This window comes from Perca flavescens, chromosome 17 (assembly GCF_004354835.1).
Source record: "Perca flavescens isolate YP-PL-M2 chromosome 17, PFLA_1.0, whole genome shotgun sequence".
Lineage (NCBI taxonomy): Eukaryota > Metazoa > Chordata > Actinopteri > Perciformes > Percidae > Perca > Perca flavescens.
Window position 1 is genome coordinate 8,929,344 of NC_041347.1, and position 60,948 is coordinate 8,990,291.

The window sequence follows — 60,948 nt, forward strand, 5'->3', positions numbered from 1 at the left end:
ATGCATACACACACGTGGAATAGTTTTTTCTTCATATTTTTGCATTAATGTCACTAGGAAGCATACGAGTAGAAATATATATTCATATTTGTAAGTGGGATATATATAAGTAAGTGGGATTGTCTGGAATCTGGCAATATAATAACCATTATGGTGGGACACACTGGCTAAGCAATTTACAAAAATGTCTGTGCTGACATAAATAGTTTACATGAGAATACATTATAATTTTGGCCCAAAGTTGGAGACCATGTAGAAATTTTGTTGCAATTTCAAAACCGGATTACCCGGGAACCGCTTGTTGTATGCATGTGTTGAGTGAAGAGTTTCAGAGATATTTCACAGAGAGTCATGGGTGTGCAGAGATTTATGCAGAATGCATATATGATAACAATTCATGTAAGTTGAATGTTAATTTTCTCGCAAACCATTTGTCACAGCAACTGCCGCTAATATCACTGGAAAGCTTAGATTCTGGTTGAGGAGGTTGTGCCAGACTCATGCATTTGGCTGAGTCTCTATCTGTCAGAGGGAGAGCAGGAGACGGTTATGAAGAAGTTGGTAATTTCATGGCGCAGATTAACACTTTTGCATGCACTATATCCATGTCACATTCTCATTAGGGGCTGAGCTCCCCTAAAGGTCTGATCCTAGAATTGCCCCTGCTGCTACTTCATACTTGTACTCCACTACACCTCAGAGGGAAATGTTGTCATGTTTACTGTGCTACATTTATCTGACAGCTTTTGCTTTATTGCTTCACGCTGGGCTTGTTTCTGCAACAGCTTAATGAGTATCGGATACAATTAAAACTATTGAAGAAATATTTTCCTTTGACATATTGGTCCAGTATTAAACGAGATCGCTGCAGTCGGCAACGGAGAAACAAGCTACAATGTAAGTTAATAGGACAATTGTCCAGCTTGTATTTACCTTCAGAAAAATGCTTGTTTTGCCACTTACAGGCTCAAATTAATATTTTAAGTGTGACAACATTATTGAAAGGATTTCTAAGGAGGTCGACCTTTCTGTAAAAGAGTAAGATCCTTTTTTTAAACATTAAAAGTCCGCGAAATTGCGTTCGCTAAACCCACCAGACTCCATGTAAATAAACATTTTAGCATTGTAAAAAAATGGACATTCTAGAACATCTCTGAGCTCTGAGCAGCGCTCTGGCTGTCTTGAGCATGCGCGTGTAGGGTGTGCGTTTGGTCAATGTTTTCTCTCTTACATTCCAATTTCACAGTCACAGTCAGTCACAGTGAAAACCGGGGACATTTCCGGGGACATCTCCAGCTGGGGACAGTTAGATCACCGAAACCGGGGACTGTCCCCGGAAACCAGGGATGTCTGGTCACTCTATCCTGGAGACATAAATCCTTAAAAACGGCTTACAAATATTTAGTAAATGGACTCTAATATATTTTCTAGTCTTAACGACTACTCAAAGCGCTTTAACATACTGGGGCCGAGGCTGCCGTACAAGGAGCCACCTGTTCCTCAGATATACACTCACACATTCAGGGTTTGTCTTGCCAAAAGACTCTTCGACATAGGACTACAGGGTCAGGGATCAGGGATCAAACCACTGACCTTCCGATTGGTAGGCGACTGCTCTACCACCTGAACCACAGCTGCCCCTGGTTTACAGTTCATTTTTAAAATAAAGCCTGGTAATATCCTAAAACTGCCAGTCACTGTAGTTTTAGCAAGCATCACTCAAACAGGAGGAAATAATAGGCTTGTTCGAGATAAACTGCACCTCGCCTGTAAAGTGAACGAGAGCAGGCGGCAGCCACGATAAAGTCAGACAGTTTCCAGAGGCCTTCAGGCTGAACAGGAAGTCACAGAAACGCACACATCCTGTTATGTCCCATTCAGATTTAGTAAAATGTTAGGCTCGTTCGAGATGAGCCAGATCTGCGCAGAATCGATCACCGGCGATCGCCGCCCAATGCATGCCGGTTAGATTTGTGTCCGACTTGATCCCGACTTGCTCTGACGTCATGCACACGTGGGCAACGATGATCTCACGAGACCAAGGCGGCCGCAGTTCTGAGACGCAGGTAGCGCAGTTGCTTTTCACCAACTGCAAGAGCCAGGCGGACGCAGGTGGACCCACTGCATGCTGGGAAACGTCGGCCTCTCATCTGATCGAACAGCTGATTGGTTCAGAATCGACTTAACATGACGACGTTTTATGTAAACTTTATTGATTTTGAATCGGAGGGATTTTAACTGCGATTTGTCTGATTTAAAAGCTTATTCTGTACAGAACACATGTAGTGAGGCTTATAGTTATGTTAAGAAATCAGAGAGACTAAATCTGTTCAGATTATAGATCATCTCCAGTCTGTTGTTAATTAAAAACAGCAACAGATCCCATGTAGAGAATTTTGACAGCTACTCTGTCATAATAAAATCAACTGGAGACTGTGTAGGAGCTGATATATGGGTCTGATAACATTTTATTAAATCGGAATCGAACCACAGTGTTTGTGTCACTTCCTGTTCATCCTGAATGCTGCTGGAATCAGCTGGAAAACTGTCCGACTCGAGAGCGGACTTTTGTCACCGCCCCCGGCTGCTGCCGCCTGCTCTTGTCTACTTTACAGGCGAGGCGCAGTTCATCTCCAACGAGCCTACTATCAGACCCAAATATCAGCTTGTACACGGTCTCCAGTTGTTTTTATGAAGACAGTAGCTGTTAAATGCTCTACATGCAATCTGTTGCGGATTTTAATTACCAACAGACTGTAGATGATCTGTAATCTAGATCTGTAGAACTAGATCTTAGTGCTGCATTTGACACTACTGACCATACAATCCTGTTACAGAGATTGGAATACTTAGTTGGCATTAAAGGAATCGCACTAAGCTGGTTTAAGTCCTATTTCTATTTCTCTGATCGATCTCAATTTGTTAATGTTAATGATAAATCTTCCAAGTACGCTAAAGTTAGCCATGGCGTTCCTCAAGGCTCAGTGCTTGAACCAATTCTATTCTCCTTATATATGCTTCCTCTTGGTAATATTATTAGGAAACGCTCAATTAACTTTCACTGTTATGCGAATGACACCCAATTATACTTGTCAATCAAACCAGACGAAACCAGTCAGCTAGTTAAACTTCAAGCATGTATTAAAGATATAAAATCCTGGATGACCTACAATTTTCTGATGTTAAACTCAGACAAAACTGAAGTTATTGTGCTGGGCCCTAAACACCTCCGAACCTCATTATCTAAAGACAGCTACTCTGGATGGTATTGCCCTGGCCTCCAGCACTACTGTCAGAAATCTAGGAGTTATTTTTGATCAGGATCAGGATACATTTTGATTCTGTTCCATATTCACCAATATGTACACATCAAAGAAGTTTGGCTTTCCAACACCTGCTGTCTCACCATCTAAAACAAACCTCAAGAACAGCCTTTTTTCATCTTCGTAACATTGTCAAAATTAGGAATATCCTGTCTCAAAACGATGCTGAAAAACTAGTCCATGCATTTGTTACTTCCAGGCTGGACTATTGTAATTCCCTACTGTCAGATTGCTCAAATAAGTCCCTTAAGACTCTCCAGCTGATCCAGAATGCTGCAGCGCGTGTTCTCACAAGAACTAAGAGAAGAGATCATATTTCTCCTGTATTAGCTTCTCTGCATTGGCTTCCTGTAAAATACAGGATTGAATTTAAAATCCTTCTCCTGACCTACAAAGCTCTAAATGGTCAAGCACCATCATATCTAGAAGAGCTCCTAGTACCTTATTGTCCCACTAGAGCACTGCGCTCCCAGAATGCAGAGTTACTGGTGGTACCTAGTGTCTCTAAAAGTAGAATGGGAGCCAGAGCCTTCAGTTATCAGGCTCCTCTCCTATGGAACCAGCTCCCAATCTGGGTTCGGGGGGCAGAAACTGTAATCGCTTTCAAGAATGAACTTAAAACTCTTCTATTTGATAAAGCTTATAGTTAGGGAGTGAGGAGTTGCAGTGTCTGCCTAGCCCGGCCACCTGCTTCTCTACATAGTCGTTAGATTAATAATATAACAAAAGTAGAGGGAGGCAGGCCAGCCAAGCCCGATCCGGCAGGGGGAGAGTTCTAAGCCCGACCAGACTCCTCTCCTTATGACCTGTCTCTCTTAGTTACGCTGTTATAGTTACGCTGTTATAGTTCTAGACTGCTGGGGGACTTCCTTCCTCTGACACACTGAGCTGCTCTCTCCTCTCCCTTTCTATTACTATTACTATTTGTGTGTATCCCGTCCCAGAAATGCTTGTTACTAATCCTAGCTTCTGGGGAGTTTACTCCCGAAGTCCTTATGTTTTTTCCCCCAGCGTATTTCCTTGGAGAACGTTGGCACCAAGATCCTGGTTCCAGCTGTCGCCGTGGTCCTGCTGCACTCCCTGCTGAGCTCAGCGGTGCCCTGCTATGTCATGCAGCTTCCTGCTGAACCCTGCTGCTTCCTGCTGAACCCTGAAGCTTCCCGCTACATCCATCCATGCTCTGCTGGGCCACGCTACATTCTGTAACGCCCTGCAGAGCACTGATATGACATGAACTACTACGACTACCATTTGAAGTCACTGTTCCATTATCTTTAATGTGACTATTATTGCCACTGTTCATCACATCCCCAACCAGCACCGCCTACCAAGAGCCTGGGTTTGTCCGAGGTTTCTTCCTAATGGGGAGTTTTTCCTCGCCACTGTTGCACTGCTTGCTCTTGGGGGAATTATTAGAATTGTTGGGGCTTTGTAAATTATAGAGTGTGGTCTAGACCTACTCTATCTGTAAAGTGTCTCGAGATAACTCTTGTTATGATTTGATACTATCAATAAAATTGAATTGAATTGTTACTTGATATTGCCATATCATTAGTGCTGACAAAAAGCATAAAATCCACCAATGATTGAGTGATTTAGGGAGACAGAGTCAGTTAGATTTGATGAAAGGGGGATCAGATTGTTTAAAAGTCTACAGTTTTTATTTACAGGTACTGGTACAACATTGGTGACTACGAAAGAGTATTAAGACCACATGTGAGAAATGTATCTTAATTCTGAGAATAAAGTCAGAATCCTAACTTTAAACTAAAGATAGTTTAGAAAGACAGTAGCTCCCAAGACGGCAGCTGCCTGTATATGAAAACGCGATTGTCTTTCTAAACTATCTTTTTAATAAATTGTCTGACATTTAGCTAGTTGTGAATGGGGCATCCCACACTGCTTGATCCCTACTCGGCATTTCTCCCCTTGGGTGTTAGGTTTCGCGAAGAGAAAAAATTCCACCACCCCATCCAAACTTTTAGGATACCGGGTATCGGATTTGTACAATCCATACGCACAACGCTTCGGTGTGTTTCCCTCGCTTGAAAGCTTGACAGACCTCCCAGGCCTAGTTACCGTTGCTAAGCCAGGAATGGCCTGTGGCAGTTTTTGGGCGTGGCTTAGCGAAGGATCAATTGGGGGTGATGTCACGGGGTGGAGGTGGATGTTTTTATTGTGAGCATGCTTTTATTGGATTTGCTGTGTTTTATCGTTTGCTGTGGTTTTATCTTCTTTTTATTGCATGCTTTTATTTTGAAATGTGTGTTTTTTAATGTTTACTTCCGCCACCGGACATGCAGTAATTAGGGTAAGGATTTACACCTGGGAGCCAGAGAATCGACTGTTGGATATAAAAAAAGGACAGAATAGCAGCAAAAGGGGATCCAGGAAGACGTGGAGATACGACAGAACACTCGGAACGAGCGGCGAAGCAGACGGGAGATCAGACAAAGACACAAAGGGAAACAACCTTAGAGGCCTGAAGCTACAGTGAAGCAACCCAAACACCGACCGCTAGCGGAGAAAGTGGGAGAGTGTGGAACTCTCCCTTCCGCGTAAGTCCAGTTTTGAGACCGGTGTTAGGTGGGGATGAACGTGAAGAAGTGATAACAGTTGCTGAGGACGTGTTACTGGCCGGAGTGTTTTCTGTTGCAGGTTATACCCGAGGAGGGCCGCGTAAGGAGAGGAAACTGGTTGTCAGCAGAACCCTGTGGACTTTGTGAAGTCAAGACTCCCATTCTGTTTGGACTGTTTTAGTTTATTTTTAAGTAGTTGGTTTTAGTGTTTTTTTTTTTTTTTTTTTTTTTTTAGTACATTTTATTGTTTTATCCTTGTTAAAATAAATGTGGTTTCTTAACTTGTTTTATTCATTGTTTTAAAATACAGTTTTTACTGCTTCACCCCCCACCCCAGAACAAATAACCTGTTTTTTAACCTTTTATCTGTTGTAGTTTTAAAGAGGTCCTAGGCCTCAACAAAACCTAGGTGGAGTTGTCGGCCCTTTTTACACCTATATATATATATATATATATATATATATATTTTATCATTTCTTATATATTTGATATTTTACTTAAAGTTTGCCCAAAAATCCCCCCCTTTATTACATTAACATTTGTTGTTTTGCATTTATTTAAATAAAATGTGTCAGATAAAACCAGTAAGTTGACAATGAATTCAGTGTTCAAATTGTCATCGAAATAAAAAAAAAAAATTACATTCAATATTGATAGTATGATGATTTTACACAATATACAATGCATAGGTCTACAGCGCCTTTATTAAAGACTTCTTAAATGGAGAGGTTGAAATTCCGAGGGGACCGTGAAGGCAGCACGGCTCCTAGTACCTTTTCATCAGCAAGGTGTTGCATTAGAGCGAGCTGAGCTGCCGCCGCCGGGCCGCTGTCGGCGCTTCCTCTTCCCTCCCACTGAAGGATTATTACGGTCTGTTTCTAATCTCCTAACGTTATATCGACACTTTACATCCCACCCTGATACGATTCCCTGCATGGCAGACGTCACCGATTCAAAAATGAGCAGTTTAAGGGCGTATAAGGAACCATTCGGTAAGTAAAATATTCCTGTGTCTAAAACTCTGCGTCCATAACAGCTAGTGTACCCATACAGATGTTCCAGTGGTAAAGGTCGGATTTAAAGCCGCGTTTCAATGGTATTACATGATCTTAGTCGATCTTACTCTAACTTTCAGACCTCTTAAATGGATCTTGCCATGCCTTATATTTATTTTTATTGTAACACCAATAATTATATTTAAAATATTTGATTTGATTACCTTAATAGATACATTTAGAACATTTGTGTGCACCGTTAGTTTGGGGAAAACAGCAAGTGTTTCCTGGTTAGCCATCCGCATCCTCAACTAAGAAAGTTTCCACGATATGAAAAAAGAAGCCTTCCTCTAGTCTAGTAATGGAAAGCCTACAGATTTATAGTAGCCCACTGTCTGTTCAGTTGTCTATACCAGAGCTCTTCAGCGGGTTTTCCGCCCCAATATTTAGAAGAGGAAGATTTATCCCGGCTACAGATCCTCGCAAATATCACACTATAATCATTTTTATTTTATTTTAATATGTTTCAATGAAAATGAGAACAAAAATGATAATTCCCTCCAATATCGTGATTCATATGGCAATCGCAATATCAGTCAAAATAATCACAATTAGATATTTTCCTCATATCGTGCAGCCCTATCTAAAATACACAGTTTTATTTGTGATCATAGAATGTAAAATCCTCCTTGGGTCAAGAAACCCCCAAATTATTACAGTCTGGTCACTGGTAGCTACAGCCCTGGCAGCCAAACCCAAAGTTGTTCTTATTAATGTCTTTATAAAACATTAATAAAGACCTTAGTTGCAACCCTTAGCTTCACCCTGCTAAAATGCTAAAAGGTGAGGGAAGGCATTGTCTACATATGATTCAGTGATTTATATGAGATAACACAACTATAAATATGATTGTACAATTTTGTTCTGGTTTTCAGTGACAGTGTCCCTCTCCAATGTTGTCCTGTTGTTTTGGATGATGCATTCAATTCAATTAAATTTTATTGATAGTATCAAATCATAACAAGAGTTATCTCGAGACACTTTACAGATAGAGTAGGTCTAGACCACACTCTATAATTTACAAAGCCCCAACAATTACAGTGATTCCCCCAAGAGCAAGCAGTGCGACAGTGGTGAGGAAAAACTCCCTCTTGGGAAGAAACCTGGGACAGACCCAGGCTCTTGGTAGGCGGTGTCTCACGGTGCCGGTTGGGGGTGTGATGAACAGTGGCAATAATAGTCATAACAAAAGCATTAGCTTCTGTAGTGAACTGTAGGCCTTGTACAGCTGAAGAACTTCTCTCATACATTTTGATTCTGTTCCAAATTCACCAATATGTACACATCAAAGAAATTTGGCTTTCCAACACCTGCTGTCTCACCTCAGAAGACAAAGAAACATGATCTCACGGCATAGTATTTACACCTGACTGGATCATTTCCTTTAAGTGTAACAAACTTTCACACACCATGTTTGGATAATGAACATGTGTTTAGTCACCCTGCGGGTTAATGGCTGTTTTTCTGCAATCCTATATGATCCAAGTAAACACTGTAGTTCCCTTCACCATTACTAAACTGCCATTTATTGCAGATGTGTAGTTTTAGTTCAGTGAAAAGTGGCTGCTGCAAAGTTTAAAATGGAAATTCAAGGTAGTCTGGTTGTAACTTTATTGAATTTATTTTCTTAATATGGACAGCGTATGAAAAGGTTAATGCCTCAGCAAACATATTCTCAAGTAACAAAGACTGGGAACAGCATAGTTATTGGAATAGTAAGCCAAGTTACGCCCACTATCTGATTACATCATCAACTTGTCATAGGTTTTTAGTAATTTATAGCTAAAAACCTATGACGCCCCTTCACATCCCAGCTGAGCAATGTGAGAACCATTAACGCATTTACACGGATGGCTTTGTGGGTTTGCAGCTATGACAGTAGAACTAGTTAACCAATCAGATGTCACTTTTGTGACATCTTCTTACTTCATCTATACTCCACTGTGGCTGGAAACAGTTGAATTTGACTTAAATAGCTCAATGCCTGCACGTCTCGGGGTTGACTCATACAGTTTGGTTATCGGCTCGCACTGATTTAGATATGTTTTGATCTATTCACTGAAACTTGACTTCTTTGACTGCAGCATGGGTTGCCAGATTTGATTGGGAACACAGATTTGTGTTTTAGTCACTATACAGGCATTAGCTAGCTGTTTCCTCCTGCTTCCAGTCTGTATGCTAAGCTAAGCTAAGCTAACCACATTCTGACTCCAGCTCTGTACTTAACACAAAGACATAAGGTTGGTATCAAACTTTATCCAACTCGCAGTATAAAAGTGAATAGGGGTGTTTCCCAAAATGTTAAAGTATTTGCTTCAAGTTACCCACTGCACAGATACAACAGAGTACATTAAGCTATTTAAAAAGTACAGTAAGTTTTTGCAGAATGTTTTCTTGTGACTCCGATCAGGGAGAAACATCCCGTTTAGATTGGGTGATATGTCATTAAAGAGGTAATATAAGCATTAATATACTGTACCAATCTCATCATGTTCAGATACACACATAGTACAAGAGACCCACAATCAGCTATGTACCTTATATACACATGTAGCAGAGAGTTTGTACAAGGTGTGTGTGTATAGCTGCTTTCAGTCTAGACTTGAGTGTGGCCTTGGTCAGGTGTTGGCATGCCATTCACCTCCATTCATGTGTGGAAACAAAGTCAGGATAAAGCAAAGCACCCACTCCACAGGCTGCTTACAAACTGTTCTTTGCCATACAGAAGACATGGGTGGTCAGAACGGAGGAAAGCTGGGTTCACCTGTGTGGAATTATGGCCCTTAGCAATGTATTCTGATGTGGTTTATATTTCATCTCTTGAACTTTATCCAGAGCATGCAGTCACATGCCCCTGCATTCCCAGAGAGGGAGAAACAATGCTCAACTGATCTGGGGTTCGACTTACACTTGATAATTGGGTAACTGGCTGTAAGTCCTAATACTGTATGCACTATAATTAAAGGGGATTGCCACCCAGGGCTGCAATGTTAAGTTATATACTGGTAGTTTTGCACTTTTGAGCATATTACCTAGAAATCACCTATTATTTATATTACTGCATAATGTTTCTTAGAATATGATAACTCTGGTGGATCTTCCTTCCAGGCAACTATTACTTCACTGCTTGAGGAGGTAACCCATCGCAGAGAGCAATTTATTGTTTTTACATTACAATCATTATGTGGTAACCCTATTGCAAGCTTGGACAGTTTGTGAAAAAAAAAAAATGTTATGCTTTTTATTACTTTTGACATAAGTCTGCTGCATTTCTCCTGCAAGTAATTAACACAGCCACAGTTCATGCCTGAGATGTAATGTGCTGAGATATTAGTGTGAACTGTAGGGGCAGTTTTTAGAGCTCAAACGATTAAGTCGATTGATCCTATGTTGATAATTGATTTATTCATGAAGTCATTTTTCAAGCTGAACTGCCAAAAAGTCCTTGGTTTCAGCTTCTCAGATGTGAGGATTTGCTGGTATTCTTTGACTTATGTTATATTAAGCTGAATATATTTGGGTTTTGGACTGTTGTTAAAACAAAAAAAGACATTTAAAGAGATCACAATATATATATTAGGGCTGTCAAAATTGACATGATAACGAATTAACGCAAATTTCTTTTAATGCTACTAATGTTTTTGACACATGATAAATAGGGGTGGGAGTACAGCATAGTATCGTGATATTTTCCGTGACCATACTGTATTGATATAGCCTAGAAATCTAGACGCACCCTAGCGGCAGCAAATAATGTAAATAATTATAATAATTAATTTGCAGCACTGAAATCATTTTTAAAAAAGGAAGATGTGTTCAGAGTTTTGCCAACCGGATACGGCCAAAGTTTAATCTATCAACTCTGCTACCTTTTTCATTGCTCTGGTTGGTTGTAGCGCTATCCTATTGCGTGCAGAGGAAATTTGAAAGACAACCGTTTATCCCGCCCCTCGGATTGAGCTCCCTAAATGGTGAGTTCCCAGACCCTACATCTTGATGTGGGTCTGGCTTGTCAGGCTAGTATTGCTGCACATTATATCGATATTTTATTATTCATGTGTTGGTCAGTTTGTCTGCTTGAAAATCCCATTTTTCAGCAATAAAATTGAAGTGAGATAAACAAACAGAGAAATGTTTCTTTATAAATAAAACAGATGTTGACAAAGTTTCCTTTTGGGGACGTCATTTGAAATTGGGAAAAATTTGAAGTTGGAAAAAAGGTAATACATTTCAATATATCACAGTTTAAAATTGCAATAATATGTTATTGTGACATATGTATCATGATGATATGGTATCGGGAGGCCTCTGGTGATTCCCACCCCTAATGATTAACGCACGCACGTTCTGTGATTTGGGCCTTGGGCCCAGTGCTGGAAACATTGGCCTGATATATAGAAGAGGGAGATTGTGGGGTGTGTGGGGGGGATGTAAACAGTCAGTCACATGGAGAGGACTGTAGAGTGTGCTGCAAGTTGGCCGCTAGCATTGAGCTACCCAGCATGTCGGGGGGGACTCTGTCAGTTCTGAAGAGGGAGAAGTAAAATTGTCAATTAAACCTATATTGTGAGGTCTGCAGGCGGATTGAGTGGATGCTGGGATTTTGCTTAAAAGCCCCGCTCCATGGGCCAGTGTAGGAATAGGATAGGAAATAAAAACTTTCCACAACTACTTAAAAAGTTGAAAAGTCTTTTGGTCAGCTCAAACTGCTGACCAGCTGCGTTGTTTGTCCCCACATGGACTATATCTGATGGGAGTGAACGCCGCAGCCCCAGGAGCTTGTCTCCAGGGAAGCAGTATGTGGCTGTGTTGAAGAAATGGATGTTCCTGTAACAGTGGTGGCAGGCTTTAACGTTTAAGGGGTGATAGAATGCAAAATCGATTTTACCTTGTCATAGTTGAAAAACGACAGTTTGGAGGGTAAACAGGACATAAATAGAACCTCAAAATCCCATTGACATCTCTTTCCTCTACAAATCTCACAATTTGAAATTGCTGCTGAAAACGGGCAAATCTCAACAACGCTCAGAGTTGACACAACTCAGTTGAGGTCAGCTTAGTCTTCTGAATCTAGGCACGCAGATGCTGTCTCGCCGCCCGGCGTGTCCTCCGTCATAGACCCCGGTTCGCTGTGAGCTAGATGGATCTCCGTCACAGCCGGCAAAAGCGTTGTAAGACCTTAGGGTAGCTGTTATATAAGTGGTGTGACGAAATTCAGTGTAAATACAGTATATTATAGTTATCCCAAAAGAGTAGCTAGCTAGCTATCCGCGATCTTTACCCATAGGATTGAAGGGACACTAGCAGCTAACGAAACCCCTCACATTTACAAAAATGCATTAAATTGAAATCGGACACAAGTGTTAGCTTTGTAAGACCTCAGGGTAGCCGTTATATAAGTGGCGTGACGAAATTCAAACTGTAAATATACTCTAGTTATGCCAGCAGCTGGCCAGCTCCGTGGAGCCCCGAGCCCCGGTAGTCCAGTAACCCAGAAACGGAGACTTTCTCCTGGGTATGGAGCGGAGCGGGGGCTGCCGCGTTCTCATCAGACTGTGTGGAGCTCCTAAAGTCCGACACGTCTTAACCAAATTTGCAATTAGCCGTACATTTTCGTAAAACGGCCCATATTTGAGCTTTATATAGTTGATTTCTCACATAAAAAAGTGAATTTAGTAACGAAACATTGCAGTGTCTGAAATATGAGACCTCCTGTCTCGTCTCCAGTGTGTGTGTGTATGTGGTTAGCTCAACCAATTAGCGCGCAGCTCATTCTAAATATTCATGAGCATACCATATTTGGAAGAAAAGCTCTCATTCCAAATAGGGCCAAAACACAGGGATGGATAAGGGCCCATAAAATACCGGGCCATTTTCAGCCCAACCAATGTTACATACCCTATTAGGAGACCATAAGGAACAGTGTGAAATACCCTATATAATCATTCTATCACCCCTTTAATGTTTTTTTTTTTCATTTGCCCAGTCGTGCGAAAATAGATACAATTCTACTCTACAATTTTTACTGGCACCTACTGTATACAAATTGTTTTTTATTAGTGGTTATCAAATAACAACAAAGACTCATGTATGTTTTTATATTCAGTCTTCATAAACACACCATGGACAGTGTCATAGCTGAGTTAAGAGACTACATTTTAAGATACCATCATTTCTACTGTCATAGAGTTTGATGTTGGAACGTTTGTATTTTTTTGTTTCTTAACCTACAATAACTGCATATGAGACATGTTTTATGCCTTGAACTCTTGAACTTGCGGTCAACTTGACAAAACATAGTAGTAGTAGTAGTAGTTGTACTTGCTGTAGTTGTGTCATCAACATCCTCTGTTGCCACCCAAAAAAACCTCCGTCTTCCAGGACACTTGAAACACACTCTGGCTTCAGCTCGTACGCAGCCATTATCTTCTATTTCTAACAAGACAGAGACAACTCAATTATTAATTGGCCAACAGCACATTCAAATCAAATCATTCAATAAGTATTCTCCGACATGGGCCACGGGAGGGGGCAAGAGAAAGATTACATAATTTATAAAATGGAACAAGTGTTTTGTTATATTTACTAGGCAGAATTTTTTAATTGCCCCGGGCCATCAGGCAACCCTTATTGTTGAATCCTGGTTGTTTTCACATGGCAGGGGGGTGCATGATCTGTTTCCATACTGTGAGATGAAGTCCCTGACTGAGGATAGGGTGTCCAAGCAGGTGAGTGCCACAACAGATTTGCGATGGGATTTTCCTGCTGGCTCAGGACAAGGAAGACTTCCAGAGTGTCTGATCACGGTGTCTTTCAGGGTCTTTAGACGGGAAAAGGAGGTCTTTACTCGAGATGAGGAGCAGCAGCATCAGCTGGGTGGAATGGAGTGTGGTCAGACACGATCATGTGTCATGAGCGGTGGCACAGGCAGGCTGGTCCGAGTATCCCTTACGTTGTGACCGATCATTGTGGGGTCAGCTCTAGCCAGGTTAGCTATTGTTAGAAAAAACAGTTGATAACAAATTATTATACTGTTTTTTTTTTGCAAACAAACAGCATAGTAACAAGTCCACAGATATAAGTTGAACAGGACTGTATGTACAACTGATTTAGTGAGACACAAATGACACAGAAGTGCTAATAAACTGTAAGTTACTACAGCTTTCACTGCTGTTGATGCACGGAGCAGCCATGTTGGATTTTGAGCTTGGGGTACTCTGAGGTTGTCTGAGTTCTGAGCTCGGAAATCCGACATCAGGGGGGCATGTTTCCAACTTTGACCTTGGAAAATCAGACCTCCGAGTACAAATAGAACGCACTATTTGCCCAGGGGAGCCAGCTTGACTCACAGGAGGGCTCGTCACAGACTGAAAACAGCTACCTTTACATGTTTTTCCAATCAGTGTGAATGTGGTGATAAACAGTATGGAAGACTGTGCTGAGCTCCAACGGTACAAGAATAGAACATTTCTGACTGTTACCAGTTTCAGGACCATGCCTGCTTCTGAAACTAGACTGAACTGCTTTGGGAAGTGGTTGGCATTAATGTCAATTTGTTGTTCATTGGCTGATATAGAAAACTAATTATATGGTGAGTCCTTTAAAGTTCTCTGACACGCTATTGCAGCGTGAAATTTCTATACATCTACGTGCAAAGGTTTTATTGTGCATGAAAAAAATAATAGAGTGTAGTTTGAATGAATGCAATAGCAGGATGAAACAAAAATGGAAAAGAAAAACGAGTGTGTTCAGCACGTTAGTCAGCCTTGAATTGTTAAATCCACACTTATATACCCAGTAACTAATTCATTTCTAGAAATAGAGACTGAAAACAATATTGGAGCAAAGTGCAACATGTCAACATTTCCTAGTGTGGGTTGGTCTACAGAGCTGTCATGGTGGGGATTTACCTTTCATTTTCCTTTGAAGGGGTGTGTGTGTGTGTGTGTGTAAAATAATGTAATGATGCACATGTGCCTCCATAGAATGACGAGTGCTCATAAATGTGGGAGGCTTTTTGGAGTTACTGATGACTGAAGATTATAAAAAATAACGACAATCTTCACCTTTGTCATTTTAACCTTTAAACAGTCCGCTCGCAGCCAACCACAGTCACAGAAAGTAAATATAGTTTATAAAACAGATTGCCATCCCCTGTGCAAAATACAACTTTACTGTCAGTTTATACTGAAATTAATTTTGCGTTCCCGAGCAGCCCTGCTCAAAAGAAGAAATAAAAAGAAAAATACACACAGAGCTAGACAACAATTACACATGTAGTACAAAGATGAAGACATCAACAGCCATGAAGAAGAAGAACCATGTTACGTGATATCTTCTGATCCAGATCTGAATTGGCAGCAAACTGGATATGGTTTAGCAACAGGATACACGGATGTCTAAAAGAGTTCTTTAGCCTGTTGTATCTAAACGAAGGGGCTCTATATCGCCTGTTAGAAGGCAGAAGTTGGTATAACTGAAAACATGCATGGAGTCAGAAGAGATGCTGTTAGCGAGCCTAAGCGCGCTGTTCTTGTGGATTGTTTGAAAGGAGTTTGCAACAGGTTGAACAATGATCTTAGCACATACTTTCAGTTAATGATATCATTTAGTTTAAAGCAGATATAGACTGCTGAGGCAGGCTGTGCTGCATTACAGCATGACACTCTGAATCATCGAGTTACAAAACAGAGAAATAATCTGGCAGCTGTAATCTAAGCCTACGGAGAAAATAAAGCCGCTGCTGTATCTTTTTTTTTTTTTTTACAAATGTTAGATGAACATCTCGGTTGTGCACATTTCTCCGGCCGCTGTGTGTGCTGTAGCGGCTTCCCCAGCAGGCTCGGCCGGGCTCCCTGCAATCTATCTATCTATCTCTGACTTAGTCAACACTCCAGTCTGATTTTAAACAATATTGTTTAAAATCAGACTGGAGTGTTGACTTAGTCAGAGATAGATAGATCGTCCATCCATACTCACTCATATCACACATACGCCAGCAAATTTACCATACACTCGTTGTCAACGTATGCAATTAAAAACGGTATTAAAATTTCATTCATAAAAGTCCATTTCTGACAGTAAAGTGCTTTGAGTATGATACACTGTAGAAATAATTGGATTATTGCACATTAATGCTGGCATGTATTTGGGGGGGGGGGTGCTTTCAGTTGGGAGTTCAGTATGGTGACGGCTTTGGGATAGAAACTGTTCAAAGATCTCGTGATGTGCTGGGCCGACCTCTAGCTCACCCAGTAGAGAGTCCTTTGCAGCGGCCCAGGTTTGAATCTGACCTGCGGCCCTTCGCTGTGTGTCATCCCCCTCTCTCTCTCTCTCTCTCTCCCTGTCTATCCACTGGGCTGAACGATTTGGGGAAAAAAATCTAATTGTGATTTTTCTGCCAGATATTGCGATTAAGATTTGATTCTGCGTTTTTTTTAAGTTTAGCTATAGTCCAATATTCCCTGTGTTACAGATAAAACATGTCATGGAGCATTATAACATGATACAACATCAAAACTGCTCTATATTCTTATGGAAGGATGGGAACATAGATATGAACTTAAAGAAGAATGTTAGATTGTTTACAGAAATGTAATTTTTTTTTATTTTCTTTTTTTAACTTTCCTCTGTGAACACATTAAAGCTGAATGAAGGAAACAGCCTGCTTACACCTGATCACTTAATCCGTATTCTAGTTTCCCATGCAAAATAAAGTTTAATCGTCATAGAGTGTAACCCAAGAAAGGCCAGGTGAGTTCTTTATTTGGAGCCCTTTAGATACAATGGCTGTACAGTGACGTAGACTGATGCAGGCCCACATGGAGCTGAAAAGCTGCCTTTGTGCTGCTCGCCCAACTCATCCGTGAATCCGTGCTTGTTCAAAATATTCCTTTTCAGTGCTGAGGGCATTTGATTTAAGAGTGTTCCATCTTGGTGCTGAACAGTAATTTCATTGTTTCTGAGAAGCTGTCATGCACTAAACGCTGGAGGGGAAACACACCTAAACTCACACTTTTTTTATTTGGCTGACTAATGTAGCTTATATAACGATCATGACATAAAGCAATATGATGAAAAAGTCTCCTTGCCTTCCAAATGACAGTTTACCTCCTTTAAATGATCATGATGTGTCATCACTAGCCAGTTTTACTGCCTACATTAACATGTCCAAACTACGTCATACTCTCATACCAAATAAACCCGCTGGCTGGAGGATGTGGCTTTTCTCTGCATCTCTGCAGTTGATAATTTGGTGATATGTAGGAAGTGGATGGCATGAGCAGAGGTGACAGCATATAGTCACAATATTAAAGCATGTTTTCCTTTTTTGTAACAGACCAAAGCAGCTCTGAACCTGTGGAGGACACAGACACCACCAGCTTTGTGGCAGAATTTGTAAGCATCTTTTCTTTACTCTTGTGTTTGTTTAACTGTCTCATTGTCTTGACTTGTCTTCTATCCAGTTTGCTTTCTGCTGATTTCTCATTGATCTTCCTCAGAAAGCAGAGTCTTAAAGTAATCTGCTAAGAAATGTACCATAACTGAACACACTGTGCTGTGATTGCTAGCGCCCAGGGGCTCATTGAAGAACAGGTTTTGGCAGGCTCTTCCCTATCTTTGCACACAGGAGTCATTTTCCTCGACAGTTACAGACTACATGTTGAATGTTGCCTCAGTCTTATAAACAGACTGAATACAAAGCTCCCAAGAGAAAAGTTAACAGAGGTTTCTCAGGTTTCTCTTTTCTAGGGCTGGGTATCGGTCCGTGTACTTTTTCGTTCATTCGATTTTCATTTCATAAACAGGTATTGAAAAACAAAAAACAATGGTTATTTGATTTTCGTTTTAAAATACATTTGAAATTGAAATACAAGGCATTTTTTCCTTTTCATTGTCAAAAGGGGATGGGAGAAATTTAAAATATGCTGTGATTTTCATTTTCTATTTCATATAACAAAAATAAAATCGTTTGGAAATAGAAATTAAAAAGGCTTGTTTTTTCATATTCAGAGACCGGATGTTGTCATTTCCAAGGCAACAGGGCCAGCCTAGCCTACCAGTGTTCAGTGTTGCCAAGTCCGCTTATTATAAGCGACTTTGGGCTTGTTTTTCTGTAATGTCGCTTACAAATATTGGTAGTCGTGGGTCGCGTTTTTTTTGGGCTTGTTTCTGAAGTGTAGTTGCTTATTTGGGCTTGTTCTCAGCTCCGTAATAAGTTGTCAAGCAGTCTTGCCTGTTCACTCTGTCCCTCCCCTTTCCCCATACACACAGGAGACAGCAGAGTTTTTTCCCCACCCACATCCTGCTTCTAATTGGCTCTGACCCAGATGGCAACGAATACTAGCCAATCAGAGGCAGAGCAGGGCAATCAGTTTTTTTCTGTTTAGGAAAACGTCAGTGAGTGACTGAATGTAAATACGCGCGAGTCGCGACTGATGGTGAATGGACTGTAGGAGAGTTTTTGGAGGAACAAATGCCCGGGGCAAAGTGGGCGAAATACGGGAAGAAATATAACAAAGACTGGGAGAAAGAGAAAGGAGTAAAAGAATGGATTCAACCCGTCGTAATAATTTCTCTTGTTTCTGGGTTATAGTTATTTAAAAATGGGATCTTCTGCAGTCCCTGCAATAATAAATAAAGAATTTGTGAATTCAGGATGGTATTATGAAAATTTTAATTATCAAAAGGTTATTATATACACGTGTGTATATAATGTACTTGGTACATCAGTCTATATTTGATATCCCATCAGTTTTCTAATGTTAAAAGGTGGTTTAACTCCCTATTGTAGTCAGTGTCCTGAAGCTCATGGGGGAGAAAAATAAATAAACTACCGTGTGTACAGTTTTGCAAAACTGCGCACAGTTTACCAATCTGTTCACATGGATGTAAATTGACAATCTGTACCCACGGATTGTAAAACCGTGCACACAGTTTATTTATTTTTCTCTTCCCGGGGGTCCGTAGAAAAAGTCGCTTGTTTTGGGCTTGTTTTCACAGGCCTGGTTGCTTATTTGTCTCGCGAGATCTGGCAACACTGCCAGTGTTGCTTTCAGCCCAGGCTAAAATGACTTTGGAAACCTGTACTCTTGATAATGCTTGTGGGGAATTTTATATCACATTTATTTATTCCCCTCTCTCCCTGCCTCCCTCTGACTCTCTGTCTCTACCTGCCGCAGACAACTTCGCCCCAATCGAACCAGCTGAGGAAACAGAATTTCGGTTCACGGCTGTAACGGTACCGTTACGCCACCGTTAACAATCCCAGCAAACTTTCTGTTGCTGATATGGCAGAGAGTTACCGGCGGTTCGGGATCAGATCATGGGGATCAGACCTCCGTTGCTGGGTCTAATATTTTAATATTAGCTGCTGCTGCAGCTAGCTAGCAGCTAGCCACCAGCCCTGTGACCTGGGTCCCCGCGGTCCGCTCCCCGGTGCTGACTGACTCTGGTCCGTCTGCAGAGCTGCCGTTACCTGCTCTAGCTGAGCTGAGCTGGCAATCCGCCGCGCTCGTGATTTATTCATATTTTATTTTCTTTGCAGATAGTGATATGACGCACTGATAACAGGCAGGCTGGCTAGTTGCTTTTTGTCTGTGAGATAACAAAACTTCCTTATAACATGCATATAGACGTCCTGAAATAAATATAAGTAAAACATATGTACTTAGGCTATTGAACTATAATGACTAATGCCTATGTTCATATTGCCTCATTTATGTATTTCGTGATCTATTTCATAGCCATATTTATGTATATTTATTAGGGCCGGGACTCGATTAAAAAAATTAATCTAATTAATTACAGGCTTTGTAATTAATTAATCGAAATTAATTAAATTAAATTTTTTTACATGTATTTTTAGTATACCATTGAATAATGACTGAATACATAAGCTTAAGCAACACAATATTGTTTATTTTTGTTCAACCAAGTCCAGCAGACCAGTGCAATTTTTGCCATTAAGTGTAGCAATAGCATATTTAGAAATATAGTACATTTCAGAAATTCAGGTAGCCTATAGGTAGGTAGACCTTCTGTAAACTATGTTTTTTTAAGTAAAACACAATACTTTCAAGTACATTCAGACTTAGTTACCCTGGTCCTTAAACCAGTCATCTGGTGGAGTGTAGGTTGGGTGTGGGTCCTTGTACTCGGAGTCGGGCTAACGTCCACGCTAGCTGCTAAATGTTTGGCGTCGAGGTGATACTTGAGGCTCGATGTGCTGCGGTGATATGAGGATTCCTTGTTGCATAGCTTGCACACAACCATGCTCTAATCGACGCTTCCATCCGTTCGTTTTTTATAACAAAATGTCCCATCCACGGAGCCAACCAAAGCGTTCTCGTCAGCTTCTTCACTCATGTTCACTGTGGTTTGTTGTTGTCTGAAGCATTGACATATATAAAAGGTCTGAAGTCATGAACGCTAGTTGGTGCTCCAGTATAATCGGTCCGCCGAAACTCATCCAGTGAGAAACGTCCCGCGGTGCAAAAATAAGTGTGATTAAAATGCGTAAAAAATGTTTAACGTGTTATTTTTTGTGTAATTAATTAACGCATTAAAGTCTGTAATTAATTAATCTTAATTAACGCGTTAAAGTCCCGGCTCCAATATTTATGTAAAAACGGATGATCAGTCGCTCAGGAAGTTATAGGCTACAGTTCCCTTCAACTGCAGCCGGGACATTCTCAAACGCTTAATGTGAAAAAGTGGGTTAGATTTTTTTTGACAGTTTTCAGTGGATATGAATAGCAATATGAGAGAGAAATTTGGTAATCATTGATCATTGTTTAGGTAGATTAAACCACGTTAAGCTTTTTCACGTTAAGCATTTGAATGTCCCGGTTTTATTTATTTATTTCAGGGGACTTTTATTTATTCCATCTATTTATATGCACATTATATTCAAAGGAAGTTTTGTTATCTCACACACTTCGACTAAAAGCAACTAGCAAGCCTGCCTGGCATCAGTACATAGCTTATCACTATCTGCAAAGAAGAGAAAATATGAAAAATCACGAGCGCTGCAAATTGCAGCTCAGCTACTGTACGTACACACCGCTGCCGACTTGAGCTGCAAAGAAGCTCTGGCCGCCCTGTCACAAAGTCCGGGAAGCTGTTTGACGCTTTGACCGTTCTTCGATAATGTTCAACACGTGACTGAAGACAAAGCACAAGCAGCCACTGCACTGCCAGTACGCTGACACTAGAAACATTTTATAAATTACATATATAATGACAGAATTTGTATTGTTTGTTGGTTGCAGCGGTGTCTGTTAGCAATTAGCTTGCTTGTTAGCCGCTAAAACCGCAGCAGAATGCAGGCAGAGCGAGCAGCACCAGCTGTTGACCCGTGCAAGACTTCACCGTGAGAGGCCTGTTTAGACACCATGTGACCGGCAGGTAACGTTAACGACCAGTTAACGTTACCTGCCTGATGCAAACAACATCATATCATAAAGCAACAGTGATTATGACCTTTTCCTCCATTTTCACGGAATTAATGTTTTGGTAGGAACGAAAGTCTACATCGTATGTTTCTCCGGGAAGCAGTCAGCGCGAAGAACATCTATATTCCGATTGGTTGGTTGCTGGCGTTTGCTGCTGAACCGCGTCATAGCTCATTACCATAAAGTTACTTTCAACTTTCTGATTGACGCTCAAAACGCCCAAAACGCGACACCGACAGATTTGCCGCTCCTTGCAGCTGAGAGAAGCCAGCTTCCATTGACTTCCGGTATCTTTAGAAGCTCAAGTCTGTTCGACAAGCTGTAGTAGAGCGGGTAACGCCAGCTCTGCAGACGGACCAGAGTCAGGCCTTTTCTCAATACCTAGAATGCAAACTACGGACTTGTGTTCTTGGGGAGAACGTTCTTGCTGGTTGTTCTTGGAAGAATTAACTCGCAAGTTCACAAGCAGAGAAAACTCTGTTAACAGTTTGAGACGATGCCTTCTCAACACCCCCCAGCACAGAGGCTACCTGCAAGGCTCCAAAATACCAGCTAGAAATAAAAACCACAACAATATAACCACTTTGTATTAAAACAATCTCCGGACAAGAAAACCTCATAATGCTACAACTATTGTAATAATATTGAAAAATAAAACTAATTGAGCTTTAATTTGATTGTTTATGGTTTAGCTCAAACACCCTTTACTTATTCAAAAGAGTGGAACGCAATCCCTACTATTATTAGCATATAAGTTTAAGTCAGTTTAAATTAAACAAATAAATAGGCATATGCACTGGTGTGTCCTATGTGTTCATATTAGTGTTATGTGGAATTATCATTTCTATATTATTGTAGTGCACTGTATATGCCCAGGGAGATGGAAATTAGAAATTCAAATTATAAAGGTTGGTGTCTCCCCTTTAGTCTACATAACATGCCATAGCATGTTACCACTTCATGTCCAGATGTTCATTTATCATAAAGAATGAAACTCAACTTCTAATAAATCAGAAAACAAATACACCAAAAATATGAACTAAATACAAAATATAATGTAGGCTATAGCCTATGGCATAATTTAAACAAGTCTCCCAAAAAGAAACGGGTATATCTCATAGACTAATAATATACAGTCTATGGTATATCTCTGCCTGCTGCGCTGTGTGTGTGTGTGTGTGTGTGTGTGTGTGTGTGCTTGTTGAGTTTAACTCCAAAAAGACAGTTAACACAGGTTCGTGGTAACGTGTTGTGATATTTAAACAAACAATCCGTCAACTGCAAAATAAAAGCCTCTTATTTACGGGACCGGTCTAAAAGACCTCCGGCTTACAGCGGGGTCTCCCAGTGAGACTGTCCGAGCGCCAAGCTAGCGGCCCCGGCAGGCGCCAGCTGGCGGCCGCGTCACTTTATGGAGCTCCGAAAACTCCGAAAACTTTGGAGCTAATTGTCAATTCGGCAAAGATTTTCGCAAGACTGCCTATATTTGAAATCTAAACCTTTCATTTCTCGCCTAAAATGTTCTCAGAAGTGAATTTAGTGAGGAATAAGATGGCAAAATTTTTTAAAATAGTCCTGTTTTTGGGCTGTCTATGTACTGGAAATCCAACCATCATTGAATGCCGAAATGAATGTTGGGATACAGGTGCTGCGAAGTTCGTACAAGTTACCAACCGATGCATCCTCGGTAAATGGGCGTGTCAAGAATACATCCGGAATTTTAACTGTTCTTGGCGAAATGGGAACTTGTGTATTGGGCCAGTACTTTGGCAACACGAGATGACGTTTCACAGGAACACAAGAACACAAGTCAATAGAAGAACACAGATTGGGAAACGCCCTCAGTCTGCGGGGACCGAGGTCACAGGGCTGGTGGCTAGCTGCTAGCTAGCTGCAGCAGCTAATATTACAATATTAGACCCAGCACCGGAGGTCTGATCTCCATGATCTGATCCCAACTTAACGGCAGCAACAGAAAGTTTGCTGGGATTGTTAACGGTGGCGTAACGGTAACGTTACAGCCGTGAACCAGCTCAGGTTCAGCTGGTTCGAGTGGGGCGAAGTTGTCTGCGGCAGGTAGAGACAGAGAGTCAGAGGGAGGCAGGGAGAGAGGGGAATAAATAATTGTGATATAAAATTCCCCACAAGCATTATCAAGAGTACAGGTTTCCAAAGTCATTTTAGCCTGGGCTGAAAGCAACACTGGTAGGCTAGGCTGGCGCCATTTCTATTTCCGAGTGATTTTATTTTTGTTATATGAAATAGAAAATGAAAATCACAGCATATTTTAAATTTCTCCCATCCCCTTTTGACCATGAAAAGGAAAAAATGCCTTTTATTTCAATTTCAAATGTTGTATTTTAAAACAAAAATCAAATAACCATCGTTTTTTGTTTTTCAATACCTGTTATTGAAAAACAAAACCCGAAAAAGTACACGGACCAGTATCGTTCAAAACATTTTGATATTGGTATCGATACGAATACTGTGACCTCGATACCGGTTTCTGCACAATACTTCTTTTGATACCAGTTTTATAAAATGCTTTTGAAAGAAAAGAAATTACAACACTATGGCACAAATCCTTTATTTATTTTCCAGCTCCAACTACGTGCAGCGTCTCTGTGTAACGTAGAGTTTTTCCTGCGTGTCTCTACGACGTGTAAGAGAGCCAATCACAGACATTATTAGAACATGGTAGAAGCATGCTGCGTGCTGATTTGCTCACTGACTCTGATGAGATTTACTCCTTAGGTATTGAAATTTGGTATTGAATGAGGAAGCATTTTTTCATACTCAATACTAAGGAGGCAATTCCATCGGTGCCTAAAAAGTATTGAATTTGTTACACAGCCCTACTGTCTTCAACTTTAATCATTCTCTTTCTAATATTCTCTTGTCGCCCTTGTCTCTCCCACAGTCACTGGAGGCCAATTATCCAGTGCAGGTGACAGATCCTAACGGTAAATAAGGGGGTACAACCACAATGATTCATTTCACAAAGCATTTATGGACGTACTATCTCTATCAATAGTTCATACGTACTGTAAATTCTCAAATAAAAGGCAGAGTGGCCGGCACAAACAATAAAGGCATGGTAAAATAAAGAAGAAGCCATAACGGCTCACATGGTCAAGTCAGGTACTCGCTCTGAAGCTAATCATGTCAGTCTCTCACTCGCTCTACCATACACACACACACACACACACACACACACACACACACACACACACACACACACACACACAAACCGGCTCTGCTATTCTCTTAAAGAGATACCCTAGAACAACACAGACACACCAGCGCACAAGCATAAATCCTCACAACGCCGTAGGCCACTTACAGTACGTGGGCTACGGTATAGGCTCTGCGTAGATCCTACGTACTACTATAAATCTGCCTTAACTATCAGTACTAATTAGCTATTATCCATCCCCGAATCCATCTGCAAAACAAAAGGTGATCACACATTTGCTGTTTCCTCCCAAACCCTCTGGAATTCTCTTCCCCAATCTATCAGATGCTGAATCTTGGGACTGTTTTAAGTGGCTTTTAGAAACCTTTCTAAATCTTTATAGCCAAGCCTTTTTATAGATCTCCCTCCCTGTCTTGGGTTTTGGTTTGTTAGTTTTATCTTGTAATATCTTTTCAGAAGATAGCCATGGCCAGAGCCATTATAATATACCAACTATCCGTCTGTACGTCCGTCCAATTCTTGTGAAGGCGAAATTACAGGAAACCCTGGAGGGAATTTCTTCAAGTTTGGCAGAAACGTCCACTTGGACTGGAGGATGAACTGATTCGATTTCGGCGTTAACGCGGTGCGGCAAAAACGGATAGTGCATTTAGTCTGCGGCGGTCGGGGCTGCCGGGGGGAGCAAAAATACCACAGCGGTCTGCGGCGAAAAGTTGAGACGGATTCAACTTTTGGAGGAACTCCCCCCTGTGTCCTGCTGCGGTGGCCAGTCCTGTTAGCATGGATCAGGCTTGTCGCTGTGTTTTGAGGCGGTGTGAGAGTCCCGTACTGGAAACAGGAAACATCACTGCCTCCTGGCAAAGTGCAAGCGACTGGGGAAAAAAACGAAAGACAGAGTACTAGTAAAAAGGCATTTCACTGCATAACGTAGAAATATGTTGAGTATGTGACAAATGCAACTTGAAAGTTGAGTAGTGTTTTAGCAGCCAAGTTATATACATGACAAAAACAAACTAGGTGCGCAAGAACTAAAATACAATAAAAAATCCAAATTAGGTGAAATAACTATAATAGAAAAACAAAATATAAACTGAGCATAGAGACTATGAGGAGGTATGACATGGAGGAAGTGCTAAATGAAACAGGAACAGAAAAGAGGTAGTCTACTTCAGCCCTCACAGAATTCCATGAAATGATCACGAATTGTTAACAGCTCATTACGTGGTGGTGGCACGGAACGTGTGAAAAATCTGTGTGGCCACCACGGAAAACAATGCCAATGTAAAGTCAATGAGAAGATGACGTAGTATTAAGAGCGACTACGGTAGCAAGTAGTATGTAAGGCTGAAATTCCGCGTAAGGAGGTTGGTTCGGGGGGTGGTTGGGTCAAACACAGGACTTTCACCCACCTTTTACTTAACTTAAGAGGCCGTGTTTATTAAACGGAATTCTTCCGTGGGCCGATCATGGACTTTTTGGCGATCCGTGTTCATTTCACAGAATTCTTCCGTGGGCCCATCACGGAATGTTTTGCGATTCCGTGAATATGCTTACAGATTTTGAGTTAAGGGGCCATGTTCATTTCACGGAATTGTGTGAGTTCAGGTTGTCTTCTTTCAAATAGTAGGTCAAATATATAAATCAAATACCGTAAATAAAGACCTGTCTCTAAGTTGAACTTGAACCAAATGGCCAAAGGCCTCTCTCTGCTGTGAAGATAAATTTAGACCAGGCCACTATTTGAGAATGTACAGTACATTTGAAACGGTCTTCTGTCGTTGTGAACTGTTTAAGCATATGTGTCAGCGCTAGGTACTGCTGCAGTGGTCTGATATCAGGAATGTGTCTCCAGCAGATGCTGTGACCCTCCACCTGAGCTCCATGTCCTCTGGATACCTGAGATCATCCGCAGACAGAATCAGACAGGTCAGTATCAGCACCTTTAATGCAACCTGTGTTTGAAATATGAGTCATTTTATCGTAAAGCTGAGCCATATGGAGAAAATCAAATATCACCATATTTTTACCAGATACATCAATGTCAATATACAAAATATTAGCACAATGAGAGTTTTGACAAATAATCACCAATAATGTGGATATATTGACTAAGTGGGTAAAGGCAAATAATAAAACAGCTACAACAGTCTGGTTAGTTCAGAAAATGACATCACTTTACTGAAACGCAGGCTTTAAAACCAGGAAAATAAAACACTATCACGATATTATGGTATCCACATTTAAGAAGAGATTTAGTCTCATATATCCATGTCGATATAATATGGATATAATAGGTCAGCCTATTCCTGTGTTATCATATCAGCACCTTTGCCATAGAGTTTTTATGTGAATGTTTGTTAGTACAGATACAATATCACAAAACTACTTTACATATGTCAGGGACAGACAGTTACACCATGGACAAAGGAAGAACTGATCACTTTTTGGTACCATTTATAATCTACTTTAATTTTTTACACTGAAGTGTGAGATGTAGATGCAATATAACAAACGTTATCCAGTCTTCCCCAATGCACGGAAATTTTAGGCCTAACCGGTGGCAGTAATATGCATACTTACCAACACTCCCGTTTTTTCCGGGTTTCTCCCGTTTTTTAGGCCTATCTCCCGGACCCCTCCCGGTTTGGTTATTTCTCCCGGGAATCTCCCATAATTTACATGGCCCAAACTCCTTTATAAATAATCAGAGCAATATGTTTGTCTAATGTTGACCAGTTGCCAGATCTTGTATGAAACGCATCCTATTCACACAATCCACACACCATATACATTTTTCAACGCGTTTGTTAGCTCAACCTGGCAACCTATAACCCTCAACCTGGCAACCTATAACCCAGTTGGTCTCTGCGTAAGCTTCGCGGAAATAATTTCTGACCCGAAAGCAAGCCGATAAAAATGGCAGAAGAATGGCAGTGTTCCCGCAAAGAAATCAAAATATAACTGTAAATTTCATCAGTGTTGGGCGCCAACAATTTACAAGCATCTTACCGAGTCATAACGACAACCTCCACGCTTTTTGTAAGGTGTGTCACATTGATTTTAATGTAGCGCACGGCGGGAAAAATGACACCATCCAGCACATTAAAACACAGCGGCACCATCGCGCAGAAGAAGGAAAACAAGGCACAGAGGCCATTTTATCGGACAGACAGAGCAGTGTACCAGTGTTAAAAACTGCAGTGCAGTGTTTAAGTTATGTTTTCATTTATATTGCAATGTAAGTAATACACTTAACACTTAGAGTACAGTGTACGTAAACTGTAAACACAATCTGAGGGGCCCCGGACCCCCTGTTGATGATCTCTGCACTAGATAATATGTTGGGGATTCTCTGAATATGCGACCGACCGCCATCAACCAATCAGCAGTCACCATCCTTACTATGGGCATCTTGATGCAGATCTTTTTCTTTTTTTTGTTATTATTTTTAATTATAGCCTCATTTTCCTATCTTTAGTGGAGATGAGTGGTACCCGGTGGGGTCTTGTGCTGGTGTAGCCCATCCGCCTCAAAGTTGTGGCTTCACACATTGCTGCATACGTCGGTTGTAACGAGTGGTTATTTGAGTCAAAGTTGATCTTCTATCAGCTGAAATCAGTCGGCCCATTCTCCTCTGACCTCTAGCATCAACAAGATATTTTCGCCCCCCAGGACTGCAGCATCCTGGATGTTTTTCCTTTTTCAGACCATTCTTTGTAAACCCTAGAAATGGTTGTGGGTGAAAATCCCAGTAACTGAGCAGATTGTGAAATCCTCAGACCAGCCCGTCTGGCACCAACAACCATGCCACGCTCAAAGTTGCTTAGATCACCTTTCTTTCCAATTCTGACATTCAGTTTGGAGTTCAGGAGATTGTCTTGACCTGGACCACACCCCTAAATGCATTGAAGCAGCAGTGATTGGTTGATTAGATAATTTCATTAGCGTGAAATTTAACAGGTGTTCCTAATAATCCTTTAGGTGAGTGTACATAATATTCAATACAATGAAATGTCAACAAAATTGACAACAAACTGTCAACCAAATAGAACAACCTGGGTTCCTGCAATCTGACATAGGTTATCATTTATCCCGGTCCAAAATCGAAGTTGATCCAGCAGATCTAAACTAGATGCGTATTAACCTGTTTCTGTTATTAAAACTACCAAATGTAGAGAATCATATTCAATCTTGGCAGAGGCACACACTCTGGGTGCTTTCTAATTTAAGCTGTGAACACACACACAGGATGTGGTTCAGTCCCACTGAGCTGAAGGTGCAGCTGTGAGTGTTGCTAATAACAGAGCAGGAACACAGAAGTAATTTTCTTTCATGCAGCTTTCTAAAAAGACAGCGTAGTTGAAAATGAACATGCAGGAAAGTTGAGCTGTGGGTACTGAGTAGAGAACTTGTGCATTCCAGTGCGTCCAATCATCACTGGTAAAATGTATGCATCCCTCAAGGCGTAGTGTCTTGAATCTCTGTCTGGTCTTGCTGTACTGTAATGTGCGGTGTGGTTTTTGTTGATACATGTTTAAATTGCAGAAGCCAGTGAAAACGCATCAGGTCCACTGTTTGAGGCACATAACGTGCATAAGAGGAGACATGCACCTGCCAGATTTAAACTTTTGAAGAAAAAAAACAAGAAAACCAATATTATGTGACAACGGCTGAAAACAGCCAAAACAGATGGTTGTTCGATCACCATTTGCCTTTACATGTTATATACTGTAGCTGTTGGATTAGCTCTTAGTACAAAACAGTGAGGGAGGAGTACCAGAATAGAGGCTTAATGGAGTAAAAGGCAAGGAGAAATATCACTTTTGAGTTATTTATTACATCCAAAAATGCCCGAAATACGGCACACTTGGTCCATCCTCAAGGGTACACTTTGGGAAACACTGTATGAGCGATGTTGTAAATCAATGAGTATGGCTCCAGTGATGGCAAAGTCTTTTCTAAGGCATGTTTGCAACAGTACTATGGATGTGAAGTGGTAATAATTTGTGTTTCTCTGTGTCATAGCCAGTTCAAGATGACGAACAATGCACCTGCCCAACATCTACATTACCAGGTATATCATTTCTTATAATTATAGGAAAATCATGACTAAATCATTCTGCCAGAAAATTGCATGCATTTTTGGTGGATTGTTGACTTTACTCATCCACATTGTCGAATTTAACTAAATATTCAGCCATGACAGTGAAAAACTTTTAGATAACACTAACACTAAGCTACGCTTTCTGTAGCTTGGTGTTATCTCTGAGCATTCTCGCTCAGTACTGGACCGATATCAAAAAATGTCTCCATTAGTCACTTAAAAAATACCAAAGTTTCTCTGTAACCTGAAATATTCACAGCATCATCAGCCTTATTGAGGTAAGGACATTTTATTTTGAAAACCTAATGAATGTGTAAGCTGTGTAATAACAGCAACAGTGGTGTTTGTAGGCAATTGCACAGATGCAAAACCACACAATTACCTAATTTGACAGGTTGCAATTTCACATTTTTTACACAGATTAACACAAGTGATAATCTGACTGGGCACATTACTGTTCTCATATTGTTATACTGCTCAATTCTCAACCATTTGTATGCGCTAACAATTTGGGTAGCTATCTTTGCTCTGCTGAGCAAACTCATTTTCTCGCGTTGTCATGCTGCTTTCATGGTTGTTGTTATTTTAAACCTGCAATGATTTTTACCAGCAGTTTGGTCTAAAACAATATCTAATGGCTGGTGGACACCGAGGTGTTGAAAGTTTTTATTTCAAAAGGCAGAAAGCCACAGTTTCTTCCGTCTTCTTTCAATCTTCTGTCAGCTACGAGCAAATGACGACAACAGTACTTAGTAAATAGCCAATCAAAGAAAAGAAAAAGACCTGCCATCCGTTTTCATTGCCAAATCCTTTGGGCATGTGCATTGTTCTTTGCCCACACTCGGGGCACTTGACATTGCTAGCATGGGGCTATCCCCACGCATTGGCCTCTCAAGCATTTTACAAAGCAACTGACCATAAATTGTAGGGTAACACTTTACTTGAAGGAATCACATAAGAGTGACATGACGCTGTCATAACACATGAACCCTAACCCTAACCCTAACTTGTCATGACAAAAACTGAAACTGACACATAGGGCCCTATCTTGCACTCAGCGCAATTGCCTTTGTACACCGATTCATGTATCATTCCTATTTTGCATCCGACGCACAGCGGACTTTTCCCTCCACAGACGCACGTCGGTAAATTAGGGAGTGTATTTGCGCTCCCGGGGGCGGTTCAGCGAAAAGAGGAGGCGTGTTCAGGCGCAAACGTTACTTGGTGCTATTTTGCAGTTTCAGAAAACAATTCCGCCACAGACCAGGAAAAACCTAGTCTAAAGTCAGTGGTGTTATAGTCTAAAGTCAGTAGCGCGTTATTCAGATGCTATTTTAGGGGCGCATGCTTGGCCATAATGTAGCGTGTGCACAACGCGCATACACTTTGCTTGTCTCATCTACATGGACGCAGCAGTTTTTGCAAACCATACATAATTACAAGGAAAAATATGACTGAAAATGCGCTTCAGGTGTTTGGATAGGTCAGGAGGCACTTTACAGTACAGTCCTCAAAAAGTCCCAGCATTCTTTGTGGCTTGTTGTGTTTTACACAACATTTCCATGAATCATGGATGTGTTGATGACATAAATGAGGAAATATTAGAGGACTTAAGGAGACGGGATGTTGAACTACGGTGGGATTGGACACTCCGGCGGATTCTGGTCCGGGAGTGGCAATGTGCTCCTGGTGGAGCGGGTGGACGGAGATGGAGTGGGGGGAGGAGGAAGGGGGACAACAGGAGGAGGTGGTGCGTTTGGAGGCCCACGCTCCATGGCTGCAGCAATCCTCTCCAGACTTGAGGAGATGCGCCTGAGAGGCCGCAGCAACATCGGCACCCGGTCAAGACGACATTTATTACTTTGCTGCATCCCGGACAGCTCCTGCTGGCGTGCACCAGGCAAATCCACCGTTATAATAGCAATCTGCCATGGAACAAGCGCTCCTGCTCTTAAAGGGAATGTGAGATGACGCTCTGATTGGTTTATTGCACGTTACGCCCAAACCACACCTAGCTACTTCAGACCAACCCATTTTAGATTTGCGTCGGGCACAAGACTCATTTATCCCGCCGTCATAATAGCAACAGCGCCCGAGACCCGCCCACAAAGCTACTTGTGTTTCACGTTTGATACTTGCGTTTCAGATTGTTAAAATAGGGCCCTTAATGACAGAAGTGTTATGTCATAAACGTTTATGACTTGTTTATCATGTTTATGACAAGTTCATGACAGTTTCATGTCACTCTTATGTAGATACCTTCAAGTAAAGTGTAACCAAATGTGTCATAGTAGCTTTATTTATCATACTTTCTGATGGCCATCAGGAGTAGAGCGTGGATCGGGTCGCATTTTTCTGTCTGAGCCTGGCCCGCGTCCGACAGAGCAGTAACCGAACCCGGCCCGAGTACCCGACAGGCATTAAGATATTTCTGTCCAAGCCCGACCCGAGCATCACACAGTTAAAATCTCGTTTTTTTTCTCATATTAATGACACATGTACGTTTGTTTGTGTGAAAGCTTTTATTAAGCAACTGTAGGAAGGCATTCGGAAATGTCAACAGATGAGACCTCAGCTCACACGGGACAACAAGCACACGTTAACACAGGTGCGCACCTATATAATAAGCTGTTTTAAATTTAAAATTTTCAATGCCTTAATGTGACCGAGCCCGACCCAAAGGCAAGGCAAGGCAAGGCAGCTTTATTTGTATAGCACATTTCAGCAACAAGGCAATTCAAAGTGCTTTACATGAAACATGAAACATTAGAAACAGTTAGAAAACAATTAAAAACAATTTCAAAGCATTAAAACAATTAACAACAATTTAAGATCATTAAAAGACAAGAATAAAATGTACAGTGCAGTATAAGAATTTTAAAGAAAGAGCGGTTAAAAATAGGTTATTTAAAGAAAGGCAACATTAAAAAGATAGGTCTTCAGCCTTGATTTAAAAGAACTGAGAGTTGCAGCGGACCTGCAGTTTTCTGGGAGTTTGTTCCAGATATGTGGAGCATAAAAACTGAACGCTGCTTCCCCCTGTTTAGTTCTGACTCTGGGGACAACAAATAGACCTGTCCCAGACCACCTGAGAGGTCTGGGTGGGTCATAATGTAGTAGCAGATCAGAAATGTATTTTGGCCCTAAACCGTTTAGTGATTTATAAACCAGTAAAAGTATTTTGAAATCAATTCTTTGAGGCACTGGAAGCCAGTGTAGAGACTTCAGTACTGGAGTGATGTGATCCACTTTCTTGGTTTTAGTGAGGACTCGAGCAGCAGCGTTTTGAATCAGCTGTAGCTGTCTGATTGATTTTTTAGGGAGACCTGTAAAGACACCGTTGCAGTAGTCAAGTCTACTGAAGATAAAAGCATGGACAAGTTTTTCCAGATCCTGCTGAGACATAAGTCCTTTAACCCTTGAAATATTTTTAAGGTGATAATAGGCTGATTTTTTAATTATGTTAATGTGGCTTTTAAAATTCAGGTCTGAGTCCATGACTACACCAAGATTTCTGGCTTTGTCTGTTGTTTTTAACATTGTTGTTTGAAGCTGAGCGCTGACTTTCAATCGTTCCTCTTTTGCTCCAAAAACAACCACCTCCGTTTTTTCTTTATTTAATTTAAGAAAGTTCTGGCACATCCAATCATTAATCTGTTGAATGCACATATTTAATTGTTGTATTGGGCTATAGTTCCCTGGCGATAAGGTTATGTAAATTTGTGTGTCATCCGCATAACTATGGTAACTTATTTTGTTGTTTTCCATAATCTGAGCCAGTGGAAGCATGTAGATGTTGAACAGAAGAGGCCCCAGAACTGAGCCTTGGGGAACTCCGCACGTCATATTTGTATGCTCAGATGTATAATTACCTATAGACACAAAGTAGTCCCTATTCTTTAAATAGGATTCAAACCACTAGTACTGAGCCAGAAAGACCAACCCAGTTTTACAATCGGTCAAGCAATATGTCATGGTCTACCGTATCAAATGCAGCACTGAGATCAAGTAATACTAAGACTGAAATTTTGCCACTATCTGTGTTTAAGTGGATGTCATTAAAGACTTTAACAAGAGCCGTCTCGGTGCTGTGGTGTGGTCGAAAACCTGACTGGAAGGCATCAAAACTGTTGTTTAGCGATAAGAAAAAGTTGAGTTGTTGAAAAACCACTTTTTCTATGATTTTACTTAAAAATGGAAGGTTTGATATTGGCCTATAGTTGCTCATTAGTGTCGTGTCTAGATTGTTCTTTTTTAGGAGTGGCTTGATGACTACAGTTTTCAGGGCCTGTGGGAAGATACCTGAGAGCAGAGATGTGTTTACAATCTGTAGAAGATCAGAAGCCAAACAATTCGAAACATTTTTGAAAACACCCGTTGGTAGAATATCAAGGCAACAGGAGGAGGTTTTCAGATGTTGTATAATGTCCTCCAGGTTTTTAAGGTTGATCGTATGAAATTGTGTCATGTTGGAATTTGTTTTGCGTGCACACTGTGACAACACATATCCTGTACTTGATATGGAAGCACTGACTGTTTGTCTAATTTTCTGAATTTTGTCTGTGAAGAAGGAGGCAAAGTCATTGCAAGCCTTGGTAGACAACAGTTCAGATGCTATTGGTACTGGAGGGTTGATTAATCTATCAACAGTAGCAAACAAAGCACATGAATTATTATTGTTTCTGGCGATAATGTCAGAGAAAAAGGACCGCCTTGCATTTCTTAGTTCCAGATTATAAATGCGAAGTCTCTCTTTATAAGTGTTATAATGGATCTGGAGATTAGATTTTCGCCAACTGCGTTCAGCTTTTCGACACTCTCTTTTTTCTGTTCTCACAACTATAAAATTTCTCCATGGAGATCTTTCCTTACCAGAGACAGCTTTGACCTTAGTGGGAGCAATAGCATCAATAACATTTGTAATTTTACAGTTGAAATTATCTACAAGCTCAGTGACTGAGGCCCCAGTGAGGGTGGGTGTAGAGGAGAAAAGCTGAATGAATGATTCACTGGTGTTTTCAGTGATATACCGTTTTCTGATTAACTTTGTTTGAACACTTTTGGGCAGAGAGATAGTGCCGTTAAAGAAAACACAGGAATGATCAGAGAGAGCAACATCAGTCACCACAACCTTGGAAATGTTCAGACCCTTGGAGATAATCAAGTCCAGTGTGTGCCCTGAACATAATTTCTAAATATCTGTCCGAAGGTATCCATCCTCTAATCAGGAGGCAGAAATTGTAATAAATTAAGAAATTATTTCAACTTTTTTGAGATATTTATTCAATTTGAAATGTAATGTCATTATACTGTAATTGCAAACAAAAATGTAGCAAATTTTCTTGAGCTAACTCAATCTTCCTCAGACTTCCCCAAAGAACTGCAGATTATAAGCAGCCCGTGTGAAAAGTGCTGCTGCCCAGCCCCTCCGCCCAAGATCAGTGACCTCATGAACGACAAAGATCTCCTGGACTTACTGCGGCTCAAGCTGGACCCCAACCACTGCACCATCAAAAACTGGAAGAATTTTGCAAGTCGCTGGGGGATGAGCTACGATGAACTGACAGTGCTGGAGCACCGGACCCAGGGCTCTCTGTCCCACAGCCCCACCCAGGAGTTCCTGCTGCGCTACAACCAGAAGACGGTCACTGAGCTCACCGAACTTTGCCGCGTCTACCAGCGCATCGATGTGCTGCGACTGCTGCAGAGCTGGATAGAGAAGGACTGGCCGTCGCGCTGGCAACAGACTCATTAACCAGTTTGACTCTGTATATTTCTCTTCTTTTAGGGTTGTACTTTGTAGGGATTTCTAATTCTTCATAAGCTTGGATAAACTGTACCGAATTGTTATCATTAGTAACTTTAGCAAGTAATTCTAAGAGAGAGATAAAACAATGGCCAACTGGTCATCCTGGGTGCTCCAGGTAGCACAGGATCTTACACACAGTATAGCACTTACAAGACTTAACAATTGATGAACAGTTTGGATTGTTAAACATGTTTAGCCATGCTAGCAGTGTGGCTCTATGGATACCAATGTTGTTTTGTCTTTTGTTCTGTACATTGTTCCACCACTTTGCTCTGGACTGAAATATCTCATCATCTGTTGAATAGATTGCCCTGAAATTCTGTGCAGACATTCATTATTTGAATTACCTGAATTTTCCCTTTGAGGATCAATAAAGGCTTATCTTATGATTCATTGTCCACAGAGCATGAATCCTCATGACTTTGGTGATGCCCTGACTTTTCTTACAGCGCCACCAGCAGGTCAAAGTTTTCAATTATCCAGTGAAATATGGATTTGTACAAATGTTTGTACAGACATTCTACATGATGTATCCTCATTACTGTGGTGATCCTCGGAGAAGTGTCAACTCACAGAGCCACTAGCACGGCTGTAGACTCCTAAACCCTATTCACACTGTAATAGTATTACCAAGGGACCTCATGTGATTTAGAAATCCCTCCCCCCCCCCACGTCTGTGTATTGTGTGATGCATTCACACGGGATAAGTAAAGTATGTATTTTACTCAAATTTACAAACATTATTCCGAACATATAATGTCAAAACTTTCATTTACAATTGCCAATGCAGCCAATACAACTCTGAACCACAGAGATGCCGATTCGCATGGGACTAATGTTATCGCAGCCTCTGTGTTTGGCCAAATATGGTCGGTCATTTGCGCTGAATTTTTTTACTTGACAAATTACAGAGGTCCCCAAAATACTAGTCCTGTGTGAATAGTTCTTTGGTCATGTTAATGTTCCTCTGACTGTATATGTATGGATAGCAAATAAAGCACAAAGGGAATGGCAGAGTATTTATTTTGCATTCAATATTTTGTTTTACTTTTGGAACACTCCATTTTAGCAGGATGTATATCCCAACTTTGGAGCAATAATCACATGGCTGTGTCTCTTTTACTGTTGTTCTATTGTTGCCACCAGAGGGGTGTAGGCAGTAGAATGGAGCTATGTGAACAATATCAGAACAAATGAAAATATATTATTCACAACAATAATAATTATTTCATAGATATCTCCTTAATTTGGTCTAACCAAACAAAATGTTATACCAAATCAAAAACTCAAATTAGCTAAATTAGCAAACCAAAACTACAGTTAAAACTGTTAATGCTCATATCAATGTTATATGTCCTTCTGTGTTTTATGTTTGAAGAAATAACTGAATTTTATTTTTATTTTTAGTTGTTTTCTCAGTATGAAATAAACACGTCAACCTCTGTAAAAGCTTGAGTAATTTTTTAGGAAAACTAAGTAGCAACATCAACCTCAAAGGTCAGGAGAGGCTTTTTGTTTTTAATAAAAAAATAATAAATAATTATGTTTTGATTTATCACCTTGGCCCAGAGGTCATGTTTTCAGTTCAGTTTGTCCGTCTGTTGGTTTGTCTGTCTGTCAACAGGATTACAGAAGAACTACTGGCCTGATTCTCATGATATTTGGTGGAATGGTGCAGCATGAGCCAAAAAAGAAGCCATCACATTTTGGAGCAGATCTGAATCACGGAACGGATACGCATTTTTTTCACTTTCAGTAACATTGCTAACATGCTACATTCATGTGGTGTTGGAGTATTTGGAGAAATGAGTTCCCGACTGGCAAAATTCACACTGCATTAACACTGTGAGATAGTGCATGCCTAGTTTATCTTATTAATCAGAAATACTTTATATTGTTACAGCTCCTTAATTTACAAATATTCCCAAGAAGGTTCCTACACAGAACTATGTATGTAGGTACTAATCATAGGGAAAATAGAGACCGTGTCAGTTGATACACTTCCAACGAATTGCTATTGCATCCTACAGAGCCTTTTATTTAGCATGCAGTATGCTGGAGTCGACTACGTTGTGTACGACACCAAAACTACATGTTTTATGGCATATTTAATATCTCCAGATATCCTTTTTTTTGGGGGGCTTTTTAACGAGCTCCTCCATGCGATTCTATGCCATCCAGAAGCTTTTTAATCCATCATGGAATTACAGTATCTTCATAAAAAAAATAAAATAATTATGAATCCAAAAATCAACTCACGTAATCTCCCTTTTCTCCGCAAGGCTTTAACCTTGCCTGTGTTTTTAGCATGATAGCTAACACAAGGACCTTTCCAAAGAGGGCTTCGGTGCGATGGTAGCTCTTCCAGAGGTTTAGTAATCCGGCCTGGAACTTCAGTGACTTTTCAAAGCACAATAATTCCAGAATGATAAATCTACGACTGAATAGTTATTTTGTCATATTTTTATATAAAAAGGGATATTTTACCGCTAGCTGCCGCCATCTTGACTGCTGACTGTCTTGACTGATGGCTGTGTCGACCAATCACATAATCACAAGTGATGTCAGCAGAAAGGCAGCTTGCTCAGCCAATAGATAACCCTACTGATAACCCTACAAGGAGGGCCTTGTATGGAGTGTATGTATGTAGCAGTAGTGTTAAAGGACAATTCCGTTGTCGAACGCCGTGCAACATGGAATCTCCATAGACAGTATGGGAATCTCAGACTCATTTGCACGGCGCTCATTTTTCGACTAGTCATGACTGGTTTCCAAGATGGCTCCCGCAAGTAAACATGAACGCGACTGTCTTTATAATCTATCTTTTTAATAAACTATCTGTACACTTACAATGTTGTCAATGCTTCGGTTCACATTTAGGGACCCTCATTATGCTAACGTTATGGTGTGGTGATATTTTGAGCCTTTTTAGTGGTATTAAATAACAATTTAATTTGAGTGTCCCCATGCCCCAAATACTAGCATTGTAAGCTAACCAGCGGTCCGCGGTAGCCTCGTCAAAGCTCCAAACTCATTAGATTAGCATGAAAACATGTCCCAGAGAGAGACAGAGTAGGTACACATCAGTTAATAACCCCTAGGTTTGTTTTGCGCCGGAATTGTCCTTTAATTTCGTTAGATGAGACCTACCTTCAAAGTCACTGTTCCATTATCTTTAATGTGACTATTATTGCCGCTGTTCATCACACCCCCAACCGGCCCTGTCAGACAACGGACAACTACCAAGAGTCTGGGTCTGCCGAGGTTTCTTCCTAAAAGGGAGTTTTTCCTTGCCACTGTCGCAATAGCCACTGCTAATGCTTGCTCTTGAGGGAATTACTGTAATTATTGGGGTTTTGGAATTTATAGAGTGTGGTCTAGACCTACTCTATCTGTAAAGTGTCTCGAGATAACTCTGTTAGGATTTGATACTATAAATAAAATTGAATTGAAATTGAATTGAATTGAGAACCAACCGTCAACAACCTTTTTTCCATGACTAAGACGAGACTGCGCCGATGTCCAAAAACGTTGACTAAGACTAAATTAACATGCATTATTGTTGACGAAAAAAGACGAGACTAAAAGAGATAAAATCTCTCTTCATTTTCGTCTACAATCGTCTACTTTTCCATCATGAGATAGAATATTCAGCTGTTACTAGGGTTGGGTACCGAGACCCGGTGCTAATACGGCACCGACCGGTGCCTTAACGACCGTTATCTACCGGACTGAATAGCAACGCGGATTTAGGTGCCACTTAAATCCCTGCGCTTCTCTCCGATGCTCCTAAACGGACGTTAGAGGCAACCAAAACATCGCTGCACGGGACGCTAGTCAACACTACACTTGACAGCAGGTAATGTTAGCCTACCATTAGCTAGCAGCTGGAGTAAACACGCTTAAAATGCTGACAGCTAAACGGTGTAAAAGTATGTCTGGATTTCACAGGAGAGGATTCCAACAGGGGGACGTACGACAGGCTCCAGCTGCCGTTGTCTGAAAAACAACACATACGTTGTGTTGGCTTGAAATACGCCTCGCCAGCCTCGTGCTGCGTTTTATGTTATTGTAAAATACCATTTTCCCATTCAGTGGTTGTTTTTGTCATTTAACAGGAATTTACTGGTGAAATAAGGAAGAGGCTCGATATGTATATAACTTTATATAATTTATTGTTATATAACTATGTGACTGAAATGGTTATCAGAAATAATCTCAGAAAGTATTTGTTATTTTAAAAAAATTAACATGTTTTGACTAAAACTTGACTAAGATATATTGAGTTCTCTTTTGACTAAAACTATACTAAAATGACGAGACTTTTAGTCGACTAAAACTTGACTAACAAAAAAAGATTGACTAAATATTGACTAAATATGACTAAAACTAAAAAGGACATTTGGGACAAGACTAAGACTAAATTAAAAATAGGTGACAAAATTAACACTATGTAGCAGAGCTGCAGGTCATTCACATGGGTGTCTTATAAGACCTGGATGCAACGTTAATGGCGGAGCCCCTATGAGAGTTGCTCCATCCTGCCTAAAACGTTTCTAAGCTTCCGGTTTATATGTAACCACTGACCCCGCCCGCAAAGTCACTGGTTTTTAAATTGCTTTTCTCAGGTCAAAGAAAGTTTTTCAAACATAAAAATTCCATGGATTAAAAATTCAGACTAGAGTCTGTAGTTGGAGGTGTCATGGCAGCAGTTCAACAGACATCTCTTTTCATAGGCGTAGATTTCGGTGGGGACGGTGGGGACGCGTCCCCACCACATTTCGTCATGAGTAATTTGTACCCACCACTTTTTTTAAAACCTCGAGCTCAATTTAGTTAAAAAAAATAAAGTTCATAACACATAGGCCTATAATTCATGAGCGACAGATAACCAACAAATCCACAAAAAGCTCTATCCCCCCCACAGGACAGGACAGACACAGCCGCTCTGCTGCGGACCTTACAGGACATATGAGAACCGTGGGGAGTCAACCCACAGCCGCTCCGCTGCCCTGCTGAAAATGTGAAGCAGAAATGCTTAATGTCAGATAACATCCATAATAATAGGACTTTCGGTTAGATTTTTTGACAGTTATCAGTGGTTATGATGAGCAATATGAGAGAGAAATTTGGTGATCATTGATTGTTGTTTAGGTTGTCCTGCTACATTCTACCACGTTAAGCTTTTTCCTTATAGGCTCTAATGAAGCAGAAACGCTTATCAGATAACGTCCATAATAATAGGACTTTGCCAATTTAACGGGAGAGAGGAGCAAGAGTGATTAGGAGCATCTTCAGCCAGAGAGGACATTATTTCTTCAGCTTCTTCTTGCGTTGTCACCCCGGGTGGAGGTGGGGCTTGCAGCAGGTGAATTGGTCGTGCTATTAACGTCATCGCTACACTATTTCTTAGTAAAACCGAAATGAATTAAACTGCCTTGTTTTCTTTTTACCATGGCTATATGACGCTTACTGCAGAATGGATTTCAAGGACTTTGCATGCCGATTAATGGCCTCCAATGTTTATATTTCTTCTGCGAATCTTTAAATTAACATGTCCTAAACATGAGTTGAATTTGCAGCGCCGCCACGCCTTGATGCTTGCGTAGTTCACACCCTGCATTAAACCACGTTAAGCATTTTAGAATGCCTGTCTAATGGTTTTTGAAAACTTAAGGCTTCTTCTTCTTAAAACGTGTCGGAGGTCATCCAATTTTTGAATACATTTTTATTAATTTACAAGTTATCTGATACATTAGACAGCGTCTTTCAAAACATGACCTGCGCAAAAGACAAAAAAAAAAAAATGAATATCATTGTACCCAGCACTTCTGGAAATGCACTTCCAAACGCGTCTCTGTCCCCAGCACATTCCAAACCAAACTGACGCCTATATCTCTTTTACAATGGTGTGGTGTTCTAGGGTTAAAATCCTTTCTGGGTCGCAGAGGGATTTTATGTTGCAATACCGGCAGTGGCCACTGCAGACCACTGCTGACCACTGCAACCAGCGGAGGGGCTAAGTGCTGTATGTGGGAGCCTGGTTATTCAGGCAGCCCTGATGTGGAAATGAGTGTGGTTTGGCCTCCTGATGTCTCAGAGTAGACAGTATTCCCTGAAGTCCTTGTGTTTTCTTGCCTCGAAAATGTCCTTGAATTGTGGTGGCACCTGGATCATTTTCACAGATGCTGCCGTGGTCCTGCTCCACGCCCTGCTACGCCCCACTACTATTAATACTAGTTATATTAGTCCTAGTTCTATTATCTTTACTGTTACTATAATTGCCACTGTTCCTCATTATGCCCACTGCTATAATTATATTAAGTCGTATTTCTGTATCTTTCTCTCTCTTTCTCTCCCTCCCTCTCCCAACCGGCAGCGACAGATGGCCCCCCACCAAGAACCAGGTTCTGTCTGAGGTTTCTGCCTGTAAAAAGGAAGTTTTTCCTCGCCACTATCACACCAAATGCTTGCTCTTAGGGGGAATTGTTGAGTCTTTGTAAATTATAGAGTGTGGTCTAGACCTAATCCATCTGTAAAGTGTCGTGAGATAACTCCTGTTATGATTTATCACTATAAATAAAATTGAATTGAATACATTCTGGTTTCCTCTGATTGACAAGACTTGGGATAACAATTTCCAAAAGCCATGTTCATTATTGTTCTCTGTGTGATTTCAATACATTTGTTAGATTTCAATTTCAATTTTTTTTTTTTTTTGTCTATACACCAATTTATACATTCATTTGACATCCCAGCAGCATACATCCTGATAGCCCAGGTTGTCCTGAAAAAAATGTCTACAACTTGATTGTGCATTGCAGACCCGAAAGGGAATGTAATGCGTTAAATAGTTAAGCGTACAATTCAACTTATATGAAGTAAAGTTTCTATAATATTTAGTTGAGTTGAGCTTGAGGAAATCCATAGTTTTTTCCCCAGGGAGCTTCCCAGGAATTTGTCACATAAATATGGATCTGTAAAATAAAAAGTGGAAAGCCTCTTTTTCATACAATCATTTACTTTGGATGCAAACCAACAAATTATTAATTTAGTAGTATTATCTCTTTTTTTATTAAAGAATCACAAGTATATTAAATGTATAGTTATTTATTGAAGAAAACAATTAACAAATATATTAATTCATGCAATTCTCTTTCAAAAATTTAAAGGTAAAGTAATGCACTTCTCAGAAACTTAAACAGGTCAATGTGATCACATGCAATATTGAGGCAGTTATGTAATAGGTAACATACTTCCAAATCAACAATTAGAAAAAAGCTTATATAAATAACAGGAATATACACATAGTTTATAAAAACAAGTTTTTTCACTTGGCTACTTAAAGTTATTACACAAGGAGGGTACTGTAGCTGCATTATCTGCAAAAAACTGTGGCAAGCGTAAAGTAAACATTACATCAACATCTGAGTTTAGGGTCACAAACTTAAGGAAGAAAATTGGTAAAGTAAGATGTATTTACAATGTTTCTGGACTAAAGCTTTACCTATCAGATTTGCCTAAAAGGAATCAGTCAGTATCTGAATCCTTGATATTAAGGCCAAGCATATTGGAGAGGCTCAATGACAATTTGTCATTTGCATCTAATGCCGAAATTTCAGGGGCTGTCAAGCCCAGTGTGGACTCTGGCTTTTCTACTTTGAAAGTACCTCCTCTCACCAAAGCAGAATCTCCTTCTTTTGTCAAGGCACTGACATCAAGACATGGGGCGGAGAGCTTGAGATCGATATCAGATGGTGAGAGGGTACCTGAGGGTGATTTTTTCTTTGACATTTTCAATCTCTCCATAAGGTCAATCTTTCCTCCTGCTTTTGATGTTGCATTTACCACTGGCAAGCGTATCCCTTTGCTGACGATATAATCCTTTACCTCTGTGTTAAGTTTTAATAAGTCAAAGGTATCACTAGTTCCTGCAATGTCATCAATGCTGTTCCTGGGTAGTCTGTGGACTTTGAATACAGGAACCTCTGCCTCAGCATTAGACACCTCTGCTGCTTTAATTTTAGGCTCTGGAAAGTTCAACTTTGGAAACTTCAAACTTGACAATTTTGAATTTTCAAGATTGGCATCTACATTTGTAGCTTCGGGTTCTTTGATGTCTCCCATAGTAGTGCCTATGTTGACCTTTGGTGCCTTGATTCCAGCCTCCACTGAAGGATGAACACTGGGAACTTCTACTTCAGGACTTGAAAGACCCAGTTCTGGAAGCTTGAAATGAGGCATATTAAATTCCCCCAGATGGGAATCAAAATCTAGACCTGGTGTCTTTAACTGTGCATCAGGTCCTTTGAGGTCTGTTTTGGGCAGGTTGATAGCCACATTTGGTGCTTCCAGTTTAGTTTTTGGCAACTTGGTGTCTATGTTTGGTGCTGAGAGGTTTCCATCAATTTTTGGTGAAGACAGGCTGAGAGCTGGGGCATTCAAGTTGAGATCAGGTACCTGAAGGTCTGCTTTTGGTAGATCCAGACTGGGTCCCTTTACATCAGCTTTGGGCAAATTAAGGTTCATATGTGGAGCCTTAATCTTTGGTGTAGAAAGATTTAAGTCCGGTACACCGATGTTTGTTTTGGGGGCCGAAAGGTTAATATCTGTCTTGAGATCAGCATCCAGATCTGGAGTACTGAGATCTCCTTTAATAGTGGGGGCAAAAAGATTCAAGTTAGGTGCTTTGGCATCAGCTGTTGGCAATTTAAGATTTACATCAGGAATAGAGACATTGTCAGCATCAACATCGAGATTAGGTCCTTTTACCCTCGGTAAGCCAAACCTTGGTAAATTTATTTTGGGTATCTTGATTTTTCCAGCTGGGGAGTCAACCTCTGGAGCTTGAACATCTACATTGGGACCTTTTAGATCAGCTTTTGGTAAATTAATATTGAGATCTGGTGCATCAAGACCAACTTTTGGTGCAGACAAGAAGAGACCTGATGCTTTTAGGTCTACATTAGGTGCATCCACATCACCTTTAGGTAAGACAACACTGGCGTCAATGTCTGGTGCTTTTAAATCAGGAGCCTTGGCTTTTGGCCCATTGAATTTCGGGAGTTTAAGTTTAGGTAACTTCACCTTACCATCGGGTATGTCAATATCTGGGTTGATATCTGGACCACTAAGATCTACATCTGGACCTTTGACTTTAGCATTAGGCATGCCGATGCTGAGGTCTGGAGCCTTAATCCCACCCTTAATATTTGGTGCTGAAAAATGTGGTGCACTCAAATTCGCATCAAGTGCTTTGAGGTCCATGTCAGGTACCTTCACATGAGCATCAATGTCACCCTTTGGACCCTTCAGTGTGCCAAACTTGGGTTTATTGAAGTTGAACCATTTTAATTTTCCAGAAGAACCTTCAACATTTGGAGCATTAATGTCTAGCTTAGGGCCTTCCAGGTCAGCTTTTGGTAAGTTTAGATTTACATCTGGTGCATTTAACTCGCCATCAAACTTTGGAGCTCTGAGACTCAAGTCAGGGGCTGAAACATCAGCATTTAGATTTGTATCTGGACCATTAACATTAGGACCTGAGACTGACCACTTTGGCTTTCTAAGAGTTGGAAGTTTAAACTTCCCAGATGGAGCCTTAATGTCTGCATTTGGTGATCTAAGATCTACATCAGCTTTGGGTAAATTCAGATCAACATCAGGTCCCTTGAGTGATGGATCAGAGAGACTGAGGTCAGTTGCTTTTAAATCAGCATCAAGGTCAACATCTGGGCCTTTCATCTTTGCCCCAGAAAGCTGGAACTTGGGCTTTTTGAGTGTTGGAAACTTGATTTTGCCGGAAGGAGCCTCAATGTCAGCATTTGGTGCTTTAAGATCAACATTAGCTTTGGGTAAATTCAGATCAAAATCAGGTCCATTAAGTGATGGAGCAGAGAGACTGAGGTCAGGTGCTTTAACATCTGCATCAAGGTCAACATCTGGGCCTTTCATCTTTGCCCCAGAAAGCTGGAACTTGGGCTTTTTGAGTGTTGGGAACTTGATTTTGCCAGAAGGAGCGTCAATGTCAGCATTTGGTGCTTTAAGATCAACATTAGCTCTGGGTAAATTCAGATCAACATATGGAACAGAGAGATCAACATCTGGTGTGCTCAGATCTGCATTCAGGTCCATATCAGTGTTTGGGCCATTAAGTTTGGGTTTCTTCCACTTCTGATGAGGCCAGTTAATTTTGCCTGATGGAGCGTCAATTCCAAGATCTGGGCCCTCAAAATCTACATTGGGGCCATTAAGGTCAGATTTTGGAAGATTCAGCTCAGCATTTGGTACATTAATCTTCGGCGCTGAGACATTTAAATCTGGTGTGTTTAGGTCTGCATCTATGCCTAAGTCTGCTTTTGGGCCTTGAAGTTTGGGCTTCTTCCATTTCAGGTGAGGCCAGTTGATCTGACCAGATGGAGACTCTACATCAATATTTGGGGTTTGCATGTCTAGATCAGGGACTTTAAGGTCAGCCTTTGGCAAATTAATGTCAAAATCTGGGGAATTTATTCCACCCTCCACTTTTGGAAGAGAAGGTGTGTTCAGGTTTGCATCTAAGTCCAGCTCAGCTTTTGAGCCATTAAGTCTGGGTTTCTTCCATTTCAAATGAGGCCAATTGATTTTACCAGATGGAGCATCAATGTCAAGATTTGGGTTTTGAAGATCTAGATCAAGGCTTTTGATGTCAGCTTTGGGACAGTTAATGTCAACATCTGGTGCACTTAGATCCCCTTCAATCTTTGGTTTGGTGAGGCTGAAATTAGGTGCAGACAGGTCAGCATTTAAGTCGGCATCCGGTCCTTTAACTTTGGGACCTTTCCATTTTAAATGGGGCCACTTGACTTTGCCTGAGGGTGCCTCTATGTCAGCATTTGGGGTTGCTAAATTTACATTAGGACCATTCAGATCCACTTTTGACCCATTCAGGTTCAAATCTGGACTTTTAAGATCTAATTTTGGGGCTGCCAGATTGAGCTCTGGGGTATTTACATTTCCACTGACAGAAGGGAGATCACCAGAAACATCCATTTTTGCTTTTGGCGGTTTGAGGTGAGGCAGATTGAAATTTGGCATCGAGAATTTCGGGGCGTTGTATTTCATGTTGCCTGACTTGATTTCTGGTTTCTCAAGCGAGGAACTGGGGGTGTTGAGCTTGGGAGTTGAGACCCTGACATCAGGTGCTTTGAGGCTGCTGTCTAGATCTCCTTTTATATCTGGTCCAGTCAGTCCTAGGGAGGGCATTGTGAACTTGGCACTAGCATCAGCTGAGCGCTTATTTAGACTGAGACTGGGAAGGTCTCCATTGAGAGTGGGACCACCTATTTCACCCCCCAACCCCTGTGCAGCATTTAGCTTTCCACTCAGGCCATCAAGGGAAATAACTGGTGCCTCAGCTGATGCATCCAGTGACATATCCTTCTTGAGGTTGAGCATCTGTTGGTAATGGAGTGATAAACAAAGTAGGTTAACGATGATTAAAGCATTAATCAGCTACCGTTCAGTTACACTGTGTCGGAGAGCTGCTGTAACTATTTAAACAATTATTTGCATAATTCATTAATAAAATGTGCAAAGCAAGCATCTGTTGTGGGGTTTAGGGATTTTTGAAGTGCCCTGGGAGAAAATAACATCTTATCAGTGGACGATGAGTTTTCCTAGATTAATGCTAGCCTATAGACCATACAACAGTTGGCTCACATCAGACTGGGTCCAAAACATATTTTGGTAGGTTTTATATGCCCAAGTTTAGAGATATTTGTTTTATTGAAACTACTTTTGAAACACAATCCCAGGACTAGAGCTAAGTGTTTCATTTTTAATTTGGGGAACAAACCCTTGTGGCATTTACCTTTGTAGGGTCTTTGAGATCTAATCCCAGGGAGCCAAGGCCAGCACTGGCGTTTAGCTGCTTCTTTGTCAGAAACTTCATGTTGTGATTATAAGGCTCCAGGACCCTCAGGATGTTCAGCACTTCATTTTTGTTGAGGTGGTCTAGCTGTATAGTGGCTGCAACAATCTCATCCCCTGGAACAAGTAGAAACAACTCATCAAAACCAGCATGTTTGAATCCTTTATCTGCAGTTACTGGTTGAGCCTTCCAAACCTGCAGCAAGAATAATATATGAGTTACAACGTTAACTTGTTTTTCTCTTACCTGCGTTTAGGCCACTCTTTGCAGCATTTCTGTTATCTGGGACTCCGGTAATGACTCCTTTCTCAGAGTCGTCTAGGAACAGGCTTTCTGAGAAACCTCTACTCTTGCTGTCCCCGCTCTATGTTTAAAAGTAGTTTAAAGTACATATGATAAGACACTTTGCACCATTGTCACACATTTGCACCATGTGTTCTACTACAGTGACATTTTGTCATAAAGACAATTGCTATCACACATATTTAGCCATTTTTTATGTTGGCTTTTCATACTTACCATAATGTCTTAGATGTAGTTACATCCACATATCCTGGAAGTTATACAAGAAACCATAGAAACTCCAAACCACAGCAAAGTTATCTGTAAAACATCAGAGAAAAGCAACTTTAGTTATGAACTGATAAATCAGTGACATAACTATACATTGTACCTTATGAAAGAAGAAGATGCAGGGAAGAAATGCAGGATTTTTAACAAATGATTACTGTTTCAGTCTTTTAAGAATGTTTGAAAACAAAAGTGAAATCTCTACCGACTGAGATTAGTGTAAGTCATTATCCTTATTCATGAAAACAGCCTGCAACATGGTTTTCACGGCACTAAAAAAATAAATAAATAAATTACCAGTTCAGGTTTCCAGTATGCAATCAGTTTAAGGAATGTCCACAATTAATATTATTGAAGTGAATGTGGACAAGTGATGGTCTTGGTTTGATTTGGTATAAACTGATGTAAGAAGTAGTACTCAGTCACAATGCAGTCTGCATGGAGTGCTGCACGGGTGTGTAGAAAGAAGTAGTACTGCCAAATAAACAGGTACCATGTGTCGCTATGCATATCAGGTTTTAACTCAAACAGACATGTTCCATACATTTCAACCTTTTACCTAAAATCTTTAGCAGTTGCTGATATTTGACCCCAGATGAGCACACACATTAGAACATCAAAGTTGATCTTTAGACATAAAAGAAGATAAGATGACAATAGTACGAAGAAAACCATTACAATTCATAGTATGAGTAAAGCACTAGCTGAAGATCTTCATTATAGCTTGTAGAGATGATTTCCACCAGCTGTCTGTAGATCTAGCCTGTGCTTAAAGTTCTTCACCTGCCTCATTTTTGGACCCTGACTGACAGAAAAACTACGACACCTCACACTTCAGGAATCCAAATCCTCTGCCATGTTTGTTCAGGGGAATGTATGCATCTCAACTAGTTGGTTTGGATGCATTCTGACTGACCTGTCACACCGCTCAGCGCGCGCGCACACACACACACACACACACACACACACACACACACACACACACACACACACACACACACACACACACACACACACACACACACACACACACACACACACACACACACACACACACACACACACACACACACACAGCCCTCCCCTAAACCACACCCCAACATCTCATGGAAATGCTAATGTAATTCACCTGCAGCACGGTCGCATAAAAAAGGACAGATCAGGCTTTACATTTAGTAATACTGGGCGGTGAAACAAATCCTCAGAAAAAGGGAATCAAGGAGTTTTTCTTCCACAAAGATCCAAACTGTCCAATAATGCTCCGAAAAGACTTGGTATCAATCGGTCAGCACCCATCACTGTTAATGCAACAGACATGAACAGACACATCTATGAAAGTTGATTAGGTCCTGTAAGCAGACAAACAACTCAGCAGTCAAAACTGCTCAAATAGTTATGACGAAAAAATCTACAACCTTGCTGTGTGCGATGACAGGCCACATTAATAACCTGTTGACTGATATGCTTAATGCATTGTTTTCTGAGGAGATATAGAATGAGAGCTGCAAATATAAATCAGGGGACAATGGTTATCATATCGCCACTTTCTAGAATCGCTGATGCTCCTGCACAGACGTCCATTATTTCCAAAGAAATAAGAAATACAGTTACGACATAACTGCACAGCAGCTTCAGGCTTTACTTCCCCAAACCAGAAATGAGCAATTCAAAGGAAACCGGAACATCAGTACAGTCACGAGATATTTAAAAAACATCATCAGAGCAGTGTGGTTAATAGGTGTTTCCTCTGAAACAGCAGTGATGCCAACCACAGTGTGTCCCAGCAGGGTGTGAAGCAGTGACAGCAGTGTTTGGTATGTCCTAGTATGTCACACTGACAACAGCACTTATTAGCAATACTGAACCTGTTGTTAATGCCAGAAACTGTAACACCTTTCCAAAGAGCTTGACTTTGCAACTGGGTCATTTTTGAAAAACTAAATTGTAAAAGACACATTTGGAAAGTATTATAAGACAATATATAATTCCAACAAACTGTATGTCAAGAATATGGACCTACAATTTCACACATTTACTATTTTCAGATTCCTTTAAACCCTTGTGTTGGCTTCTCTTCAACCTTGAAAAAAACACTTATTTTTTTCGACGTTTGACACTTTTTTTTCACAGTTTTTGCTTTTTCCAACGTTTTAAATTGTAATATTTTTCTTCTACACATTTTCAGCGCTTATTTCTACGTCCCATATTTTCTGATATAAAACAAAAATTGAAAACGGGTCAATTTGACCCAAAGTCAACACAGGGGTTTTAAACCTAGTGAGTATCATGCACCAAACCTTACTTGCAAGTCATAAAGTTATTTTCAACTGCACTTATCAGTTTCCTTCTTAGACACAAGAAGATACAACATATTATAAACATCCAAAAACAAAAAGAGGCTATAGACAACACTGTATGGCCTCACCGTGTACTGCTGGCAGAGACGCCTCCTCAGGAAAGCCCAGGGACAGATGTCTCCTCGTCAGTGTATCACTGCTGCTCTGTCAGGCACGATGGGATGGATCTGCAGTTAAATGCCTAAAAGCAAGCCAGGAGAACAGGTTGGGCCGCATTAGAGCCACCTCTCCTACTGCCTAGTACCCTTTTACCCTTGCAACACACACTCCCACATATACACACACACCTCGCCTTTAAACTATGTCACAGAGACAGTCTCACAGGCATGGTGGCAGCCGAAACCTGATGAGAAACACACCACTCCTTCCTAACAGGACTAACCAGGTTTACAAAGAAAAGACACGTAGCAACCCTGTCTCACACACAAACACTTCACTCACACACTTCATTTCGCTTCCATTTTGATATCTGACATTCTGATGCCAACACATATTTTTTGTAATCACTTTTTGGTACTTTTGCTTTGATACAGCAGGCCATGCACTGGCATTTAATGTTATTGAGATCATCTCGGGTGAAAGTACCTCAGACAGAACCCCCACACTGAGTCTCACTTAACCTGACCTTATTTTCTTTCTTTTTTTCCCAAGTTTGTTTATTAATTTCAAAACAGCAATACAAAAGCAGTTAAAAAAAAAAATATATAAAAAAACAAGTTTCCTTTTTTGCTTACATACACAAAACAAAATAAACAACACAAAACACAGCCCCCCTAAAGTCAGTAATAAAAATACAGACACATGTACAGCATCCAAATTCAGCAAAACATTAATCCTAAAGCAGGGGTCTTCAACGTTTTTTAAGCCAAGGATCCCTTAACTGATAGAGAGACGGATCAGGGACCCCCTACTACATATATTGTATAAAATGGAAGTTGCATATTAATCTGGTCCCACAATAACTTTTAGGGCAGCCTAAAGCATTTATAGATACCTTTTTCTGCATAGAATACTAAGCTATATAAATAGCCTAATAATTATTGGCATGATTTTATAAATCATGTTTTAATGTTACACATACATGTGGAACAGTCAATCCTTTGGGATGAACTGTATCTGTGGATGGCTACCTTAGTGACTACATTACCTATTGGCCAGTAAGACTATCATCACTGGGGATTTATATTTGCTAATAATATTATTATAACATTAGAATCATGTTAAGACTTTTTCATTTTTGAAAAAACTTTCAACAATTAACAATAATTTGGAGGCACCCCTGCAGTGACTCTGAGGACCCCCTGTTGAAGATCCCTGAGACACCAAACAATGCGGTGAGAGCATTCGGCTCAATCCTCTTTTCAACTATGTCTGAAATAGTTTAGAAAATATCCGTCCAGTAGTTATGCAGAGATGGGCAGAGCCAGAACATATGAATTAGATTGGCTGGGGTTTAGCTTACATCCATCGCATTCTGGAGATATATCTTTGTAGATCCTAGCCAGCCTCTCTTTAGTGTAATACGTACGGTGCAGAATTTTGCACTGAATAAGGCCATGGCGCGCACATATTGAAGATTTAACGAAGATTTTAACGACCTCAGATAACTCCTCCCCCAAATCCTCATGCCACAAGGCTCTTATGGGATCCAGTGGATCTGGATGAAGAGAGAGAATTTGATTATAAATATCTGAAATGAACCCTTTCAATGAACAAGAGGTGACTCGTTGGGCAAATTGGGGAAGTTTGGTAAGGTTGTGCAAGCAAAACTACGAACTTGTAGGTATCTAAAAAAGTGATATTTAGGAAGTGGAGGGTGGGGGTGTGGCCTTGACCAACTGCCCCTTTGCTCATTTGAAAGCCATGATGTCTCTCTCTCATGGGTGGGCCAAATTCTCTGGGCGGGCAAAGCAGAGAAAGGGGAGGTAACCTTTCTCCTTATGACCTCATAAGGAGAATTGGCCCATCTGAGCTTTCATTTTCTCAAAGGCAGAGCAGGATACCCAGGGCTTGGTTTACACCTATCACCATTTCTAGCCACTGGGGGACCATAGGCAGGCTGGGGGAACTCATATTAATGTTTAAAAAAAACAACTCATAAAGTGAAATGTTCATGCCATGGGACTTTCAATGTATAAATCCTGAAATGATACTATGCCTTGATTGGACCAAACTGAAAAAAGCATTGTCTAAGAGAGGAAAGTGTGATTAGTTGCTATTGGAGCTTGGGAGGAGAAAGATTGTTAAGCAAAACAGTATTTGAATTGAGCCCAAATTCTAAGAGAAGTTCTCACAAGCACATTTTTACTGTACGGAGAAGTGGAGGATAAGGTAGAAGAATGCATTACAGCCTTAAATGAAACTGGTTTAGTAGAAAATGCCTCCATGGTTACCCAAGTGGGTGCGGGATCTAAAGTTTCATATTGGAACCTGAATTTTAGAATTCTAATATTAGCGGCCCAGTAATAGAATGTCATATTGGGGAGAGCCATCCCCCCAAGTGGTTTGGGTTTCTGTAAATATTGTTTATGCAACCTAGGGACCTTTTTATTCCAAATAAAAGAGTAGGGTGTCCAGTTTATGTAAAAAAGACTGAGGGAGGTAAAACATTTTCAGATGAGATTGTGTTTTAATTTCTTTTGGTCAGTCATTCCAAACGTATTCCTTTCACTGAAAAAGATGAGTGACCCAAAGTAGTTCTGCGCCCTGCAGTTGTCATTTGCTGATCCCCATGTGGCTGTTCTGTTGGTATTTGTTTGTGACATTTAGACAAAGTACAGTTGGGGTGAATCTGTTTACATGTTTAAAAATGTAAAAAGAAACTTGAGAAAGCGGTCATAGTTGAGCAACTTTTCAGAATTATACAGTGATCCATTTATTTTCAGGGCTTGTTTGTATAATTTTGATCAGAGGTTTGACAGTTGACTGAGAAGCCTGGTTCCATTCAGTCACACACTGGGAAATATTGTAATTTTTAATCCACTGTGAGATTACTGTAACATTTCACATACAGTACAAAATAGAAGAAGCATCACGTTAAAGTACTCTAATATCCAATCCAAATATATTTATAAAGCACATTTAAAAACAAGAAGAATATGTGGATAAAACTAGCTAACAGTTTATGACGCAGTTAAAATTAGCTCTGCCTTGACCAACTACAGCAAAGTACTGGATACATATTAACACATCAATAATGATGATTCTGCATAACGAGTACTTTTACTTTAAATATTTTACATATGCAGTATTTTGTTGTTAATACTTCTATACTTATACATTGCTGAATGCAGGAGTGTTTGATGGCACTGCTACTTGTACAAAGGTTTACCAGGAAAACCGAGTACTCAACTTAAATATATGTTGCCTAAAAGTTATTATTAAGTTGAATAACTGTTTTTGTTATTGCCCATCGTTCCTGATCCCTAACCTTAAAAAAATGTCCGATGCGGAGCTTCGAGTGATACGTTTGAGAAGCCCCGATATAAGGTATGACCTATTGTTTCACAGAGATCCAGCAACCACAACATGACATTTGCTTTCGGTTGGAAGGCACTTCAGTTATTTTGTAGCATTGCTCCAATATTCACTTTACAAAGATGCATGCCAAGCTATGCAGCATGAGTCACTAACCAACCCAGCCAGCCAATTAATGTGATGACTTTGTACAGCAGAGATTTAGAAGGGAGTTCTCATTGGAAGACAATAGCTGAACGATGAGCAATAGAAACTCTAGAGGAGTGAGTTAGCATGTCAGAGTCCTGCTTGATGTTAGCGCCTTTTCTAGCACAATGACTTCCTTAACCAAGGATGTCTAAAATAAAAGCCATCTTCCACATAGGAGTCACAGAACACTGATAATACAGAAGGGTGGGGGGGCAAATGATCTAATCTAATCTCTAATCACAGCTCCATCTACTCTGCTACAAAGGAGTGGTGATTAGTTAACTGTCCGTTGGCAGCATGTTTCAGCTATGAAGGAAGCATTTTGATATGGGAGTTTCAGCTCCATAGAGATCTGTGGCCAAACTGCAGTTACCTCAAAATCAAAAGATTAAAACAACTCTTCGATGATTTATATGTCACTTTACTTAACGTTCAGGGATATATATATATATATATATATACACATATATATATATATAGTCTCTACTATGGGTCAAGCTTCATTTCCCATGGTGAAACAATAGCTTCTCTTAGCATCACCAAATGTTTTCAGACTCAGTCTCCTCCAGATGTGTCTGTCTTCCCCCTCCCCAGACCAACACTAGTTACCAGAAAACTGGATTTTATTGGACTCTGAGAACCCTACAGTTGAAAACACTTTACCCGGGTTGTATAGATTTGAGACTTGAATAAGATTTCAAATGTATTGACTTATTTTTAACATTAACATTAAACTAGCAAGAAACAAATATTTGCTATGTAAAGATATGGTGGAGCAGAGAATGAAGCCCCACTCCCATTATTTATTACATTTATGCGGTTATATCATCATTTTAGTTTGGTTCTTTCATGTTTAGAATATGTAGCAGCTAGGAAAACAGTCAGAAAAGTGGCAGCATCTGTTTAACATAAGAATTCACTAGACCTGTTTCAATTAACCTGTGACTTTAGACAGGAAGGGCAGTTTTGAGCTGGAGTTTTGCGCAAACTGTGTTTGATGTGGTCACGCATCTTATAAATAGGGGAGGGGGTCTGCAGTCTCAGAGGGTTAGGGGATTCATTTTATTTTTTAGGTTTTTATCACACCTTGCTCAGAGCTAACAGTTCACCCTTTGCAACAGATTTGTCAGTGTATTTCGGTAGGGTACTCGAGACAGGTAGGCATGTAAATTTTGAAGATGGCTGAACTTTCAATCCTTTCAGGTAACATCGGGGGGCTAAACGGGCCGATCAAATGAGCTAAATTCCTGGTGTCATGGGGTTACCCCATGCCTTCAATTAAGCCAATGGTAGCATTGGTCCTAGCATGCTAAACTAACCCTAGCATGAGCATTAGCATATGACTGTTAGCATTAGCATTACCATTAGCATGTGGGCTAGCATCAATGGACACATGGCTTGTCAATTCATGTTATTTCCTTTCAATGTAGTTAAGTACTAGTCGAAAGAGTAGAAAGCATGATTTGATAAATACACCGTTAATGTCAAGTCATTTATTTTAGGTTAATGGATTTACCCAAGGTCATTAAAATGTCTCATTCACCTGTTCTCATTGTCAAGCAGGGAGCTGGGTCGAAGCGGCAAACAGGAAGTGGCAGAGTCTGGAGTAATTTATAGCGGGGAAGACCTGGAACGGTTCAACTGTAAGCCAGTACAGAGGGGGGTACTGGAGTGTCTAAAGTTTTCTGTTTTTGAGAAGCGTGTTCAGCATGTAACATTTAATTACTGGTGTTATAGTTGGTATCTTGTGTATTGATGTAGCCAGAAATGTTTTGGAATGTTGAGGTAACATGATGGGGTTTGATTGATTTCAAATTAACTTTGGTTTGTCTTGTAGGAGGAGCTTCAGATATAAAGGAAGGAGGCAGAGGCTCCTTGGGGCAGAACAGTTTTGGCCTGGAAAGGTGCAGGTGCAGGTGCAGGTGCAGGTGCAGGTGCAGGTGCAGGTGCAGGTGCAGGTGCAGGTGCAGGTGCAGGTGCAGGTGCAGGTGCAGGTGCAGGTGCAGGTGCAGGTGCAGGTGCAGGTGCAGGTGCTAAAGCCCAATAGTCAGGGCCTGATTCAGGCTTTTGTATTGTTTAATATTTGTTTAGTATGATAATTTAAATAGTTTGTACTTAGGTTCCTTGTTATTTTTGATATATTTTTGTAATAATTCATTCATGCACTACCGCGCTTTCCCCGTGAACGGGGAAGAAATAAATCAAAGCACCTGGTGAAGAACTCCTGAGTCCATGTCTTCTCCTTCCACCATGGGGCTAAACCTTACACCTGGACTATCTAAAAAGGAAAAACATATACGTGGCGCTTATTGAAGAATCACATTTATGTAAAAGAGATGTAAATCTTCTATAAAAAAATATTTCAAGGTTGCTGTCTCATCTGGTGACGACACCAAAACCAAGGGCTCCATCGTGTTGCTGTTGCGAAAGTGCACCCTCACCGTAGCAAAAGCAGTAAGGACTCTTCAGGCAGGATATCTTCTATATGTACTACGATAAGGAGTAGGAAAATAGCCTTTGTCTCGGTATATGCACCGGCTACATATGATGAAAGTTTTTTCCCGGGCCTAACCAATGAATTGCTTTCTCTCAATGAATGTTCACTAATTATAGGGGGAGACATGAAGGTGGTACTAGATTTAAATCAGGATAGATCAGGGGTCAATCACATGAAAGCCCAAAAACACATATCAGACATGTTTAGAGTGGTTGTGGAATCCCACCATTTTACAGATATATGGAGGATGCACAATCCTATTAGCAAGGATTACCTTACACCTTCTTCACCTCACCCACTCCCGTATTGATTATATTTTGTGCTCCAGTGAGCTTAAGGCAATGTTCCACACGATAGCAATAGAACCAGCAATTCTATCTGATCACAATGCGCTGATAACCACATTCCATTGTGATATGTTAGGAGAAAGATCTAGGAGATGGCAATTTAATAATTCAAGAGTTTATATCCATCAACACCAACTCAGTTTCTGACCCTGCATATACGTGGCAGGCAACTAAAGGATTTATTAGAGATTGTACATCCTCCTTCACAGTCAACTTGAAGAGGAAAAGAGAGGCAAGGATTGGGGAGATGGAAGAACGTTGTAAATCGTTAGAGCAGTCTCTTAAGACTTGTTTTTCTAAATCTACACATACTCTTCTAGTCATAAGTCGAACAGAGCTAAATGATCTGCTAAGGAGAGCTCAGTTCATAATGCACAGAGTGAGGCAAAATTGCTATTTTAACGGCTGTAAAACAAGCAAATTGCTGGCTCTGAAATTAAAATAAAACAAATCCAGAGCTGCTATCAACAGCATCCATCAGTATCTCAACAAATCCTAAGGATATCAGCGCCACTTTTCAATCCTTCTATTCAAAGTTGTATGAATCCTCCTGCAACCCAGATCCGACACAGTGCCAGGAGTTCCTAAAAGAGCTAAACCTGTCTCTTCTTGACCCAGAGGAGACAGAAGAACTGGGTCAACCTATAACGTTAGAGGAACTTAAATCAGCGTTAAAAACAGCTAAAAAAGGGAAAACGCCAGGGTTGGATGGAATTCCATCAGAACTTCTTCAACAGTATTTTGACATATTAGGACCGACCATTTTACAAGCTTTAACTTCAGCCATAGAGAACGGTACTTTCCACCAACAAACCAACACTGCGCTAATCTCAGTTATGCCAAAGAAGGGCAAAGATCTTGAGGATTGTTCAAATTACAGGCCCATCAGCCTCATCGGGACTGATATTAAGTTTTATTCCAAAGTCCTGGTTCTCCACTTAGAGCGCTTTATCGAGAAGCTACTCCACCCCGACCAATCAGGTTTTATACCAAAGCGTCAAGCTGCAGACAATGTACGCAGAGTATTTCATGTAATAGAAGAAGCCAAAAACCTCCCAACAACGGCAGCAGTTTTATCAGTGGACAAGGAAAAGGCTTTTGACCGCCTAGAGTGGAACTACTTGTGGCAAGTAATGGAGAGGCTTGGTTTGGGAGCCAAATTCATTGACACGGTACGTACTTTATATACAAATCCCACGGCCATAGTCTCAACCAATGTCCTGTGTTCACAGCCATTTCCCATCGAGCGTGGCTCTCGACAGGGATGCCCGCTTTCCAATGCCTGTTTGCAATGTCTCTTGAACCGTTAGGCAAAATGAAATATGTAGTATCCAGATTAAATCCAATAGCAGTTCAATATCATTATTTGCGCACAATCTTTTGTTGTACATTTCTGAGCTGGAGGAATCTATTTCCAAAATTCTTAAGATCTTCAACAAATTTGGCTCAATCTCCAGCTATAAAATTAACTGGAATAAATCTAATCTTCTTTTATTGAATAACAAGCATGTGGCTTCATCCAGTTATGTTACAATACCAACCCAAAGCAAAATTACATATTTGGGCATCACCATTCACGCATCGCTACAGCGAGTGTTCCAGGACAACTATGAAACTATACTAAGTAGTGTTCAAAGAGATCTGACCAATTGGTCTGCGCTGCCGGCATCGCTACGGTCCAGGATTGCTGTCGTTAAAATGAAAATAGTTCCTCCTGTGAATTTAGTACAATGATCCCCCTACCCCCACCAATAGATTTCTGGAAGAAACTTGATACGTAATTCAGCAGTATATTTCGAATAATAAACAACCTAGGCTAAAATACTCTACCTTACAACGTACCATAAACACGGGAGGCCCGGCCCTCCCCAACCTTAAAGTGTACCACAGAGCCTTTCAGCTACGGGCCCTCAGAGTGTGGATGGACCCTTCATCTACAGTCCCATGGAGAGAAATGGAGCAAAATCTCACTGGAAGTCTAAGACTGCAAGACCTCACCTTTGTAGGTGTGTGTCCAAAAAAGTGTATGCTAGCCTATTGCCCTATTATCACCAACACATTGACCAACTTTGTGGAGGAGCACCTACAATACACCAATAAGTGGCATTTGAACACCCAAATTTGGCACAACATACACCTAATGTCTGGTAACAAACCTTTTGCTTGTAAGCAGTGGAGTGATAGAGGTATTTATACTCTAGACCAGCTATTCAATGAGAAAGGTATGTTGAGTTTTGAAGACCTGAGAGCTAGTTTTGAGGTCCCCAAGACATCCTTCTTCTTGTATCTTCGCTTAAAGGGGTGTTAGAATGCAAAACTGATTTTACCTTGTCATAGTTGAATAATGACAGTTTAGTGGGTAACTAGGACATACATAGAACCTCTACATCCCATTGACACCTCTTTCCTCTGTAAATCTCATAATTTGAAACTGCCTCTGAAAACGGGCAAATCTCAACAAGCCACCTAGTTGACGTCAACTCGGCGGCTCCTCCTCATTTGACTCTAGTTTCTCTCTTTGTCACGCCCCAACATTTACATAGACTACACAACTGACCTGAGATCAGGTAATCTTCTGAATCTAGATTAAATCTAGAAATTGTATACATTGTTCATCTGCTATTTTACCATTAAATTCACTTCTGAGTCTTTTTTATGCGAGAAATCAACTATTTAGAGGTCAAATATGGGTCGTTTTACGAAAATTGATGTCTAATTGCAAATTTTGTCCAACTGTGTGTCGGAGTTCAAAGGCCGGTGCTGCCTGTGTTGCTGCCTCGCTGCCCGGCCTGCCTTCCTTCACACACCCCGACCTGCTGTGAGGTAGACTGAGCTCCGTCACGGCTGGCAGCCCACAGCACTCCATACCCGCGCAAAGTCACCGTTTTTTGGGTGAATGGACTACCAAACGCTGCTGCCCTGACAGAGCTCCAGGGCCTGCAGCTCCCCTCTTCCTGCTAAATGGCCGGTGTGTGTGAGTGAGAGCGCAGTCAGCGAGCTTGTTACGCCAGCAATCTCTTGCCACAGTTCCATTTAATCTTTTAATGTGTGTAATTATAATGTGTTGAGTTATTTCAACAAATGATCGGTGAAATAAACACCTCTTGTCCGCGAGTCTCATTGATGGAGCTCTATCAATGAGAGCTAGCTAGCCTCCTCTTAGAATTCCTCTGAAATTCACAAAATTTATATTGAAATTGGACACTATTGCTACCTTTATAAGACCTTGGGGTAGAGGTTATATAGGTGGCGTGATGAAATTCAAACTGTAAACTAAACTGTCGCAGCTAACGAAACCCCTAGTGTTCACAAAAATTAATTAAATTGAAATCGGACACCATTGTTAGCTTTATAAGACCTAGGGGTAGATGTTATATAAGTGGCGTGACGAAATTCAAACTGTAAATATACTATGTTATGCCGAAAGTGTAGCTAGCTAGCTGCGATATTTTCCCCTTGTATTGAATGGGACACATAGCTAGCTTGGTGCTCCTCCTGACAAGACCCCTCACGTTCATAAAAATGCCTTAAATTCAAATCGGGCTGTTAGCTTTTATCTTTATAAGACATTGGGGTAGCTGTGATATAAGTGTCGTAATGAAATTCAAACTGTAAATATACTATAGTTATGCCGGCAGCTGGATGCGGAGCCCCGGTAGTGCAGTATCCACAAAGGGTGACTTTGCCCTGGGTATGGAGCCCAGCAGGCTGCCGCTTTCTCGTCAGACTGTTTGGAGCTCCTAAAGTCCGACACGTCTTACCAAATTTGCAATTAGCCATCAATTTTCGTAAAAAAAGGCCCATATTTGAGCTTTATATATATATATTTTTTTTTTTTATTGCATAAAAAAGTCTCAGAAGTGAATTTGGTAATGAAACATTGCAGTGTCTGGAATATGAGATGCTGTCTCTGATGTGTGTGTGTATTGGGGATTCGCTCAACCAATCAGCACGCGTATCTAATGTGTGTGTATGGGGATTCGCTCAACCAATCAGCGCGCGTCTCTAGTGTGTGTATGGGGATTCGCTCAACCAATCAGCGCGCAGCTCATCTAAATATTCATGAGCATACCATATT

The 60,948-nt window shown here is 40.7% G+C and overlaps 2 protein-coding genes across 4 annotated transcripts; one reads left to right on the forward strand and one right to left on the reverse strand.

Annotated features, from left to right (window-relative positions):
• Positions 1-6,717: 6,717 nt before the first annotated feature.
• edaradd (EDAR-associated death domain) lies at positions 6,718-36,775 on the forward strand. 2 transcript variants are annotated; one of them, XM_028603926.1, is made up of 6 exons: positions 6,718-6,894; positions 17,297-17,355; positions 24,334-24,376; positions 26,462-26,535; positions 29,635-29,683; positions 35,080-36,775. In XM_028603926.1, exons 1-6 carry the CDS (start codon positions 6,837-6,839, stop codon positions 35,466-35,468), a joined length of 672 nt encoding a protein of 223 aa, XP_028459727.1. In that variant the 5' UTR covers positions 6,718-6,836; the 3' UTR covers positions 35,469-36,775. The 2 variants fall into 2 exon arrangements, with proteins under 2 accessions (XP_028459727.1, XP_028459728.1); XM_028603927.1 differs by having other exon boundaries at positions 26,465-26,535.
• Positions 36,776-42,713: 5,938 nt separating this feature from the next.
• Positions 42,714-55,611, reverse strand: si:ch211-125o16.4 (neuroblast differentiation-associated protein AHNAK). Of its 2 annotated transcripts, XM_028603618.1 has the most exons (6): positions 55,570-55,611; positions 50,429-50,541; positions 47,953-48,036; positions 47,680-47,797; positions 47,374-47,549; positions 42,714-46,958 (listed from the first exon to the last, which is right to left on the reverse strand). In XM_028603618.1, the coding sequence occupies exons 3-6, from the start codon at positions 47,953-47,955 to the stop codon at positions 43,053-43,055; spliced, it is 4,203 nt and encodes a 1,400-aa protein (XP_028459419.1). In that variant the 5' UTR covers positions 47,956-48,036; positions 50,429-50,541; positions 55,570-55,611; the 3' UTR covers positions 42,714-43,052. The 2 variants fall into 2 exon arrangements, with proteins under 2 accessions (XP_028459419.1, XP_028459420.1); XM_028603619.1 differs by lacking the exon at positions 50,429-50,541 and having other exon boundaries at positions 55,570-55,609.
• Between the last annotated feature and the right edge of the window lie 5,337 nt (positions 55,612-60,948).

Coding starts and splice junctions, on each gene's coding strand:
- edaradd (XM_028603926.1), top strand. CDS start 6,837: ATGGCAGACGTCACCGATTCAAAAATGAGCAGTTTAAGGGCGTATAAG. Junction 24,377..26,461: donor GCAGGTGACAGATCCTAACG/GTAAATAAGGGG, acceptor ATGTGTCTCCAG/CAGATGCTGTGACCCTCCAC. Junction 26,536..29,634: donor CCGCAGACAGAATCAGACAG/GTCAGTATCAGC, acceptor TCTGTGTCATAG/CCAGTTCAAGATGACGAACA.
- si:ch211-125o16.4 (XM_028603618.1), bottom strand. Junction 47,550..47,679: donor AAAGAGTGGCCTAAACGCAG/GTAAGAGAAAAA, acceptor TACTTGTTCCAG/GGGATGAGATTGTTGCAGCC. Junction 46,959..47,373: donor ATCTCAAAGACCCTACAAAG/GTAAATGCCACA, acceptor CATTACCAACAG/ATGCTCAACCTCAAGAAGGA.